The sequence below is a fragment of the Natator depressus genome, chromosome 1, assembly GCF_965152275.1.
Source record: "Natator depressus isolate rNatDep1 chromosome 1, rNatDep2.hap1, whole genome shotgun sequence".
NCBI lineage: Eukaryota > Metazoa > Chordata > Testudines > Cheloniidae > Natator > Natator depressus.
The window spans coordinates 145,205,652-145,277,740 of record NC_134234.1 but is presented as its reverse complement, the minus strand read 5'-3'; the positions used below and the strand labels follow the sequence as shown (position 1 = coordinate 145,277,740).

At 42.9% G+C, this 72,089-nt stretch overlaps 1 protein-coding gene and 1 long non-coding RNA gene across 2 annotated transcripts; both read left to right on the top strand.

Annotated features, from left to right (window-relative positions):
- The first annotated feature begins 1,934 nt into the window (after positions 1 to 1,934).
- Positions 1,935 to 9,672, top strand: TASL (TLR adaptor interacting with endolysosomal SLC15A4). Its single transcript, XM_074946211.1, has 2 exons — positions 1,935 to 2,034; positions 8,417 to 9,672. The coding sequence occupies exon 2, from the start codon at positions 8,418 to 8,420 to the stop codon at positions 9,279 to 9,281; it is 864 nt and encodes a 287-aa protein (XP_074802312.1). The 5' UTR covers positions 1,935 to 2,034; position 8,417; the 3' UTR covers positions 9,282 to 9,672.
- A 32,997-nt stretch (positions 9,673 to 42,669) lies between these two features.
- On the top strand, positions 42,670 to 48,660 carry LOC141983259 (uncharacterized). Its single transcript, XR_012638329.1, has 3 exons — positions 42,670 to 42,775; positions 47,795 to 47,971; positions 48,052 to 48,660. It is a non-coding gene; the product is annotated as an uncharacterized LOC141983259 (long non-coding RNA).
- Positions 48,661 to 72,089: the final 23,429 nt, after the last annotated feature.

Here is a 72,089-nt window from a genome sequence, read left to right as displayed (position 1 = left end):
AAATCAGGCCACTTATATCTAGGTGCCAATATATGCATTTAGAAGCCGCATTTTAGGCATCCAGTTTTAAAATTCTGACCATTCTTCTTAAGTTATTCCTGGAGGTGCTTTTGCACTAGCAAAAACTCATTTTTTGACATTTTTACTCTCAGCAGAAATATTGAGCGACCAGCCCTAGGGAGCTCTGTAGAATACAGAAAAGCCAGTGATTCCCAGCAGCAGCTTAACGGGTAATAGAGGCTTGGGAGAAGAGTCTAAAAATGGCAGCACATTAAGGGAATCACATTAATGGAAGGGAGGAGGATGCTGCATCATCTGTGGAGGAAAATTCATATTTTATCTTTTCTGCAGATGGTAGTTACCCAAAAAAGATAACTTGTAGCATATATTCATCGTTTTATAATTACCTGAAAATCAATGTAATACTTCACAATATCACTCACTATTTGAACCTTTGGTATGCCCTGTTCCAGCTACAGAGCCATATTTATCCCAGGCAGATGGGCAACACCAGGCCTGAATTTGCCCCAAGGAATGAAGCTGGAAAAAGCTACATGACTGTTAAATGCACACATGTGATAACAGGTGTCTCTTGCCAGTGAGGAATAGCTCCCAAGGGAAGGACTTCCTGCAGTAAAGATGCCCCTTGGCATTTGACGGAGACTGCCAACCTTGCCCAGCCATAGCTGGCTTTAGGACCTATTGAAAATGTCATATCTCCTGAGCAGATGCAATGTTATTTAATCCTAGCTAGTGCATATGGCCGTTGGAGTAAATAACATTGCATAGGCGTAGCAGGCCTATTTAACCCAGAGTGTGAAAACTGATATCTGCGCTGGGATATCTGACTAAGGTTAAGAGGACATTGTATATTATTGCTACTCAGTCTTAAAGTTGGACTAAATGAAAAAATGAGACACTGGCTTCTGAAGTAGCATAAGGTGGGGTCTAATGAATTTGAGTTTCAAGGGATGTGTATGTATTATCACAATGAAGACTACTATCTACCTATCTCAGATTTTTCTTTAGAATCCATCCCTGCTCTAGCAAAATGCAGTTCCTTATCGGGCTCTGTGGAAAAGCCATCATCATCTAATGAAAACAGTTCCATGGTACAGTACAATTTCTCCTGAACAGATGAAGGGATAAGGTAGGCTGTCCTTCCCACAGTGCCCCAGGGTAGCACAGACCTCAGTCTTTTTGGTTGATTCCAGTCTTTCCAAGTGACTTACATAGCTTAATCATGCTACATGATATACCTGCATATATACCTCAGCTGGTTAGCAGATAGAGTTCTGTGCTTCTAATAAAACCTTAGACTTCCTTAAAGAAAAATAATATAGGTTTTAGTTAAAAAAAAAAAAGAGAGACAGGAAGAAAATAGTTTGCAATCATTTTCTTAGTATAGAAATCTGATAACCCCCTTTCAGCTAACTCTTACTCAGTTTTGTGGGGTCAATTCAGATGTGCCAGTAGCATCGTGTACTGGCTTATTTGGCAGTAGACTAGATGCAATAGGGTCTTTATGAGACCGTGTGCCTGCTAAGGAATGGATTCCTGTTTGGTCCTATGGTGACTTACCATCTCTGTAAAGATGGAAAATTACATAAATGGAGTGAAGCTGGGGTAAGACACAACTGAATTCTAGATTATCAAACTCTCTCAGATTGCTATATTTTTTCATTTCATTAACATCTCTCTTTACGGAACTGGCAGCATAGGCTGATGGGTACACACGTGTTATGTTGCAATATACTATTTTAACAACATTTAGTTTCACAACACAGTTTCATTTTGGCATAAAAAGAGGAAGAAAGGGTCTAATATGGTGTGATTCTAATAAGTCAGTTATAAAACCTCCAAATCTCCCAGGGACTTCCCTTTAATTCTTCTGAGTAATGGACAGTGAGAAACAAAATACATGTCATCTTTGCAATGTAAAAAAAGCTACATACAAGTGAACTTTTAAACTGTCTGGAAGAACTACAATTTTTCTCTGCATGGTCATTTCCTGTTGTGTATCTTCTGTCTCAGGTAAGCAGCTAAGCTCTTGAAGGTAAGAACTAAAACACATTATGCACTGTACAATTCTCTGTAAATGTTTTTGCTGCCTCTCCACTTGGCTTGTTAGTGTCTGATTGGCAATCACATTGGTAAAATTCAGATAATCTTTGTCTGATTGGCATGTGGACAGTATAGGTTTTCAAGGATTTTACATAGCTTCTGTGAATTTCCACATGCAATTTCTGGTTCCTTCAGAACTGGTAAGTATATTACAAACTCCAGGCTAGTGTATCTGCCTCCAAAACTATGAGTCACAATAGTTAGTCTTTGATGTGGCTTAAGGATATGAAAACAGTCACTCAGATCCTGTGTGGGGTCTTGGTACATGACTGGGCCTCTAGGCACTACCATAATACAAGCAATAAAATAATAATAATCTACATTATGTAATACTTTTAAAGCAAGTGTAATTGAATATGCTGCTTTTATGCTGGTATTTATACCATTTTTCATTGATGTGTATGTATGAGTTAGGAAGTTATCCAAGCGACAGCTTAGAGGTAGAGTACTGCATATGCAGATTGTTTCCCCCAAGTAAAAAATGGATATTGTATATCTGTGCCAAAAGGTTTAGAATTTTTCTGAGCAACCCAATTATGGTTAAAATAAATATTACCTGTAGGACCTTTAATCCTTGCATTTTCTAGACTCACAGGAAAGTCAGGAGTGTGCACACACGCACACAGACACACACGCACACACACACTCTTTCTCTCTCTTACATTTAGTCCCCAGCAGATGTAACCCTTTCATTCCATGGTCAGGTTCATGCACTTTCCTCCTGTTCACTCTTCATAAAATGGCAATCATTTCAATAGCAATGTACTGTAGCTCTTTCTCTGTCCCACACTCCTGGTAAGTGTAACACTTTCAGTAACAAGAGCACATGAATCCATTTCCCCCATTCCAATTACTTGAGATGCAAAATATTAATGAACTGTCACAACATGGATATAGATTTAAAATGCACATACAAAATCCACAAAGTTAAGACTGACTAAATAGAGATTTCAATTTACTTAGAAGAGAGACATGTAGAAGCAAAGATTTTATCACTCTAAATTGTATAGTACAGGGGTTCTCAACCTGTGGGTTGCCAGTGGGTTTTAATGGGGTCACCAGTGCTGGTGTCAGACTTGCTAGGGTCCTGGGCTGGAGCCGAAGCCTGACCCTCACCTCCCAAAGCTAAAGCCAGAGCCCCACCGCCTGGGGTTGAAGCCGAAGCGGTGCTCAGGCTTCAGCTTCAGCCCTGGGCAACAGGACTCAGGGGCTGAAACCCTTGGGCTTCGGTTTCACACTAGCAGAGTTAGTTAATCTATGGGTAGGTTGTGCCATGATTGCCCATTGTGGAGTTTTTTTGCACCTTCCACTGAAGCATCTGGTATTGGCCATTGTCAGAGACAGGTTATTGGGTTAGAGACAGCAACTGCCCAATCCAGAATGGCAATTTTTATGTTCCTTTGTACCCCCTTGGTGCAGGCAAATGCATATTTTGTATAATGTAGGCAGCTAGTTTGCAAAATTTGGCCCATGTAATTGTAATCTAGACAAGGAGAAGATTCAGAGGAATCATGCTTACAGCTGGCAAACACCTTTAAGAAAGTTATACACAAGGGAAGGATATAACTCCTAGCTTTAGGTGGGAGTAGGCAAAGGAGATCTTGTCTGAGGCTAATGAAGAAAAATGTTTATTTGATATTTGGAAAGGTTCTTAGCCATAATGGCAACAGAGCAGTATAATGAACTCCAAATAGAAGCACTTGAGGCACAGTCACTGTAAATATTCAACAACAGCTTTGCTATAGGGCTTTTCAGATGTACACAGCAAAGAGTCTTGCAAAATGCAGTTTAGAGTGGATGGCCCAGAGAACCTTTTCTGACCTGAAATAAAGACCACATTCGACAAAAAGGTATAGGGGACTGGAAACTTATTGGAGTTCCCCATGGAGAATTTGTACAAGACTGTTCCATTGTGTACGTGTTGGGGAGTGGAAGGGGGCAAGTTACTCCTCATCAGATGAGCAGGAGCAGGGCTTAAATTCTCATAGAGTATTTCCTGGAGCTCCCCAGGGCTCAGGGTTTCTGTCCTGTGGGTTTGAAAATATTGATCAGAGCTTTGCTCCGGACAGCTCCAGATGAATTTAAGCCATGAGCAGGAGGTTCAGTTTCCTAAATCTGGGGATGTCAGGGAATCCACCACGGGCATGGCCATCTTCATGGAAACTGTATGGCTCCGCCCTCTTTCCTGGCTCTCCCTAGCCCCCTGTGGATCCTGCCAGTGAGGCCTCCACAGGCACTGCACTGTCAGGGCTCCACGTCCAGCTATAGCTCCTCAAGATGGGAGTAGGAAGTAAGAGTGCCATAAGGTATAAAGTTAATACTGATGGTCACTATAACTTTTGTATAAACTCCGCATAGGGTGGGCCTTGGCTCTACATCCTCCCATCCCCCAACCAGGATCCCTAACCTCATGGAAGGGCTTCTCGGCGTCCTAGGGGGTGGGAGAGGATTTCCGGAAAGGATCCATAGGATTTTCATTCCCTCCATGAAGGGAGAAGGGATTATTTGCACCTGTAATTCTAGGAAGCCAGCTAGAAGAACTTGTGTATGTATAGGGATCACATACGAAGCTGAACTCCAGATACCAAACAGAACACCTAGAACGTTATTTAGGACCATACTTTGGGAGCCTGGATGCCAGACACATTGTGGTCCCAAATGTATTTGTGTCCATCCCTTTCTAAAAGCCTCATCCCACATATCCTTGTGCCCACTGGCTGTACTACATTCCTTTCGCTTTATCTAGAAATCTTCTACCTCACTCAGGCTTTTTAGGGGACAAGCAGATTTTATTATTACTCTTCTTATATATATATATTGCTCCAGGCTCTTGCTTAGCCTAGGCTAGGCAGTCAGTTCAATTCTATGTTGTTATGTAGCTTCTCTATCAGCTGTGCACTGGGCTCTTTGTACACACACTGCCATCATCTCCAAGCAGTGAATCTGTCAGTCTGAGAAAGCCTATGATATTGCTGGATTCTGGATATTTGCGCAGAGGCTCACTGTAGTCACACTAATGCTAGCAGCAGAGATCAAGGGTCGACTCGTCTCTCCACTGAAATGCAGAAAATACCCAGGTTAAGGCATATGCCAGGGATTTGGTTTTAAAAACCGAAAAGATATAAAGGTAGTAAAGATTTACAACAGGCAGTGCCTCTTTTATTCCTCCCCAGTGCAAGCTGTGCTAGTATTCCTCTAGAATTTAATCAGTCACCCATAGTAAAAAATACCAGCCAAGCAAGGGAAAAATCCGGCAGCCCTGTCTCAGGCAAAACATGTCAAGAGTAAAGACCATGAACTAGGCCATCTGCTCTCTCTGTCCCCCATGGAATGAAACATCCATGTGAATTTTTCAAGGAAGGATAGGAGAAAAATAGACTGATCTAAAGGAGCATGAAATCCTCATCGTTCCAACTCTGTGGAATCCCTTATACACAATCTCTGTGCATTTGGGACTCTGTGGTGTGCATGTGTATTGGAGGCAGGAGAAAATGGAACTGGGAATAACTGTTCTTCCCTTACCAAAGAAAAAGCACCTGCAGGAAATAATGCTGACCCTTTCCACATGCAAATCCCCTCTGTGTGGCCAGTTGCCAGTAGTGAGACCATGGCAACTTGCCTCTAGCTGAACTGATGGGCAGAGGATGGAGGGGATAACATGAATGTATTGAGCTTCCGTGTAAATGTCCAGGCCCTCAGAATTGCCTCTCACCTTAGCACGATTTCGCTTGAAGACCTGGGAACATCTGCAGGCTAAAAGGGAAACAATCCTCTACAGAGCAAGAGGGTAAAGCCCACTCAGCCAACAAGATTTTTCCAAGTAGTCTGTCGGTCTGAATCTGCTCAGTTTCATGAGTTTTCTGGGTTCCCCCACCTCAGCACTGGGTGTGATCTGACCCTGAAAATAAGAACTACAGAATTTGGCCAAAGAAATGAAACCAGCAGTTTCAGTTCCCTGCTATATCACTTTGTGATAGAAGAATGGTACATCTGGCAGCTGGGAAAACAATGATGACACATGCTACATAAACTGGGCACAGCCTATGTACAGTGATTAGAAATGGGATAGATCATGTAATATAGTTTTACATATTTCTCAATATCTACACCAAAAATGAGTATATGGGTCAGTATCACAATAATTCCACATTTGCTCTGACCAAAGTTAAAGTCAACACTCTACTGTTTCCTGTGAAAGACTATAGGAGAGAACTATTTTGGCATCTCCTCCTGCTATGAGGGAAGCAGAATTTATCTGGCATTCTGCAGTAGATTTTCATGGCTCTCTTAGTGTGGCTAATAAATAAAGTAAACCAGCAGCAATTAATCCTAAGGGCAATTAAGCTCCAGATAGGGTTTCTGTAGCTGTTTAAAAGGAAGGGATGCTAGAAACCAGTCATCTGAGAGGGCAAGCTGTCCTCATGGGAAAGAGATCTCCCCCTCTCAGGAACCCTCCATGGACACTAGTCCATGTCTCTTCCCGTGTTCTGCTAACTGCTGTTACTGCAGTCACAGGGCTGAGGTAAACATAGAGTTGCCACAGGGACAGAGGACAGCCAGGACTCAGAGTCCCTAACATATGTATGTAGATATTATCTCCACACACAGATTACATTCTGAGAGGCCCTGGGTAAATTACTTTCTCCTCCCTCCTAACTCAGAATGGGTTCTTTGCACAGACGGGCCTGTTCTCTCCTGCTGACAGCTCCTTTCTGCCCCAGTTTCTGAGGACACTTCCATAGCCAAGACCAGGACTTTGTCCAATATGTATTGCAACATTTTGCAATGGCTGCTGTAATGCAAGGAATGGCTCTTGGAGGAGGTGAAAGCCCTATCACACCCACCGATAATGAGTGACAACCACAAAGTTGGCATGTAGTATCCCATGGGCCACATAATGATACCACCTCTCCTTTCACAGTTTGTATAAGCATTTCCCAATCACTTGTGTGCTCTCAGTTCTGGTGTTCTGAAACAGTCAAATAAACTGAAAAATATCTATAACATGTGTTCCTCCCTGTGGAGACAATATCCGTGCCTATTGCATTTTATAATTGGATTAAATGTTAAATGAAGAGTTCTACATGCTATTAAAATGAAGACTATTTAATTTCTCATGGGTCACTTGGTAGTTTTATACTATAAAAATGATTTGGACATGTGAAATCTGCTTGGTAAAACTTAACTTCCTCTTTGCTCCACTACGTGGGACTGGTCTAGGACCCCTTTCTTACAGGATATTTTCCTGCCACTGGTTTAGAAAAACTGTTGCATAATTATGAATAATTATACTGAAATTGAATGTGCTGGGAGGCTGAACATTTGCTGGTGCATAGCGATGCATGTGTCTCCCAGTTACACAGTACTATGCACTCTGACTACTTTCTAAGTGTCTGATTTCAATAATCATTGTATGGCTATTTTTCTGTACCTATACTGTATGGTCTACATTCTCAAAACTAGCCAATGATTTTGGGAGCCTTGATTTCTGGGTGTCTGACTTGAGATAGTGTGGCCCTGTTTCCAGAACTGCTGAGCATCCAAAACTGCAACCAAAGTGAACAGGAGCTGTGGGTACTGAGAATGTCTGAAAACCAGGCCCTAGCTGTCTCAATTTGGGAACTCAAAGTGACCATTCAGACTGGCTGATAACCAATATTAGCCAGTCCAAGTACAGAAATTTGTATAATCACTCTATGGTGGGTTTTTTTAAATTAAAAAGAAACCACGAAAATAACAATTATTCAGCCTGAGAAGAAGGAAGAAGTCAGATTCACATTCTGAGTGTGAGATCCACGTTTTCAAACGGTGGCATGTGAAGGCCTTCAAGTTTCGGAATAAACCCCATAGCTTGAATGTGCATGGAGAATGGAAAAAACCCACTTTTTATGGCCACCCACTGAAATCAATACACTTTCTGCAGAAACCATATAGATATAAACCACAAGCCATTGCACAAAATATCCTTATAAAACAAAAACACAGTATATTGCATATAGTGGTGTACATAAAATTATTTTATGTGATTGGTCTAACATCACAGTTAGCAGCCTAGCTGCTCACTGCATTCATTTAAGCCATTTAAAAAGTGGTAAACTCCCATGGTAATATCCTGATCTGAAGCTAATCTATATGCAACCAATAACAGATTTTCAGGGGGAACATAATCAATACAAAAGTCTTTTTACAAACAAATGAACTATTTGCCTTTTCTTGTTGTTTTTCTGTTCCGTCTTCCTGTTGGTTTATGATCTAATTTAATCTTTGATGTCTTATTTCCTCTTTTTTCAAGAATGTTGTCAGAAGGGTATCTTTGTGGAATCCCCTATTTTTGTGAGGACTTCTTGAGTTCCAAGCTCTACAGAAAGCGAGAAGCAGAGGAGAAGGTGCATGAGATGAGTGCCATGTGTGGCTTTACCTATTCCTCCATGGATGAAACACAGGGCAGAAGTCTCTTTCAGAGGTGGTCTGTGGGCAAGTTCTTTTCTTCAGTCCGTTCAAAAGGAAGCAAACACAATGGAAGACAGAAAGAGACTTTACCGCAGGTTATTCAGAGCCCAGAGTTTGAAAGGCAAACATCTCCAGCTGGGAATATGGCTGGAGGATCCACAAGTAGAGATACCTACCTGGTTCCTTCTTCCTGTAAAAGCATTTGCAAGAATTACAATGATTTGCATATCGCTGGTGGCCATGTGATGCCTATCAGCTCAGTAACAACAGATTTTACTTGTGACAGTGGGATAGGCCCATTTTTGGAGTCATCAGAGATTCCTCCGCCTATGGAATCCATGATGCCACCCAATGACCTCATTCGCAAGCCCGTCCAAGGGTACTCGTCATGCTGGCGAGTGACCAGCATAATGCAACACCAGCAGCCCCTCTCCAATTCAATACTGAATGACTACCTAGAGCAGAAAGTGGTGGAGTTGTACAAACAGTATATCATGGACAGCATGGTCAACAGCGCATCCCCCACTCAGATCATGGCCTCTGAGCTCATCATGACCAACGTAGACCAAATCAGCATGCAGATATCACGGGAGAGGCATATGGAGACCACCAAGGCCAAAGACATGGTCATTAACTGCCTATTACGACTTGCCAGTGGAAAAGTATCTAGTGAAATAAGCACCCCTAGTCTGCATATTTCGCAATAAAGCAGCATCAGTATGTAGACTGGTGGCATTAAGGTGGTCTACAGCTAGAAAGCTTACAGGCTTTGTAAATACAAATGTTAAGTTCTCAGTTATAGTACTCTTCTGGTATTATTGAATTAACCCTGTTATAACTGAGAGTATTGTTATTTGACCAATTTCTGTTGGCCAAAGAGACAAGCTTTGCAGCTACACAGATCTGGTCCAGAGGTGAAGAAGAGCGCTGTGTAGCTTGAAAGCTTGGCTCTTTCACCAATGCAAGTTGGTCCCATAAAAGGCATTACCTCACACATCTTGTTTCACTAATATCCTGGGACCCACAAGGCTACAACAACACTGCGAACATTATTGTTATTTATAATTTGTACTGTCATTGCACCCAGGAGCCCCAGTCCTGCTAAGCTCTCCCTCCTGCTTGGAATCTGCACTTTTATCATTTGTAGGGCCCTACCAAATTCACGGTCCATTTTGCTCAATTTCATGGTCATAGGTTTTTAAAAATAGTAAATTTAATTATTTCAGCTATTTAAATCTGAAATTTCAGGGTATTGTAATTGTAGGGGTCCTGACCCAAAAGGAGTTGTGGGGAGGTCGCAACGTTACTGCTACCCTTACTTCTGTGCCGCGGCTGGCAGTGGTGCTGCCTTCAGAGCTGGGCAGCTGGAGAGAGGTGGCTGCTGGCCAGGATCTCAGGTGTGAAGGCAGAGCCACCGCCAGCACCAGTACAGAAGTAAGGATGGCAAGGTATGCTATTGCCATCCTTATTTCTGCCTGCTGCCTGCAGAGCTGGGCCCTCAGCCAGCAGCTGGCACTCTCCAGCTCTGAAGGCAGCAGTGCAGAAGAAAGGATGGCATGGTATGGTATTGCCACCCTTACTTCTGTGCTGCTGCTGGCTGGGCCCTGCCTTCAGAGCTGGGCACCTGCCAACAGCCACTGCTCTCCAGACACCCAGCTCTGAAGGCAGTGGAGATGTAAGGGGGGCAATACCTCAATCCCTCTAAAATAACTTTGTGACCCACCTGTAACTCCCTTTTGGGTAAGGACCCCAATTTGAGAAACACTGGTCTTCCCCGTGAAATCTGCATAGTATAGGGTAAAAGTACACACAAGACCAGATTTCACAGGAGGAGACCAGATTTCATGGTCCATGACGCATTTTTCATGGCCGTGAATTTGGCAGGGCCTGAATCATTTGTACCAGTGTGAACTTCAGCCTTCCTTCCAAACAAAGCTGGCTGTATCCAGATCTCGCAACTATGACTAATCTCTACTGTCTGCCCCAACTCTATCCATCCTCTTCCTTTCTTTGTTTCACCACCTTCCCTGCCCACTTTCTCTCAGATCCAATCCAAGGTTAGTTCTGAGCCAAGTAGGCTCCCCAAGTGTGTGTATGAATTTGTTCTTCTCTGAATTGAACTGTTAAAAAGAACAGGGAAAAATGATAATGATCTGCAATCACTTTTAGATATTGGGTTTTTTTGCCAGCTAGCTATATACGATGCAGCTTGGGGAATAGAACTCAGAGCTTTAGAAAACATAGCACTTTACCACTTGAGCTAAAAGAGAATCTTCCTTAACTGATACATGCAATATCCTCTTTTTAGGCCATTTAATGAATGTTTTCTTATGAATCTAGTGGTGGAGGGCATTGAAAGGGGCAGAAAATAGGATTCATCATAGCTGGGAGAATTCCAAACTGCACACTAAAGGCCTGAAGGTAATGGGAATATTTCCACTGAATGCTTGAGGAAGCCTAAAATATCCCACCCAATAGTGGGCAGCGGTACATGTACACAACAAGCAGTACATTAAAGTTGGGGTTTGTTCTTGTTTGTTCCTAATTAACTTGTTTATTCATAATACCGTTCCTTGCTGTAATCACTGGCATGCACCTCAGATCACAGAGCCTGTCTCTTGATGTACTTTTATGAGGAAGTCCTTCCCCCCTCCGCATACTTGCATTCACATTTTTTAGACTCAGTTCTTTGTGGAAGGTACTATCTCCTATTATGAGTTTGTACAATAGCTAGCATAATGGGGGGCCAGTCCCCCTGTGCTACTGTAATACGATAAATTATTAATAAACACCCACCAGATATTTTTGCTTTGGTGATTCGTTAGAGCTTAATATTTGCCTTTGCATCTCTCTCAGCGGGATCTTTTTTACTTTTATCTGTACAGTTTTTTTTTATCAGCATGTAACATTTTAAAAAAAATAAACTTGTTATTTAAAACTTCATTTTGTTGCTGCTCTCTTGCAAGAAATTGCTTAGTGATAACATTTATACTTCCCTACAGGGTGATAATTTCAGGATGAAATGACTATTTGAAGTACAAATGGCTGAAATTTGGAGATTTCTAATACCTTTGAAGCGAGAGCCCCATTCAAATATAGGGGCGTTACATCTTGTTGTCATAGCAACCTACTATAATACTATTATGCAGCAAATCAGTAAAAGTAATCTTTCCTTTGTTACAGTTCAGGATACTTCAATGATCAAATGCAATTGACAAATAGAAATGATGCTATTTTCCATCCAAGAAACACATTTTCACGGTAGCATGTAGAGAGTTATGCAACATCAGTTAATAATAAACATCTCTTCAAATCCTTTATGGTCTTCTTTAAACCTGCCCAGAGGTATATGGATATGCTGGGCCCTTTAGAAGCTATTTGTGAATAGCATGTGGAGCACCACTAGAGTAAGTGAATAATGCAAAAGGTTTTTTTACAGATATGCATTTAGATTTTTAGATGAGTTTAGTCTGACCATACTTGTACCCTGTTTTTCTGCTAACATTCAAATGATTGAGTTTTATTGATACAAATATTAGTAGAAAATGAATTGCAAAGTCACAGGCATGAATATTCTTGCCCAAAGTGCTTGCATCGTCATCAAGGCACAGAAATTGTTTCTTGCAAACACTCAGCTCTAAGCATAGCATTTGCTGTGTGCCTTATGATCACTCAATTGACATTTTAATCAGCTGATTCTCAAGTACAGAACTTGATTTATTTTTCCTTCATGGTGGGCGCTTGATTAGCAAGTACGGTAAATATATTTTAAAAAGTGTTTCCACTGAGTCATTGTGCATGGCAGGTATGACCCCCAGATACATGAGATGCAACTGAAACTAGTTATAGTGAGAGGTGGTACGTACCCCAGCACAGCTAGATGGCTAAATGAGATACAAGAGATTAATATATTGCAGTTTTGGCCACTGTCTCATTGGAGTTTTGATTTAGAATTGCATCATTGAAAAGGATTATTAATAATAAGTTCTATTGGCAGTAATGCCTGAGGCTCCATCCCCCTGCCATCAACCATTTGATGTGGCTACCTTCCACACAAGAACCTGCCACTCTTTTCTACAGAATGGAAATATACATCCTGCGCTATTCAGGAATCCTAGTGGTTTAAAGCCCACATTGATCACCAGAACATCAGCTGCCTTGATCACAAGCCTGTGCAACACACTATATTTTGCCATGCAAAAATTCACTGTGGACTTCAAAGTTGTATCTGTCCAGTCCACACAGTGAACACCATTCTCAAACACTGTAAGACCCCATGTTTCTCATGTGCTGCTGGTGGGGTGAGGGGGTGCAGATGAGCTCTGTAGAAATAACTCTGAACTATTTGTCTTGGGTTTTGGCCCTGTGCAGGTAGTGCCAGAACATACTCTCAGCTGCCTTGAAACTGCTTTTTTAAAGTTCCCCTTTTCTTGCTGAGGAAAGAGCAAGAGGTAAGTGTTCACCCTAGCCTCCATTTTGAGAAAAGGTTTTGGAATTAGCATCAGCACCTGTGGAATTATGGGAGATGCCCAACGTAAGGTGAGAATTTCACCTCTTTCCCCTCAGTTACCCTGAGCTCACTGAAAACTCCCAGAAGCCACTGTTTCAGGGAGCTGTGTTGAGAACTGAAGGCTCGGTACTTACAAGGAAGTGTGATTGTAATAGTGTGGTAAAGCATAAATGGGGATTCAGAGTAAAGCTGAAAGAACATGGCTAGAGCAGACACAACTGAATCTCTGGTACTTATATTGATGCTTTCTCAGTAGATCAACTACCAGTAGTTCAGTTCTCTAGTGCAGGCACAGCCACAGTAAGTTTCTTGTCAAGGAAACTCCCCTTGATATATTCTTGAATATCCGTAAAGTAAAGGTGTTAATTTGTACTATCCAATTGATTATGAAATGTTAAGGTGTTTTTTTTTAGATAAGGGCCATAATATTTGCACAGGTGCACTTATTTTGGAAAGCTGAATAATCAACCTTTCCCTGGACAAACAGAGTTGTTTCCTTCTCCTGTATGAATACTTACATATATCTTCCAATTTTTTTTTTTTTAGTATTGTATTGAACCTGCTCCTTGAGATAACTAGGTGTCATTCACCTCTTGTCCCTGGCCAGGTTATTTTCAAAACTTTATTTGAATTTAGAGAGGTATCACCTTAAACACATGGATACATCCTTAGATTACTCTGTACTCAGACTAAAGTTCATTCCCATATCTGTCTTTGTTCAAGCCAAAACTAACATCCCTTTTGTCATGACCACACTAGGTATGACTTTCTTTCCCGGCTGAAAGCCCTTTGGATGCTAATTTGGCTCTTACTAAATTAAGTCAGGTGATTACCTAAAGCAGATTATCATTCTCTTTCTCTCTCGGATGCTAAATTGAAAAGGAGAAGCTCCTATTTCCCAGTAACTCCATTGACAATAATTTCTACCCTCTATCACATGAAGCTCCCTCTATTACAATGTTTTTGGGGAATCAACTTTAGCTCCAGTGGCAGAACCTGGGTGTTTTGAAAAAGAGTTTGAATTCTACCCCCACTTTATTGTAGTCCCTTCCAGGTCCCACTTTGTATTAAGGGTACATTAATAAATAGTTTATAAAGGCTTAATAGATGTTTCAGTGAGTGGTGAATTGAGTGCCATAGTCTCCAACAAGTCAAAAGACTGATTACAAACATGATTTAAAACCATCTTCAATACCCTCTACAAATATACTTATAACTTTCTTTACTACATACTACTCATTGTGACCTGCTTATATCATCTATTAGTCCTTTATAAACTGCTTATAAATGTAACCTTATGATAAAGCATGCCCCTATTCTGTTAAGTTTCCATGCCCATCACCATCTGAATACTGTCACTGTGAAAATCCAAGTAGCCATGGCGTGTGGTGTCAAATGTGTAACCCGAAGGGGCCCCAAATTTGTTGCAAGATGACACAGATGTACCTGTGGCTCGACTGGTCACAATCTTGCCTTTCAGTTCAAGTCTTGCACCTTAGACTCGGCTTCTTTACCAGTTCTGATTTCCAGTGCAGCCCAAAGGGGATGGTGATGTAATGCACATGTCTTTGTATGTGATATGAAAATGACCATTTAATGCCAGGATGGCTATGTTCAAATGAGAACAAAAAGCTGATTTGCTGGCCACTTAACAACCCTAAATAAATTAGTTGACCTTTAAGCACCAAAATCCATTTATGAAAAGAGTTACAGCACTGATTAGAGCCAGACACATTGCTGGGATTACATCTCAGTGCCAGTGCAGAGCCCGCTGTAAGGATTGAGAGGGGATGCTCTGCAGCTCTTCTGTGCTAGGGCTGGAGTGACCCCTGGAGCAGGTTTGAGCAGCCTGAGCTCTGTCCTAACTTGCTCTCCCTGCTGCTGTAGGGAATCGTCAAGAGGCAGGGACATCCCACCACGCCTCCTTCTACCCCCAGCTTTCCCATTGAGCCATGGCCTCCTGTGGGTGGGGCACAGAGCTGGTGCAGATGGGTCTGTGCCTGTCCTATGTGGGCACCTGCCTACTTTGCAGCTAGTTTTATGCTGGAACTGGTATAAAGTAGTCACAGCCCAGTGATGAATTCCCCTCCCTGTGAGCAGGCGTTGGGAAAACTCCCTATATAGCTTTGCTGAAGATCTTCTGTAGTGACCCCCAGCAGCCCTGTTATTCCATTCTAGCTCATTCCAAAGCACTGCCAGTCATGCTGAGTTCTAGGGGTGGTCTTTGATATGGCTCTCTGAGCCCATCAAACTAATTGTCACTTGTGGCCTAAGGATTTGAACCCAGGTGTGTGGAGGTGAAAAGCCTGGTGCATTTTCACAAATTTGCTCTGCTACTTGCCTCTACCAACAAACCAACTCAACCAAGCCCTTTTGATTCAAAAAAGACAGCTGTGTCCGGGGCTGCTCAACAGCCCTCGATGGCCAGCAAAGGTCAGCGGTGCTGACAGAATGACAGAGACAGACAGCAGAAGTTTCACCAGCTGCATTATTAATACACATAGTAGACAATAGAGGGTGAGGGGGAAATGGGCCAGATCCTCTGCTGCTGTAAACTGATGTCGCTCCCTTTAGTTCAGTGGAGCTATGCTGATTTACACCCTCTGAGGAACTGACCCAACAGCTGTTCTATGCCGGATGGAAACACCATCTCCTCAGAAATCTATCTGTGGCTTAGAGAATCAAGACCATACAGCTAAAAGCAAAATACAACAAATATTTCAGGATACATCATTTTAAATTAATATATGTTTATTCTATACATAATAAATTTGCTGCTGCTTTCGTTCTGCTGAATCAGGGAATGTTAGCTTGTGGTCTTCCAGGCATTAATGCTGACAGAATAAGGATGATTTTTCAGAATGCTAAGTGGGCTCTCTAATGAACAATGCTCACCAGTCAGCATATTGTCAGAGCCGCTTACCTCCTTCATGAACTCTCTGTGGAGCTCAGTGTCAGATGAAATACCTCATCTGACACTGAAATCTCATCAAGAAAAATGAACAGAGCTCTCTGTTGTATTAATATCGGATCACTAGTGAACTGCAGTGCATAAAATCAGGCCTCCCTCACCCCCAACTATTTCCCAACCTATCTATCCAAAATGCTGCTGTTAAAATCATTTTACACTCCTACTCCTTCTCCTTTGGCCACACCTGCAACCCTCCAGAATCCTTTAACTGCCTTCCTGTCTTTTGCCATATCAGTTCAAGTTCATTGCCCTCACCATCGAGTTACTACATACTCACACCCTGGTCTATATGTCTGCTCCTATTCACTCCTACTCACAAGGTGAAATCCTAGCTCCATTGAAGTCAATGGAAATTTTCCTATTGACTTCCGTGTGGTCAGGATTTTACCTAGTCTCCATGCTCTTCCCTGTATTCTCTCTTCCGTTCATCTTCTCCCGCACTCTGCTTTGTGTCTTATTTTGTGTTGCCCCACTATGCTGAGAGCAGCCTCTCAATTCTTGCTCACAATACACACTCTGTCTTCACCTTCCAATCCTGTCCCCAAACCCATTTCAACCAGGAATCCTTCCTAGCTTGTGTCCTAAATTTTCAAATGTGATTAGAGATTATTGGTGAGAGAATCAGGCCTAGATTTTCAAAAATGACTTAATGATTTGAGGTGCCCCACTTGAAACACTGTAACGGGGTGAGATTTTCAGAAGGCAGTTTCTGAAAAGTCAGTCCTTTTCATGATGTCTGAAATTGGGCAAGCAAAATCTCAAAACTCTCCTTTACCTAAAACACCATATCTCGTCTTTATTTTGTCTCAAATTGCAAGCTTCTCAGATCAGGGGCTGGGTCTCGCTCAATGTTTTGTGACATTCGGTGCACATTTTAGTATTATATAAATGATTCATAATAATAATTTCTCCTGCCCCAAATTGTTATGCCACATTTAATATATGAAACGACAAGCCCAGTATCAATAAAGCTCAGTTGCCAAACTAGACTGTAGGAAAGGAGAAACACAGTGAATAAATCATATAAGACTGAGCCCAGTTCAGTGCTGGTGAAGCCCAGGCTATGTGCCTTGCTTCCCGCCAGTGGCACAAAGCCCACTTGGAGGAAGACTGTCAACAAAACAAGTTAACTATAACTTCTTGTAAGATGACGGAGTGGATATGAAGTACAGCAACAGGTGGTGAGGCCTGCTCAGGAGGAAAGCATCCAGAGGTGAAAGTAAGCCAGTACGGTCTGGTATGGCATACCGTCAAGAGCTGGTACACAGCCGTCCGTACCGGCAGGGGGCAGCTTCCCCAGGCGGGCAATTTAAAAGTGCCCTGGGCTCCCGTCAGCGGCCGGAGCCCCAGGCCCTTTAAATCACCGCCAGATCCCCGCTGCTGGAGCCCTGGGGTAGCAGCGGTGGCCGGGAGCCCTGGGGCTCTGGTGGCGATTTAAAGGGCCCGGGGCTCCCGGCTGCTGCTACTGCAGCTGGAGCCCTGGGCACTTTAAATCGCCACCAGAGCCCCGGGGTAGCGGCGGCAATTTAAATAGCTCGGGGATTTAAAGGCCCTGCCCCTTTCGCCCAAGCCCCCTCCTACCCCCCATCCCCCACTCAGGACCCCGGCCTTGTGTACCTGTAAGTCCCTTAAGTTACTTTCACCACTGAGAGAATCTATATAAACACAAACCAAAGAAGGTAATATGAGCAAAAAGAGTGACGGATAATTACTTCCCCTGTCTGGAGATCAAGCCAGTATTCAAAGCATGCAGTGCCTTCCCCTAGGCATTCTCCTCCTTTCATCAGTCCAAGATCCTTTCCCTGTGAATAGACTTTCATGGAAGGGGAGTGGAGGGGAAGGAGTTAATTCCCTATGTACTGTGGACTCGATACTGTCCTCATGCTATCAGTCCAGAAATAAAACACCCTCTGACCGCACACCCCTAGTTGTCACCTACACCCTGCGCTGGAACTCATATGGGGTATCATTGAACAGTTACATCCTATACTTGATGAGGACCCCATTATGAAAGAAATCTTTCCTGAACCCCCACTTCTGGCCTTCAAAGAACCCACTAACCTCTCCAAGATCATTGTCAGAAGCAAGTTCCCCACAGATCAGGACGCACCAACTCAAAGCAGCACCACACCCTGCCAGAACAAAAGATACAAACCTGCAGACACATCTCTACTGCTACAAATATCAACATCCCCCACAACACACCTTTCAAGACCCATGGCTCCTACAAATGCCCATCACAGTGTGTGATGAACCTCAGTCAGTGCACTAAATGCCCCAACGACAGCTATGTGGGTGAAACCAGACAATCACTACGCTCTTATAGATTCAAAGAGTCACAGATATTAAGGTCAGAAGGGACCATTATGGTCATCTAGTCTGACCTCCTTCACAATGCAGGCCACAGAATCTCATCCACCCATTCCTGCGATAAACCTCTCACCTATGTCTGAGCTACTGAAGTCCTCAAATCATGGTTTAAAGACTTCAAGGAGCAGAGAATCCTCCAGCAAGTGACCCGTGCCCCATGCTACAGAGGAAGGCAAAAAACCTCCAGGGCCTCTTCCAATCTGCCCTGGAGGAAAATTCCTTTCCGACCCCAAATATGGCAATCAGCTGAACCCTGAGTATGGGCAAGATTAACCAGCCAGATACCCAGGAAAGAATTCTCTGTAAGAATTCTCTTGAATGAACTCACACAGAAAAATGATAAAAGACAAAAATACCCTATCACCTGTGGATGAACACTTTTCACAAAGAGATCACTGTACATCTAACCTATCAGTCCTCATCCTCAAAGGAAACTTGCATAACACCTTCAAAAGACAAGCCTGAGAGATTAAATTCATTACTCTGCTAGACACTGAAAATCATGGTGTAGTCAATGATTTTAGTTTATTATCCATTTCTTGTGTGATGTTATGATTAATTCATATGTCATGATATATAAAACCATTGTATGTGAAACAGAGTTAAATTGTAGGATTATAGAAGTATAAGATTAAGCAGTATTTAGAGGGAATAATGTATTAGATAGCTAAGTAAGAAAGGCTGGAATGCAAGACCTGTAGGCTGAGGCCTGAAAGATTTTAGCTTAGCTATTTTAGGCCTTGGAGATAAGAAATGCTGACATAAGTAAGTGACCGAACAATAACCCGATGCCCCAAGATTATGGGAAAAGAGATCCCAAGTGGTAATATTGCAAATAAATAGCCAGAAGATTAATTTTAAATCATAAAAATGCTGTAGAGTCACGTCTGTCTCTCACATGTGTCTTAGCCACAGGGTATAGGTTGTACGTCAGTGCTAATGAGAATAAAGAGAACCTACACAACCTGTAGAATTTGGAGTCCCTTAAGTTTCTAGGGGACACAGACGAATAAGGGAAAAGAGGGTTGACACTTTCATGTACATGCGCAGAATATAGGTATAGACAGAATCACATTATAACAAGGGGGTGCCCAAAGCAGGAAAACTATGCTTCCCATGGGAGACCTCCAGCAGGAACTATCCTTGTACTGATGATCCATCCATGAGAGCGCCATCAGACTCTAACACTATTTAGGAGGATGTGAGCATGTCTGTAGGTATAACTGGTGCATGGATATATCTAGGAGTTGTACATGCTTTGACATTCATAACTTTCTTGGCAACTTTAATAAAATTGATAAGAGATAGTGGACCTTGTTCTTGTGATTGTATGTGTTACTTGCCTATGGTTTCATGTGTTCCTATGAACTCTTGATCTAAAACAAGCAGAGATAACTCTGTTGAACTTGAGACTGTAGCTGCCAGAGCCAAACCCTTGATGGTGTAATATGACATCACTAAAATTAACTTTAACTAAAAATAAAGACTACAGTGGCCTTAATAAAGACACTTGATTTATGGCTCATTACAACAATCTGTAACCCACTGACCCCCTCTTTTTTTCCTATGAAGGCAGAGGTGTCAAATGCGCCACTCTACCTTGAATGGTCCCTTACAATGTGTGGTAACTACTTATGCTAAACCATCTGTTCCACCTTGCGTTTAGCTGTGATGCTGGGAGTACCTTTCCCAGACCCGAAGAAAAGCTCTGCTTGGCTTGAAAGCTTTTTTCTCTCGTCAACAGAAGTTGGTCCAATAAAAGATATTACCTCCCCCACCTTGTCTCCCCACACTCTGTCACACTTCTATTCAGCCAAGGGCCTAGAGATGACGAGCATAGAGAAAGGTTTCAGAATAGCAACCGTGTTAGTCTGTATTCGCAAAAAGAAAAGGAGTACTTGTGGCATCTTAGAGACTAAAAAATTTATTTGAGCATAAGCTTTTGTGAGCTACAGCTCACTTCATCAGATGCATTCAGTGGAAAATACAGTGGGGAGATTTATATACATATGGAGTGGAAATCTATCAACTTCATGAAAAAACTCACACCCGTTGTTTCATGTTATCTATGTATATAAATCTCCCCACTGTATTTTCCACTGAATGCATCCGATGAAGTGAGCTGTAGCTCACAAAAGCTTATGCTCAAATAAATTTGTTAGTCTCTAAGGTGCCACAAGTACTCCTTTTCTTTTAGCATAGAGAAAGGAAATGGAGCTGAGGCAAGTACTGCTGCTTTCCTTGCCCCACACAAAGGGGTGGGGGGGAATCCTTCCATAAGCAAAGAGAAACACAAGTTAAAACTGCTTAAGGGTGAATCAAGAAAGTAAGAAAGAGTACTGAGTGGGCTCATAGCATCACAGAGAAAAGATAAAAGACAGCAGTCTAAAAGGAGTCATTGGAGCGTATAAGAGAATGGGGAAAGGATCAGTGAAGCAGCACAGCGGCATACTAGACACCTGGTGGCAACCCTGAGTGATGTCAGACTGTATTGGTGTGACTATACAAAGCCTTGTGGCGGCAGCAGACTCACTGTTAACAGAAATGAAAGAGCAGTGCAGTGTGGAGACAACTGAAGAGTTAATGACATCCCTGCCGAGTGGGGATTGTGAAATGGTCTCAGCTTCTGCAGGACATTCAGGAAATATATTTCACGAAATGGTTCCTGCTAAGAATTGTCTCACAGGAAACAGAATGTTCCAGCCATTCCTCATTGAATATTGAAGTGAGGACAGCAATTTGGGGGCAAGATTTTCAAAAGTGACAATTTTTGCAAGGCCAGCTTAGAACAGCTCTGATTTTCAGAAAATGCTAAGGATCCACTTTCCCTTCATTTCCAGGTGAGAGTCAGGCCTGGGGTCCTACAACCAATTACGCAGTGTGACTGGCTGAACCCTACTCACTGGAATAAGGAGCCTGAGCACTCTAGTAGTGGGAGTGAAGCACAGGGAAATCCACAGGAACTTCTGCTCTAGGATGGACTGAGGCATTTTGTGAACCTGGATAAGCTAGCAGGTAGGGCTAGCCAAAACCTGGATATTTAATAGCCTGTTCCTTTGGTGAACATCCTGGGTAAATATATTACTAAGCAAAAATAAAATAAGAGAGATTTTTTAAAATGGTTTATGGGAAAGGAAGATTTAATGGGCATACAGCTTGGTTAGGCAGCATATTTTGTTGGTATAATTTCAGTATAACAACCAGGAGATAGAACTCTGGCTTAGAATCAAATTACAAGAGCTGACCTATGTACTTCCATTTATACAATCCTCAAACTTTTGTCCTTTAATGCAAACTATCCTGCTGGAAAGTGGTTCTGTTTTGGGGATAGGAGTACAAGAATGAGCTGATGTAGGTAGGTATGTAGGTATCATAATTTATATGATACTTACAGTCTTCTGTCCACAATGGGCACATTCCAGTGCATTTCTAAATGAAAGCTATTTATCAAAAGAAAGAAACATATTAAACATGTCACAGGCAGGCATAGCAATAATTGGGGCTTTTAGGAAACTGAGGTTATAGGCTGTCAGTTCCACCACTTTAAACCAATCAGTCTCAAGTGTTGTTGAAGTATTTAGCAAACGTAGGTTTAAATGCAAAGCTGGCTGAAGTATCACTCCAGAGGCAGCTTGTTTGACTGAAGAGATATTGCTGAACATTATTCAAAAGCTACCTTCGTATATTCTTCTGTCAATCTGCCCATCAATAAGAGCATGTTACAAATATATGGCACTGTCCTGTAGCTGGAGATGAACCAAGCAGTAGTTTGAATTATTTGATTACAACCCACCAGCATCTATTTGAAAAACAAAAAACAAGGTAGGAGAAAAACAGGTCAGCTGAATAAAAGCATGGCATTTACCAAAAGAATCCAGTAAAAAAAAAAAAAAAAGATTAGCTAAGTAGAGACTGATCCTGAGAGGGACAGAGGCCCTTTAAGGATCTTTAGAGATCTTCAGAGATATTTAGGTGCTACCTCCCATTGATTGCAATGGGAGTTAGATGCCTAGATTCCTTTGAAGCCTAAGCAACCACAAGTCAATGAGAGTTAGAGGTACTCACCATCAGGCCCTCTGAAATAGCAATGCTTAAAAAGTCACTTCCTGCACTTGGATTCATAAACGTACACTTGGGAGGGGGCAGGAGTGGTGGGAAGTTGGGCTTATTTTGTCTCAGGAGGATTTATTTGGTCCAATGCACAGAAAGGAACAGCTATAACATTTAACTGCTTTGATTTTGATTTAACCGAAGGTTCCTGATTTTGACATTCTTTGTGGTCAGTGAGCTTTCCCTGTGCATCTGCTGATCGCAGCCATGCAGTGGCACTTCTAAGAATACTGACTCTCACAAGTGCCACATGATAGGTGATATTTTCTCCCTAATCACCTCCCACAAAAAGTCAGAAGGTTGTTTTCCTGCTCAAAATGGACTCCAGGAATTTTTACCTCAAAACAATGTCAGACTGAAACGTGTGCATTAACAACAAGATTAAGAATAGAGAGAAGCAAAAACACATTACATTGAAAGGAATGGCATGATGATAGGGTGGACAAGCCTTGGGTTCACCAGGGCAGGAAGCGGTTAATTGTTTGTTGTGGAGATAGAGGTTGGAGCTGTCCCTAACCCCAGACACCTGTCTGCACTATCAAGCCTGAAAGGAATGACCCCCCTCCACACAGTGGAAGAATAAAACAGGGGGAATGAAGCAAGCTTTAGAGCTGGGCTGTCCTGAATGAGGAATCTGGTATTAGATGCAGAGAAAACTTCAAGCTGAGCCTGAACTGAACTATGAATGCTGGAGCAGCAAGCCCATGAGCGCAGATGGACTTCATGTTGTCCTATTATCATTTGTTTGTTGACAAAGTCAAATACCAAGACTGGGGTGTCTTTGTCACACAGGGTGTGAAAGAGATACCTGTTCACAAGTGTGCATAATGTATCTTGTCTCAATCTCTGCAAAAGCTATCTTAGGGTACATCTACAGTACAAAATTATTTTGAAATTATTCTATTCGAATTTTTGGAAGCAATCTTATACATTCGGTCCTGTGTGTCCCCACTAAAGCGTGTGAATTCGTCGGAGTGCGTCCACAGTACCAAGGCTAGCATTGAATGTCGGAGCGGTGCACTGTGGATAGCTATCCCACAGTTCCCGCAGTCCCCGCCGCCCATTGGAATTCTGGGTTAAGCTCCCAGTGCAAGATGGGGCAAAAACATTCTTGCAAGTGTTTCTGGGTGTGTGTCGTCAGTCGCTCCTCCCGCTGTGAAAGCTACAGCAGACAATTGTTTTGCGCCTTTTTGGCGTGCAGACGCCATACTGCTTTCAGCAGACGGTGCAGTACGGTGCACCACTTCTCTCCTGGTACTATGAATCCACCTCACATTTCCTCTCATCTTTCTATGTAATCTCTATAAGTATCTACTCTTTCTCTTCCTCATCGACCGCTTCCGCTGCCAACTCTGCTCGGCCATCATGAACCGAGAAGCACAGCTTCCTCCGCCAACTCTGCTCTCCCGCTCTTGCTGTGCTACCGAGCTTCTTCATGTTGTCTGTCCTGGGCTCCCGCCTCCGTGAAAGCTACAGAAGACAACCATTTCCTGCCTTTTTTCGGCTACCATGAACTGAACAGCACCTCTTCTGCTGCCACTCTGCTGTCCTACGTTTCACGTCCTTTTTCCAGGCGCCATAGCGTGGCAAGCATGGAGCCCACTCAGATCTCCGCTGCAGTTTTGACCATTGTAAATACCTCGCACATTATCCAGCGGTATGTGCAGTACCTGCAAAACCGGGTGAGGAAGTGACAACAGCGCAATTATGATAGTGATGAGGACATGGACACAGACATTCCTAGAAGCACAGCATGTGGCGATTGGGAGATCATAGTGGCATTGGGCCAGGTTCATGCAGTGGAATGCCAATTCTGGGCCCGGGAAACAAGCACAGACTGGTGGGACCACATAGTGTTGCAGGTATGGGATGATTCCCAGTGGCTGTGAAACTTTCGTATGCGTAGGGCCACTTCCATGGAACTTTGTGACTCGCTGTCCCCTGCCCTGAAGTGCAAAGACACCAAAATAAGAGCAGCCCTTACAGTTGAGAAGCGAGTGGCCATAGCCCTGTGGAAGCTTGCAACGCCCAACAGCTACCAGTCAGTCGGGAATCACTTTGAAGTGGGCAAATCTACTGTGGGGGTTGCTGTGCTGCAAGTGGCCAACGCAATCATTGACCAGCTGCTATCAAGAGTAGTGACTTTGAGAAATGTGCAGACCATTGTGGATGGCTGTAATGTGCTGGGGTTCCCTAACTGTGGTGGGGCGATAGATGGAACGCATATCCCTATCTTGGGCCTGGAACACTGGGGCTGCCAATACGTAAATCGCAAGGGGTACTTCTCCATGGCGCTGCAAGCACTGGTGGATCACAAGGGACGTTTCACCGAAATCAATGTGGGATGGCCGGGAAAGGTGTATGATGCTCACATCTTCAGGAACTCTGGTCTGTTTGAACAGCTGCAGGAAGGGACTTACTTCCCAGACCAGAAAATTACTGTTGGGGATGTTGAAATGCCTATAGTTATCCTTGGGGACCCAGCCTACCCCTTAATGCCATGGCTCATGAAGCCATACACAGGCACCCTGGACAGTAGTAAGGAGCAGTTCAACTATAGGCTGAGCAAGTGCAGAATGGTGGTAGAATGTGCTTTTGGATGTTTGAAAGTGCGCTGGCACAGTTTACTGACTCAGTTAGATCTCAGCACAACCAATATTCCAATTGTAATTGCTGCTTGTTGTGTGCTCCACAATATCTGTGAGAGTAAGGGGGAGATGTTTATCGTGGGGTGGGAGATTGAGGCAACTCGCCTGGAGGCCAATTTCGCACATCCAGACAACAGGGCAATTATAAGAGCGCAGCAGGGCATGCTGCACATCAGAAAAGCTTTGAAAGCCAGTTTCATGACTGGCCAGGGTACAGCGTGACAGTTGTGTTTATTTCTCTTGAAGTTACCTGCCCCCTATATATATGAAAGGAAATAAAGTCACAATTGTTTAAAAACCATTCTTTATTATTTGTTACACAACACATTGAGAAAAATCAGAAAGTAGACTGTTGGCAGGGGCTGGGGGTGGTACTGGGGGAGGGGGGTGGAGGAGGAGGGAAGGAAAAGTCCAGAAACCAAATCAAAATTTCGGATATGCCAGCTTTCTGCTGCTTGTGCAATCCTCTGGGGTTGAGTGTGTGGGTCCCCGTAGCCTCCCCGCCTGTGTTCTTGGGCGTCTGGGTGAGGAGGCTATGGAACTTGGGGAGGAGGGAGGGCGGTTACACAGGGGCTTCAGCGGCAGTCTGTGGTCTTGCTGCCTTTCCCGCATTAGATCCACCATACAGCGGAGCATGTCAGTTTGCTCCCCCGTGAGCTTGACCATAGCATCCTGCCGGCTCTCATCACGCACGTCCCTCCTCTCTTCATGTTCATTTAACGCTTTACGGGACTCCGCAATTGTTTGCCTCCACGCATTCAGCTGGGCCCTATCAGTGCGGGAGGACTGCATGAGCTCGGCGAACACGTCGTCACAAGTTCGTTTTTTCCGCCTTCTAATCTGGACCAGCCTCTGGGACGGAGTTGATAGGGGCCGTGTTGAAACATTTGCACCTGCGGGAGGAGAAAAAGGGAGGGTAGTATTTTAAAAGATACATTTTAGAGAACAAAGGGGACACTTTCTCAGGGAAACAGGCAATTCATAGTACACAGCACATGTTCTTTCTGTACAAGGTCGCATTTTGACTCTTATACTGAAGTGCCTGCCATTTTGGTGTGAGTAAGCCATCACACGCGGCCGGGCAATAGAATTCAGCTTGCAGGCAGCCATGGTAAGGAGATGCACGTGGGGTTCTGCTTCTTCCGCATTCATTTCAATGCTTTCAAACTGCCTGGCCCCCTTTCCCATAGCAAGCAATATCTGGTGGGTTTGCCATATAAAAGGAGGAACTGCGGGCTCTCTGGGACTATCACTTCACACAACACCCCTCCCTCCCCGCGTGGCTCCAATGAGGCTGTGAGCAGGGATGAGTCCTTTAAACTAAACGTGAACAGCCCAGGGCGGCTGGGTTTTCCCTCAGCCCTCACCGCGTGGCTCCGATCAGGCTCTCACTGACCAGAAGTGCCTTCTCCAGGGTCATGGTCCGGGAGCCTGCACTGGGAGTCGGGGGAGGATATTGGGTCCAGCATTAAGAATAGTTCCTGGCTTGGGGGGGGGGAACGGATTCCCCTCTTGCTGCCTGCCTGTGCACTCTTGTCCTCCTCCTCTTCTTTCTCCAATAACTCATCCTCCTCGCTCCGTGCAACTCTCCCTTTGCAGGTGTCCATGGACAGTGGTGGGGTAGTAGTGGCATCACCCCCCATAATTGCATGCAGCTCACGGAAGAAGCGGTGTGTATGGGGCTGTGACCCAGAGCTGTGAAATTAAATTCTTTAGTGACCTTGTTTCTGTATTCCAATCATAAATGTATGGTCAACTGCATACAAGACATTAAATGATCTGCATTTTACCTAGATAACGTCATATGACATCTGATACTGGCCTGTTAATTTTAATCAGCATTTCAAATGACAAGGGAGCACCCACAAATGAAGTAGGTAACCCCGCAGAGTACAGATTTTTTTTAATGAGAATTAAAGGCCAGTTTTTGGCCTAACATAGGGCCAGATTTTGCCACCTTTACTCATATCAGATAGAACTTTCTGCTGCAAGTTACCCCCACTGACTTCAGTGGAGCTAATCATGGGTAAGATACTACTCAACAAGAGTTAAGGGTATTAGAATCAAGCCCTTACATATCATGTACCATTAATAAAGTCAGGGAAATAAATTCAGCCTTACTGTAAGTGGATGCAATTCCACTGACTTGAATGGGAGCTGCGAGTGATCAACACTACTGAAAATCAGGCCATTTACTCAGGTGCTTAAGGTTAGTTTTAGGTTCCTAACATCAGGCATTCAAGTTTCCTAATTCTGGATTTTTTAAACATATTTTCTCTCTCTCTTGCTCATACATTATGTACTTAGATTAAAAGCTCTTTGGGGACAGGGACCATCTTTTTGTTCTGCATTTATATAGTGCCTGGAACAATAGGGTCCTGGTCCATGACTAGGGCATGTAGCCACTATGTTAAAACAAACATAAACAATAACATACACACATACTTCTTCATAGTGAACCCCCTATTTGTATTATCAATATTTGTTTGTCATTAGACATCCTTCAGTTGTTGCCTCTCCAAAGTCAGCATTTACTGCTATGTACCACATTGTGGCTCCTAATACATTAGAGGAGGGATTTCAAAAGCACCTAAGTGACTCAGGAACACAAGCCACAATGCGATTTGTGCTCCTAAAACACTTAGGGACTTTTGAAAATGCCAGCCCACAGCAATTTTCTAGATTTATATTGGGAAGCAACTTTGCTTACATATCACAATATTTTGGTAAACTCTGACTTTTTCATGATGACCCATATAAACACTATCTTGGGGTGAAATGCACTTAACTTGCATAAGTTAAGTAGTAGGATCTTTAAAGCCTTGTCTACACTACAAAATTAAGTCGACACAAGTTAGTTCGACATACAGCCACCGCAATCATCACCAGGGGTGTTTCTACCTACTCAACCGTGTGGGGCACTGACAGCTGGAGCTTCCCCCCACCCCCTCCTGGGCTGACAGCGGGGCTCACTGCTGGAGCCCTGCCTCTCTGGAGCTCACAGCTCAGGCCATTGGCACTGCGTTGCCCTAAACTACATCAGCCTAAGCGCTGCACCTCTCATGGAGGTGGAGTTATTAGGTCGGTGTAGTGGTGACTTACATCGGCAGGAGCAATATTGTGGTGTAGATGTTTACAGAGTTAGGCTTGGTCGACCTAACTCTGTCGTGTAGACCAAGACAAAGATATTGTCTGCATCCATTCCCCTGAAGTTATATTTTAGTACCACTCCATACTATGCCCAGACCTGAGGCCTGATTGTTACGCACCCAGGATAAGCATCCTCTGAGATTCATTTGACGCAAATTCCTTGTTAATTTGTCCCAAACTTACCAGAAAATAAAATAAATCTACCAAATCTACTATGGAATAAGTTGGTGCCTCTGAAATTTCAGATGGATAGCTTTTAGTTTTGTAAACTTAGGATAGGCTGCTCAAAATCAGGCTTATAATAATGGAAAGCTTGTTACAACTTCTAATGTGATGGAGACTGGTATCCCTCCATAGCAACATCTGAATAAAAATGTTTTTTGATTACTATGACTTTCCTACAATTCATGATCGATCATTTGTATTCTTGCACATCCTTATAAAAACAGATTAGACCAGTCCTTTGCAAACTGTCCTTTAGTTAATTATTTTAGGTGTATCAGTTAAGACTTTCATGTAGGTTAAGCATGTGAGACAATAAAAGCTGAGAGGATCTTTAACCCCCCCCCCCAGTCCATAAAGCTGTCTTTCCTCAAATACGTACTGTAGTATGAAAAAATGGCTCAGTGAACTCCATTCCCTGGTGTTCCCGCACCTACTTTGGTGGTTTCAATTGTAGATGCAGTTTTGTTTTTACAAGAAATGTGCAGTGACGAAACTCTAGAAAAGTGGTAATACTTGGAAGGCACCAGTGACCATCTGTTGGTGCAAAACCAGAGAGACACAAAACAGACTCAAATCCTAAACTGAAACTGGAAGTGAGTGATATTTACGTCACACAAAAGAAACAGAACTTAAGCCTAGCAAGCCGGCACAAGATACCTGACCTCAGCCAGACCGATGAGGCACACTTTGCTTTTTTAAAGATGATGTCCATTTTAAAGGCTGCATTTGACTCCCAAAATTGATTTTTTTTAAAAAGGGCAAATCTTGACCCCAGGGGCTGGCTCAAGTAGCTGGGCCGGGTGTTGAACAGATGTACAGGGGAGCGCATGCCTCAGAAAAGTGATTCATCTTTATTAAAAAGACATTTCACTTACTTGCAGGAATCTGTAAAGTCAACGTCTTGCCAGCCTCACTTTTCTTTAGAGGAGGAAACCAAGTGAACTGTGGAGCAACTAGTGCAGCCCAAACTTTGAGTTTATGTATTCATGGAGTCATATAAGTGCATAAAATAAAATCGCCTCACTGTGAAGATTAGATCTTTAAAGGATGTTTGTGAATAATTAGTTTTCTGAGGAGCACACGCTGATTTCCTTTATCAGAATTACTATCATAGAACAAACACCATCACATTTATCACAGACAATTAGCTTGACAATTTTTTGCCCTTTTATTCTGACTGCAGAAAAAAATGAGGAGATTGCGAGTTTTTTGAATGTAGTCACTGAAAAATATTTCTCAGTGAACGTTGGTATCTTTTATTACTCTGTGGATTGATCATGAACAGCTCGCTGTGAGTACTTAGTTAAAATTCAAGCTGTGTTAGCAGATTGGTAATATAAGTGAAGTCAAACAGCATTGTTTCTTGTCCTTGAATGGAAGGCTTTAAATAAGCCTCTGGGCCTCTAAATCGCTCAGCGAGAGGTAGCAGATAAATTGGATTATGGAATTTTAGAAAATTTTAAAGCTTTTATTTTCTGGGCCACACAAGCCTTACCCAAGGCATCATTCCTAGAAAAATTAGACTATGCAAAGAATTATTGGTTAGGTGCAGAATTTACATTTAAATTTTTTCCACCAAAGTAACAGTATGCGTGTGCTAGTCTCTGATTGCCATGAGTGCAGTTAGTTTCTTGTCTGTATCACTTAGGCCCTGATCCATCAAGGTACTTACGCATATGTGTAACTCAGGGTATGTCTACACGGGCAGAGTTACAGCGCTGGCAGTTACATCGCCGCTCAGAGAGCACTGAAGGGAAACCGCTGTTGTGTGTTCACACTGTCAGCTGCCTGCACAATAGCGTGTTCACACTTGCGGCATTTGCAGCGGTATTCGGAGCGGTGCACTCTGGGCAGCTATCCCACAGAGCACCTCTTCTTCTTCTGCCGCTAAGAGTTGTGGGAAAGCGGAGGGGGTCGCAGGGCATCCTGGGTCCTGTCCCAATGCCCCGTGATGCATTACTTCGCATCCCAGCAATACCTGTGCTTCCGTCCGCATTTGGCATCATCTTTCAACGGTTTGTGTACTGCACGCTCTGCATCTTCGGTCTGCAGAAATGGATCCCGAGCTGTTGACCAATATGCTTCTCGCTCTCACTAACATGTCATGAGTGGCAGTGGAGTAATTCCTTAAACTACAAAGGCAAGAGGAGTGCGACATTGATCTCGCCACACATAGTAGCTACGACACGAGATTGCTTGTGGCATTCACGGGGATTCTGACCACAGTGGAATGCTGCTTTTGGGCTCGGGAAACAAGCACCGTGTGGTGGGATCACATCGTCATACAGGTCTGGGATGACCAGCAGTGGCTGCAGAACTTTTGGATGAGGAAAGCCACATTCATGGGACTGTGTGAGGAGCTCTCCCACAGCCCTACAGCGCAAAGACATGAGAATGAGAGCTGCCTTTTTCATTGGAGAAGCGCATGGTGATTGCACTGTGGAAGCTGGCTACTCCAGACTGCTACTGATCGGTCGCTAACCAGTTTGGAGTAGAAAAGTCGACCGCTGGACTCATGTTGACGGAAATATGCAGGGACATTAATCGCATCCTGCTCTGAAAGACTGTGACTCTGGGCACTGTGCATGACATTGTGGATGGCTTTGCACAAATGGGCTTCCCTAACTGCGGAGAGGCATTAGATGGCACGCACATTCCAATTCTGGCACCAGACCGCCTAGCCACTGAGTACATTAATCGCAAGGGATATTTCTCTATGGTTCTCCAGGCGCTTGTGGATCACCATGGGCATTTCACGGACATTAACGCAGGCTGGTCTGGAAAGGTGCATGACACACACATCTTTCGGAACACTGGCCTGTTCAGGAAGCTGCAAGCAGGGACTTTCTTTCCGGACCAGAAGATCACCGTAGGGGAAGTTGAAATGCGCACTGTGATCCTGGGAGACCCTGCCTACCCCTCGTAATACTACTCAAGTATTTAAAGCTTCACAGGCACAGATCCTCAAATGAATTTATTTCACGTTTAAGTACGTTGTTGAATGCAGTGTTGCTGTAGTCATGTTGGTTCCAGGATATTAGAGAAACAAGGTGGGTGAGGTAATGTGTTTTATTAGACCAACCTCTACTGGTGAAAGAGACAAGCTTTTGAGCAACACAGAGCTCTTTTCCCAGTCTGGGAAAGATACTCAGAGAGTTACAGCTCAATACAAGATTGAACAGATTGTTTAGCATAAGTAGTTCACACATATTGTAAGACACCATTCAAGATCAAATATCCCATTAACACCTCTGCAGTCATAGGACAAAAAGAGGGGGTTAGTGGGTTATAGACTGTTGTAATAAACCATAAATCCAATGTCTTTAAGCTAGTGTCTAACAAAGGTATGAATTTAAGCTCCCAGGCTTGTCTTTTGAAGATGTTGTGCAGGTTTCCTTTGAGAACAAGGACTGAGAGGTCATATATGAAGTGATTGTTCTATGAAAAGTATTCACCCAGGGTGATAGGGTGTTTTTGTCTTTTTTCATTTTTCTGTGCGAGTTCATTCAAGAATGTAGTGATTTTCTCATAGTACCTACACAGTTGTTATGGGCGCATTTAGTGCCCTGGATGAGTTATAGCACATGTTGTAGGTATAAGTAGGGCCCCTAGATCTTGAAAGGCGTGTTGTGGGTGTTGTTGATCATTGTAGTAGTGAAGATATGTCTGCAGGTTTTGCATATGTTATGGAAGGGTCTGGTGCCACATTGAGTTGGTGAGTCCTGATCTGTGGGAATCTTGCTTCTGCTGATGAACTTGGCAAGGTTGGGGGTTGGCTGAAGGCCAGAAGAGGGGGTTTGGGAAAGATTTCTTCAGGATATGGTCCCCATCAAATGCAGGTTGTAATTGTTTAGTGATACCTCCTATGAATGCCAGTGTGGGGTGGTAAGTGGCAAGAATGGGAGTCTAAATTATCTCTGTGGCAGGTCTTTGGAAAGGGTTTTTGGAAACTCTGTTCCCTTCTGACTCAAGCTGTGTCCCATCCCATATAAAGTATACCACTTCTTATGCAAATATTTGATCACGTGAGCTTAAAATTCACTTTCCACCATCATTTGTTTGACTAAAACCTCTTCATCTGAATGTTTGTGGAAAGTGAAAACAAAAAAGGACACAAGCATGGGTCAAGGCACATTTCTTTTAAAATTTGAGAAAATACAGAAGTTTCTTGAAACACGTCTTTAGTTCTAGTAGTTGGATTTTAGCACCACAGTAACAAATTCTCAGTAAAGTTTAGATCAGTGTTCACCAAGGTTTTCATTCCCAATATATTACGATATGCTAAGGAGTCTGCTGTGCTTCTGGAAGTGAAAAAACAATTCTAACTATGAAGTTGCATCAGAAGAGCCATGCTTAATATTTGAGTTAAGCCATAGGTAAACTTTGAGTTAATGTTAGTTCTAATGGACACATCTACTATTCCCTCAATTTTTTCACCATGATATCCAGTGACTGTGACGTCAAGATAGAGCTGGTCAGAAAATAGGGGAGAAAATAGCCCATAGCCCACATTTTCATAAAAGTTTGTTTTTTTGTCAACATTTTATTTTGATACAATTTTTGAGCATCTTATAGGAATGCTAGAGGTATGTGTGTCCGTTTGCATGTGTATAGCTGAACACACATGCAGGTATTTAGGTCAAAATGCATAAAAGGGGCATAAAAAGTACTGATTTTCTGCTGCCACTTGTTCCCTCTTTATGGATTTAATACACTCACACTTTTGGATCAACTCCACTCCACATACCAGCACCACAATATTGTGAGCCAAATCAGTCTACTTTGGAACATTACAGTACAATACTATCTCAGTATTAAACTCCATGCAAACTATCAGATGTAGGGATAAGATAACTTGGTGACTGAGTCCAGTATATAAGCATGGGTAAACCATGTTACAAGTAAATTAAAAAAAATAGTTATGTATTTTTCTTCTTTATAAGGTAAGGCTTGAAAGGCTATTATTTTTTTAATGTATTTTTTTACATAAGAAATTGAGGTCTACCCTGGAAGACTCAATAGCAACTGGAGAAATAGTACAATTTCACTCCCAGAAGGTTGAGCAATTGAGAGGGGACATGGGTTTTCATCGCACTGTTTAACGCTCTTGCTTTTACTGGGTTTTGTTATTCTCTTTGCCTATTAAACTGCAATGCCTAAAGAATATTCAGAGAAGGGATGTCTTTGTTAAAGATTCAACACCTCTAAGGGACTTATAAAATGAAGGATCCACAGTTGCCAACTTTTACGCTGTAAATAAGCACCCCGACTTTCACAATAAGCCAAAAATCAAGCTAAACCCATTTCAAAACAAGGCCAAAACAAGCCAATCCCTAAGAACCCCAACACAGTATGTGACTAGATCCTCCCACCACCGGCATGCAGTGTGGGACTGTGGTGGGCCCGCTGTGCACCCCTGACTCTCTCCTCCACTTACCCCTACTTGCTGGGAGCCGATTGAAGGAAAGAAGCAACAAGCTAAAACAAGCAACAAACTACATGCCAAACAAGCAACAAGCTACAAGCCAAACACTAGCCAACAAGCAACTCACAAGCCAAGTAAGCCAAAAACAAGCCCAATTTCTGGGTTTTTTTTGCTGGTTTGGCATGTCTGGAAGGATCTTGCAAAAACACATGAGCAGTGCCATTGGCTACTATGACCATATCTAGACTAAGAAAATAGCTCGTATCTAAAAATGGGTTCACTAACATGTTCATTAACATGTTCTAGTCCAGTGGTTCTCAAAGCCGGTCCGCCGCTGGTTCAGGGAAAGCCCCTGTCGGGCCGGGCCGGTTTGTTTACCTGCCGTGTCCGCAGGTTCGGCCGATCGCGGCTCCCACTGGCCGTGGTTCGCTGCTCCAGGCCAATGGGAGCTGCTGAAAGCGGCGTGGGCTGAGGGACATACTGGCTTTCCCTGCACAAGCGGTGGAACAAGTATGGGAACCAGTGCTCTAATGATTATTTGTACTACCATAGCACCTAAGAGCCATAGTTTTAGACCAGGACCCCAGTGTGCTAGACCTTATATAAACACAGAACATAGCATGATTTATGATTTAAACAGTGGTTTAAAATGTGTTAGCTAGTCATAGTCAATCTCTAAAATATTTAATCCAGTCTACACTAGACAGATCCTTAGTCACTTTAACTTGCATAGCTTTAGTCCCAGCATGGACCACAGTTTTAAAACAAATCTCTCTCTCTCCAAAGCTGAAAATGCCTTCTCATTATCTATAGTTTTGTAACAACTACAGTAATGGACATGCTATGATTTATTTATTGAAGTACCAGTTTGATTGAGGCCAGAATAAAAGTGTGGAAATGGCAGTGATTTTAAATGATTTTTTATACTCAGAGCTGAAGACGAGGGAGTCAGATCACAAGTGATATAAGGAGGGATGAAAGGCAGAAGGGGGTGGGGAGGAAGAACTACACAGATTACTTGGAGCTTGCTGGTATAGAGCAGTCACATTTGCCCATTGCTTACTGCAGTGGGATGGATGCAAATTCAGCTATCACTCCAGCAGTATAAATTATCTAAATAGTGTTTAAAACTCCTATTTTCTCTCTCTCCCCTTTGTGTACATGGGCCAAATCTTGCAGACCTTACTCAGGCAAAGCTCTACTGGAATATAGACTGCATTCTTTACTGAGAGTCTGAAGATTTACCCTGCCCTGGTGCAGAGCTCTGGACAACATTACTTGTACAAACATAAAGGTCAGTGTTTGGGGGGGATAGCACTTAATTAGAGAATTTCAGGCGGTTTTACATACTACTTGCTTTATGTCCTTAAAGGTGAGTGGATGGATGGGCTGGTCCATCTTAGGGGTGGGGGTGGGGACTAAGGTAACTCTCCTGCTGCCCCCACCTCTCTTTGGGAGGTGGTGATGGAATCCCTGCAGCTGCACTCCGAAGGCTCTCCCTGCTGGAGACAGAAGGGAAAATGTTGTTATACCTGCCACTTCTGTAAGGAGGAAAAGATGCAAATGGAGAAGGGAGAGAAAAATGCTGAATAAAGCTATACGTTTCAACAATTTCTCTGTCCCACTTCAGACTGGAAATTTGGAACAGTGTCAGTCAGAATGGGGTAGCTGCCTGCCAGATCCCAGTTTCATCCATTCATTCCTAAAACTTTACAGTTCTTCTCTGGCTGTGCTCTGATGTGAGGATTTCTGAGCTCTAACTGCTCTAAATTCTAGTTCAAATATTAGTACAAAACAGCCCCTGGAAATGAAAGATCTAATTTTTTCCCCATCAGGATTTCATTTTTGGCAGAAGCTGTAGCAAATCAATTGTAAAGGGCCAGCAGGAAGACGCATCATCACTCTGACATGCAGTTCACATATTTCATGTTAAAATATATTTTAAACCATCATTACTTCTCAAAGAGATTTTACAAGACAGATGGATTTGGAAGGCTTCCTACCTGGATGACATACAGCCGTAGTGATATATGATATATAGCTGATATATGATATATAGCTCAGAATTCCAAGCACAACCTCCTCCATGCCTAGGTTACGTGACAGAACACCTGTCTGATGGGACTAACTTCCTGTAAATCCAAGGATGGTTAAGGGAAGGCAGCAAGGAGGATAACAGGATAAAACTAGACAATTGGGAGAACTTAGAAGGTGGAAAAATTAAGGGGCTGATTTGGGACGGGGTGATCAGTGGTTAGGGGCTCCTACTATTTTAGTGGATTCATGGCTTGTTTGCTCTTTAATCACTCTTTGAAAATATTTAAATCATTCAAAAATGCCACAGCACTAGCCGACAGTGCTGCAATTTGGAAGGGAAATTTTCTCCAAACTCAGATTGGCATGGGAATAGTTAATTCTGATTTGTGAGCTGCAAAAGTATCAGCTTTTTGTCCTTGCTAAGACCTTAACCTGAAGGTGAAAATATAGGGAGAAGGAAGGAAGTGGAGACTCATTTATTTTTCCTGATGTAAAAATTAATGCTCATCAAAAGCCTTCCTCTAATGACTTTCATTGAGGTACTATCGTAAAAGCATCTGCTTAGTGCAGACATAGTGGGCACAGTCTCATCATTGTGTCACTGCAGGAAGTAGGCGTTGCACTCCTCTTGTTCACAGGCTGCTTTGCTGTGTGTCACTTTAATAACTATGATTTGCTACCATTTCCCCAGGCTTTTTTCCAAACAGCCTTGTGTGTTGTGTTAACTTTTTAGCATGGCTGGACAAATTTAAACAAACAGATTCAAAACTCTTGGATTGGGCTGGGAACTAAACTCTCAAAAGAGGAATGGAAAGTCACAAAAATGACAGTTTTCATAGGCACAGGTGGGAAGTGAGGCACCTACCTCCCGTTGCAAAAATCAAAGGGGAGTTAGGACACACAGGGGCCATTTGTGCTTTTGAAGATCTCTCCCCAGGTAGTTAAGTGTGAAACACCATTTGTGTCCATATGCAGCAGTCCAATTTAAAAAATTGTTAGATAGGAGCCATGGGGTATGAACCTGAAACTTGATTCTCCTCCACACCAGTGTAACAACATTCACGTCAGTGCTATTATTCCTGGTGTAAATCAGGAAAACTCCACTGAAGTCAGTGGAATGAGAGGAGAAAGACTCCAGGAGTCTTGAGCTCGCAATCCTTTGCTCTAATCACTAATACCAATGCTGCTTGGTTCTATAACAAGGGTATTATGGTCTACCCCTGTACATCACACCCCCAGGTATAAGCCAAGGAATACTCAATCTCCACAAGCAACCATCTACTGTGGGCCCAGTTTGGCTGGTTGGTGCAAATGGGTTGCAGGGCATGTAGGCAAGGGCCTTGGGAAATACCCTTGCTTCAGAGGCCCCTATGTTCACCTGCACAGCAGCACTGAGTGCAGGTGGCATTCTGGGGCACAGTGGAGGCAGGTTGTGGGTAGACCAGACTATGGATAAGGCGGATTGGGGGTGGGAGAAGGCAGATTGCGGGTGGGAGAAGGCATGGTTATCTCAGACATTCACCCTAGCTACTTGCAAAGCCTCATAGTGTTCAATGAAGAAGGCGTACAACTGAGGACTGCTCTAGCCTCTATCAGGGGCTGAACTCCAGAAGCCATGGAATAGGGAGGGTGCACATTTTCCCTTCTGTGTGCAGGCACAGGACGGAGCCTAGCTCTGTATCTATCCAGCTGTACCTTTGACCCCTCCCTGGTGTCTGAGTGCACCTTCCTCAGGTATTAGGCCTTTTGCCTTCACCTTTCCTGGGGTGGAATCCTGTGCTTCTCCCACTCCTGGAGTGGGTCTTAAGGCACTACAGCCCCGATCCTCAACGGTATTTAGGCTCCTAACTTCCATTGCTGGTCAGGGTGTAGCCTGGTACATGATCCCCCTGCACAGCTCCATAGCATTCTGCCTCTCTGAAGCAGAATGTCTCCATTGCTTGCCCTGTGTAGCGTGGCTCCACATCAACTCCGACATCGTGCCTATTTGGCCCTGTCACAGCACCTCCCGACCAGGGTGCCCCATTCTGGCATTGTGCAGTGCAGCAACCACTCAGTCTCAGTTTCCTGACTGGTCTTCTGCTGCTCTGCCCACCCTCCAGTGCCTTCTGGGTTGTGGAGACTTAGCTCCCTGGCTAGATCATTTACAGTTCTACCCCTTCCAAGGGGCTCAAAGATCAAAACAAGTCTGAAGCAACGAACGCTTCCAATTCTTCCAGGAGATATGGCAGGCAACAGTCCCTTGGCCTTTCTCCACAATAAGTCCTTTATATCTGCTTTCTCTCTCTGCCTACCCCTTCCTATAGGGCAAGGGTTTTCTTTTTAAGCCCCTCCCTGGAGGCTTGCTTCCTGCTCCAGCTGTCTTAATTTTGACTAATTGGGCCTTTCGTAGCCCATTAACCCTTCCTGCCTTGGGTGGAGGCATGTGTGCCCTATTACAGGCCCTTCTTGTGATTGACATGTACACCTGACATAGGCTGCCCTTTCTGGATGTGGACGCACTCAGCAGTTAGAGGTTAGACAGACAGTAGCTGAGCAAATGCCAGTTCCTCTGCTGCAATATTGAGTGTAGCGTGAGCATCTTTCTCTACTTAATGGCTGTTAAACAAGCCTGGTGAATTTTGGATGCTCACTGCCCACAGCAGCCAATATACACAGCAGCCAATATACGCATCATTAGATTTTGCAATAATTAGCTTGTATGGGTTTCCTTACATGAGGGAAAATTATTTCCCTAGCATCAAATTTTATATGGGTGTGCTATTAGTCATATGCCATTGCCAGTATATTTGACTTGTTTGTTGTCTGAATACTATTTAAGATTTATTTTGTAATTTTCAGCATGCCAGTGTAAAACATATAGTTTTTGCCTACCTTTGCCATCAGGTTGGAATAAATTGCCTCTTGATGCAAAACTGCTGTCAAGTGTTGAAACTTTCCCCATGATGGATTACTGAGGCACTGAATATCCCTTGTTCCTGTATGTCACTTCTCTGACTATGATGTGTTTTCTGTATAATATTGTGGGTTTCATTTCCCTGTTTGTCCCCAGAATACCCTTGAAAATAGGAAGTGCTGTCCCAACAATGTTATTATCCTGACAAAAAGATTCAAATTTTTTTAGACAGTTATAAAATATATGTATATAGGCATAACATTTTAGTTGCATAATGTAATATCAGGCACAGCTTACCACTCATGTAAATCAGATCATCATTCATTCAAAATAACCATAATTTGCAGTTAGCTTGTCCATACTGAGGTCAAGAAAGACACTAACAAGGTCAACAATTTGTGCCAGTGTTGAAAGTCACATTCAACGGATGCAGTAGTAACTAAGGACAATATGGAAACTGGTGCTTTTAGTACATAGAGGGCTCTTGCAATCTTTTTTTCTTTTAATACATGTGGGTTCATATCCAGTTAACTTTGTGACTGTGAGGTGATTGTACAGAATCCCAAATTCAAAGAAGAATGAAGATCAAACTGCCAATTTTCCTGTCATTTCAGTTTAAAACAATACAGACCAGCTATCAAATTTGCAAATCTCCTCAAATCTGGCCTGACCTATGAGGGTGTAGCACAATTCACTTGTTTTATTTAGTCTTGGGCTTTCTTACGAAATTTTTACAGAGCTCTAATAGCATCTCCTCCTTACATGGACCGCTGGTCCCTTCTTCTTTCCTCTGAACAACTCTGCATAACATTGCTCAAACTGGTACATTTTAAAACACCTGGTTTGCTATAAAAATAGGAGCAAAGTCAGGGAGGCCGAAGAGGTGAATGATTTTTCTCCCCCTTATATGCTAAGGTGATTGTACTGTATATCCTGTTTCTGAAAGAAAATGACCACATTTAAAAGAAGCTTTACTATGTTCTGGATTAATGATTGTCTACATTTATACTCCCATTCATGTTGTCTGTACCAAAGAAAAGTTTAGGTCACTCTCAATGTCTACAACCAGGAATTAAACTGAAACCAGAAAACTTAATTTACCGGTGATCCAACATTTTGGGGAATTTAACCTACCCATTTGAAAGGCTTTTATTTTGAAAATGTACCTGTGTGGATTTCATTTCTGCCTCTCACCACAAGATGTCACTATTTTACCAATATAAGCTTTGAAAGTCTACACTGCAGACAATTTTGCAATAATTCCTTTTCTTGGTATTTTAATGATTTCTTGAAAACATATGCAGATAATTATCTAGATTTAGCTGCTAGAGAATTGGAGAGGATGGCAACCTGTCAAAGACCAAATCAAAAAGAGCTTTTTGACACCTTCTAATACCCCAGAGAGACAATAAAGACTGCAAGCTGGTTATTTGTGTAGATGCATCTAATATGGTCATATGGTTCCCTTGCTGTGAAATTTGGTCTTTTCTTATTATTTCTTTTTGAATTTTTCTTCTGGGATAAAATGCAGCATTTTTAAAAATACATATCCAAATTAGGGTTCTGTTTTCTTCAAATGAACATCAGATTTGTAGACAATCTACTTGTGGCCTTCCTAATATGCCAGACTGGGAGAGTTAGTTGACTGGTCAATTGCTTGACATCAGCACATTGGACGTAGTGTCAGTGATTGTGACAAAGTGTCACATGCATTGGCGACATGAGTTCTCTGTGCCAACATGATATATAGGGACACTAACGCCATTAGAATATTGCAATGAGGGAACAATTGGTTTCTTATTATTATAGACTGAATTTCAGAATTATAGTGTACTCGAGCACCAGTGCCAGCAAGCTGGTGTGAATGCACATGGCTTGTGTGGCCCAGCCAGGGTCAGAGAATAGTTAGCCATTCAGAGGATTTTCAAAACAGGCAGTTTGCTCCAAGGGTTTAGCATGCCTAGAGGGCTCTTCTAGGGTGTGGGTTAAGGGACTGGCTGTTCAGTCAGGATTTTCAAAATCACTCAGAGACTCTTCTGCCATAAAACAGGAGTCACAAGTTAAATTGCTCAGGCTCCAGCCATTCACTGGATGCTCTAGATACAGTCCATCCAGAGACACTATTCCTAGTGAATTTTAAATTCCCAAACTCTCAGGACAGCATGAGTTTTAGAAAGGGAGCAAGATGGAGTGATTCATAGAGTCAGCCAGCCACTGAGAACTAGCATTTGCTACAGAGTTTGGCAGACAGTGCAGGGAAGGAGGGAGTGGCAGGAGAGTTACAGGGTATAGCACATGGAGACGTTTCTTGACATTTTTCCATCCTGAGATTTTCAGGTACAACAGTGCTCTCAACCCACCAGCATGGCCATGGAGAGAACATTTGGCTCTCTCACAATGAGCTTTGGGTGTTTAAAAAAGTCAATAGGATATTCCTGGTGCACTTTTCAATATTGCCATCAGACATAGACTTTTACACAATTCAAGGTAAGGAGTAGATCCTCCTTATTATAACCCACATTCTAGGCAGCCTCAGCAGACCCCCAACACTTGAACGAGCATTGGAAATGAACGCTCATCACTCCTAGCATATGGTTGGTTCCTCCAGGTTAGAATGAGGCCCAGCATGTGGAAAGCTTACACTGGGCTGCCCTGGCTTCACTTTTTCTGTGGATAAATATCTGGACTCTTCCAAAAGCACTAAAACATAAAAAGCATGGAGCAGCTCAACAGGACCCCAACTGATGGCAGGAGGACAATGGTGACTGTTGTCTTCCTTCGTCAGACTGTCTTGGGAAGGTGGTAAACATGGTTCAGTTCCTTTCCCTTTTTCTGGTAACCTTGGGGTCTACAGAACTCAGAGGTATGTGAGTTGTGGGTGCTCAGAAAATAAGCCCCTTAATTGTGGAGCCTTTCTTTTACTTAATCTTTTATTAAAACATCAAGAACTAAACGTTAAGCTGACCCCCTCCCCCGCACCCTGTTTATCCCAGAGCCTGATTTTGATATCATTCCAACTTCACATATTTTCTTCATCTTTGACATATGTACAGACTATATCATGGCCTACTTGCTATTAAATGTTTCTTATCTAGTGCTCAATTCTGTGAGGCGCCGAGGGCCTTTGGGTCCCATTAACTTTGTTGACAATGGGTACTCTAGGCTGCCCACAGGATGGCACCCCTAGTGCTGGATGTTGGTTCCTTTGTGTTTCATAAAACTTCATCTGTTTCCTCTTCTGGTATTTATAAGCAGAAAGATGTTCTGAGACAGGTTTAAGCATCTTTAGCCATTTTCTTCTCTTTTTTTATTTCTATTTTCACTAGGTTTAAGCCAATGCATTTACACTGTTAAATATTTAATTGATAATCAGTACTGACAAAACCAATATTTCCAGCTGTACTAGTTAAATCTGTCACTGGCAGGCAGTTCATGACTCATGGTATTGAGACTGGAGGCAATGTAAGTCTTTTTGAGCTGTTTAAATCATCACCTTTGCTAATGATTCCCAGCAAATGACACTATGCTAATTGAGTGCTTTTTGACTCAGTTCATGAAACTACTGCTCTCTATTGCAAGTATTTATTTAGTGTTTCCTCATTTAGGTATTAAGCTTCAAACCATATGTCATAAATATAAAGGGAAGGGTAAACACCTTTAAAAGGCCTCCTGGCCAGAGGAAAAACCCTTTCACCTGTAAAGGGTTAAGAAGCTAGGATAACCTCGCTGGCACCTGACCAAAATGACCAATGAGGAGAGAAGATACTTTCAGAGCTGGAGCGGGGGAGAAAACAAAGGTTCTCTCTGTCTGTGTGAGGCTTTTGCTGGGAACAGAAAAGGAATGGAGTCTTAGAACTTAGTAAGTAATCTAGCTAGATATGCGTTAGATTCTGTTTTGTTTAAATGGCTGATAAAATAAGCTGTGTTGAATGGAATGTATATTCCTGTTTTTGTGTCTTTTTGTAACTGAAGGTTTTGCCTAGAGCGATGCTCTATGTTTTGAATCTGATTACCCTGGAAGGTATTTATCATCCTGATTTTACAGAGGTGATTCTTTTACTTTTTCTTTCATTAAAATTCTTCTTTTAATAACCTGATTGCTTTTTCATAGTTCTTAAGATCCAAGGGATTGGGTCTGTGTTCACCTATGCAAATTGGTGAGGATTTTTATCAAGCCTTCCCCAGAAAAGTGGGATGTAGGGTTTGGGAGGATTCTGGGGGGAAAGACGTTTCCAAGCAGGCTCTTTCCCTGTTATATATTTGTTAGATGCTTGGTGGTGGCAGCAATAAAGTCCAAGGGCAAAAGGTAAAATAGTTTGTACCTTGGGGAAGTTTTAACCTAAGCTGGTAAAAATAAGCTTAGGGGGTTTTCATGCAGGTCCCCACATCTGTACCCTAGAGTTCAGAGTGGGGAAGGAACCTTGACACCATAAAGAAAAATATAGCAGATAATGTATTGTACGTTTGCAAGGGCCAATCCTACTCTCACTGAAGTCAATCACAAACCTCCCATGAGTTCACTGGGAGCAGAAGCAGGTCCTTATATTGTGCACCAGTTTACTTTTATCAGTCCTAGCTAGAGAAGGAGTGAAACTTCAGTTTTTTTGCCTCCTGCTGTTTTAACAGGGAAATTTTGACTGTAGCCTTATGACCACTAGCAATGCTTCTGTGATTGTGGTTCTAAAGTAGAGAACGGCTTCTCTTGAGGATTATAGAGTCCAAAGACTGTAAATTACACTGTATGATCACACCCTACTTGGCCACAATATGTCTATTGCCAAGGACTGGTGTGTGGCTTCACTTTGAGTTTAACTGAAACAATATAGAAACCAAGCCCATAACCACGATCTCTGAGAATATTTGTGTGTCACTCAGTACAGTTAGGCAGAGAAACATGAGAAATTGTTTCAGTGTTTAACTACTCCACCGTCAAAATGGAGGGGGACAGAGTTAAATAAATGTGCTGTTTTTTCAACAGTTTTTAAAGTGCCTGACTTATAGTAGCCAATCAAGGGTTGTTAACAAAATCATACATTTTGGTCCCCAAATGCCTTCCCGGCATTATCTTCAAGCACTTTGTCCAGTCTAATTTTACATAATGGGGTTTCTAAAAATTCAAGACAAGATCCCCCTGCATCACTAGGGGAAGGATTTATTTATAGGGTTTTAAAAATATGATTAACCTTTGCAGTGCTCTCCAGGTTAGGCAGAAGACAGAATGTTCTCCATCATACACCAATGAAAAGGCCGATCCTAAATCTGTCTCTAGACTTTTCTTAAGCTTTACCTTTTCTTAAGCTTTTGCTTACAGATGCATTGACACTGTGGGGAAGGAGGTCAGTAAGATTTGAGTGGGGTTTCCTAGCTGAACAGTCAAGTGTTACAATCAGACTTTCTATTCATTCTACAATTTCATAAATGTAAACTTCATTCTCAACTCCACGAAGAGCATATTGTTCAGGTGGACTCAAATAGCTGTGGTATAGGTATGATTTGTGAAAAGGACAGAGCCAAACAATTAAGAGACAATAATTTGACACCTCGGAATAATTCCTCTTCTCACTATAATTTGTCTGTTTCTGAGAACCATTTAAGAACCAGATATTTTTGGACCAATTAATTATGGACACTTTTCCCTTTCCCTCATCTCTCCTTTTAAAACATCATCCTGCTGATCATAATGGGGGATATTTTCAAAGGCACAAATGGCAATCCATTGCCTAGGTCCCACTGAGAGGTAGGCACCTAATTTCCTTTTGTGCCATTGGCAATCTCCCTGCAAGGTGCCGAACATCCTTCCAACAATTTCTTGGTCCCCAACATTCACCACATTTCACAATATCCCATAGCTATGCTGACAAGTGTTAGCCATATATTTCAAAAATTAATAACCATAGGGATATATTTCAACTTAATGGAAGCTCAGAATGATCTCAGCATCCCACAGCAACCATCAAGACTCCTGTTGAAAAAGGGATCGATTGAAAACATTATATAGCAAAACAATAAGCATAAATATCACAATCTTCCTTCTGGAAGGTCACCCTAAATGTGATCATATTTGTTATATCCCAGTAAGTAACCAGTTATTCATATAGCTCTAGTTTCTAAAGAATAAATCAGACCACAATAACACTGCATCATTTTTTTTTGGTTAGAAACCACAATTAATGGATGAAGGGAAGGTAGTGACATACTTTGATTTTTTAGAAAGCATTTCTGAAATCTTATTCTCAAAATTAATTATATTGTTTTATTTATGAGAATTGTCAGATGTTTTGAAACTGGCTAGAGACCTGTGAACACATATACGGTAGTGCTAAACAGTAACACACTGATTTGGGGTGTGGTTTCTAGTGGAGTGCTGCAGTGTTCATTTTTGAATCCCCTCTGTCCCAGGCCCCTCCCCACTCCACCCCTTCTCCGAAGCCCCTATCCCCAGCCTGCCTCTTCCAGCCCCTGCTCCGCCTCTCCCCCACCCTGCTCCCTCCGCCTCCTGCACACGGCTGAACAGCTGATCACCAGTGAGCAGGAGGAGCTGGGGGGTGGGGAAGGGAGGAGCTGATCTGCAGGGTCACTGGTGGATGCTGAGCACCCACTTTTTTTCCCCTGTGAGTGCTCCAGCCTCCAAGCACCCACAGAGTGTGTGCCTATGACTAGGTGGATAGGAAAAGTCTCCTGTGGACTTAGCACTGTCTACACTGGGGGTTAGATCGGTTTAACTGCGTCAATCAGGGGTATGCATTTTTCACACTAATTTCCTAGTGTAGACCAGGCCTAAGACTGTGAGTATGTCAAGACTATAAGTTACATCAACATTCATCCACTGCTGTAATTAAACCACTTTTGCATGTTCACACAATTCTCCTTGTGACTGCGCAAAATGTCCACAATTGCTGCTCTTACACTGACAGAGCAGTGCACTATGGATCGGTATCCCACTGTGCAACTTGCCACCATCTGCCACTAGGTGTTCTGGGAAGGGATCACAGTGCATCATGGGGGCAGGCTCAGTGTCCCATAATGCAGTGTTCTTCGTCCCATTATTCCATGGGCTTCCCACTATATTTTCAACAGCCCCTGTAAACTGCATGCCTGCCAGCTGTGTCTGAAAGCATGGATCCTGCACTGCTCTTCAGCCCTGTGATGAGCATTAGGAACACAACACAGCTGATCCTTCAGTATTTCATGAGCTGCAAATCTGATGATGACACTGTGGTGTCTGCCCTGCTGTGTGACATGGACAGAAACAATTCAAGATTGCTTTTGGCATTCATGGAGCAGCTGCACATGGTGGACCGCTAGTTCAGGGCACAAGAAACAAGCCCTGACTGGTGGGATCAGACTGTGATGCAGGTATGGGATGACAAGCTGTGGCTGCAGAACTTTCAGAGGCACAAATCCACCTTTCCAGAATTGTGTGTGGCACTCACCCCTGCCCAGCGGTGCAAGGACACCAAAATGAGAGCTATCCTAACAATGGAGAGTGAGTGGCAATCGCTTTGTGGAACCTGGCAACTCCAGACTGCTACCGGTCAGCCAAGAATAATTTTGGAGTGGGGAAGTCCACCATGGGGGTTGCAGTGATGCAAGTGTGCAGGGCCATTAATCCCCTCCTTCTATGAAGGACAATGGACTCTGAGCAATGTTCTTGAAAATAGTGGATGGCTTTGCAGCAGTGGGAATCCCTAACTATGGCAGGGCAATAGATGGCATCAACAGAAAAGGCTACTTTTCCATGGTATTGCTAGCACTGGTGGCTCCCTGGGGTCGTTTCACTGACATCAACACGCGGCAGTCAGGGGAGGTGCATGATGCGTGCATCTTGAGGAACACTGACCTGTACGGAAAGGTGCAAGCAGGGAGTTTCTTTCCAGACCAGAAGATTCCAATTGGGGATGTGTACATGTCAATAGTGATCCTTGGAGGCCCAGCCTACCCCTTACACCCATGGTTCACAAAGCCTTACAATGGTAACCTTGACTGCAGCAAGAAGCGCTTCAACAACAGGCTCAGTAGATGCAGAATGACTGTTGGATGTGCCTTTAGTCACCTAAAGGGTTGCTGGTGCTGCCTTTTTGGCAGGTTAGACCTCAGTGATCTCATGGTCATAACAGCCTGCTGTGCTCTGCATAACATTTGTGAAGCTAAGGGGGAGAAGTTTCTGCAGTGGTGGAGCATTGAGGTGGATTGGATGCCTGCTGCTTTTGAGCAATCAGATACCAGGACAGTTATAGGGGCTCTCTGGGGAGTTATTCAAATCAGGGAGGCTTTAAAGGAACATTTTGACAATGAACCACAGTAATGTGGATTTCTTCAATGCATTGAGCCAGGCATTGTTTTCTTGCACTGTAATGTGAACCTTGTAATGATTGCTCTGTGTATGTGTTAATTTTACCATGCAAATGCACTGATTACCACTGTGTATGAATTTCAGCAGCAACCACCGTATGTAGGGGACAAATAAAGATTTATTCTCTTTCAGTAAGTACATTTTTACTAAAAATTCATGCAAACATGTCTATGTTCTGCAAGAAACATGAAAACCAAGAGCACATTTACTAGCAAGACTCTCAGAGTTGGGTGTATGTCCAGCTGTCATTGTGGAATATGTCCCTCAGGGTGGAGTGCAGGGGGTACTGCAATGGCCCAAGAACATGTGAGGAATGTGTGTGCGTGTGGGGGGGGGAGTGTGGGGAGGGCATGAAAGACAGTTCTGTATGAGGAGGCAAGCACATGTATTGCACCTGACGATCAGTCAGGGAACCTCAGCATGTCTGTTTGGTCCTGAAGCAGCTGTATCATCCAAAGCGTCAAAGGATTGCAGCACTTCTCAGAACATGTCTTCCTTACTCTTCCTGTTTTGTGTCCTTACCAGATGGAGCTGCTCAGCCAGGGTGCAAGAGGAGACCCTCAAAGGCACATCTGCGGATGTTAAAAAAAAAATAGAGGCACTATTGTGAGTGTACTCACAGCCTTGATCCAAACAAGTTAGAGACACCACTTTCTCACTTTCCTTTGGCAGGCACACAGCATGGTGAGATCCCTAGCCATGGTGAGTTTGACCCAGGGTGGGGAAGAAGGGCAATATGGGCCTAGGGTCACTATTCTGAATACTGGTACTGTTTTCCACAGGCGGGGGTGATAGCAGCTGATATCTCGCTCCTGAGGATAACCGAGAATGCAAGGGTGCAGTTCCTGCATGCTTGTGCTGCAGGCTGTATGCTGCTCACCTATGTGCTGCTATGGTGCCTGCAGAAGTAATTGCCTATTGGTGCAACAAAGTTCCTATCACGGTGGAAGAAACAAGGCAGCCCTCCCAAGAAACCTTTGGCAGAGGATTGCAGAGTACCTCCAGGAAAGTTTGCTAGAGCTCCCCATAGAGGATTCCCGTGACATCCCTGTGTGCATAAACAAACTTTTCCGCAGGGCCCCCTCTGCCTAGTTGCACAGAGGAATGAGAAGCAGATACAAACTGTACCTGTGTTGGGTATTTCAATACCTCTTCTACCCTGATTAAAAAAAGCAGAGCACTACTTCCCTGCAGCACCAAAGCACAAGGAGTACTTACCAGAGCTTCCTTCTCCTGCATCAGATGCACTGGAGAGCTGGGACTGGCTAGCCCCATCCAGAGTTAAAAAGAGGTCCTGGTTCACCATGCCACTACACATCCATGTCGCCTGTCTCCCATCCTCCTCCAACTCCATTTCCTCATCCACCATGTTGTCCTTGGGGTTCACTTCACTGGCCACTGTCTCCAGCCCCCCCCCCCCAGAGGATCCACGGGGCTCTTGGAGATGGAGGTGGGGTTGCCACCAAGGATGGCTTGCAGCTCCTTGTAGAAGCTGCATGTCTCTGGCAACTCACCAGACCTACAATTGGCCTCCCTTGCCTTCTGGTACATCTGTCATAGCTCCTTGATCTTAGCATGACACTGCTGAATGGTCCCTTTCCTGCCCCTTCTCCTCCATGCCATGAGCAATCTGCCTGTAGGTATCTTAGTTCATGTGGCTGGAGCAAAGCTGGGACTGCACAGCCTCTTCTACCCACAGACCCCCCAGATCCACCAACTCTGGTGTGCTCCAGGCAGGAGTATGTTTTCTGTGGGGAGCTGGCATGGTCACCTGGGAAGATGCAATCTGAGCTGTCCATGCCAAGCAAACAGAAAGAGGAATTTCAAAAATTCTTGGGGCTTTAAACAGGGAGGAATGCATGCCTGTGTCCCTGGCTTCAGGGCAGCGGAGTTCAAACTGATGACCCAAGAGGCTGCAGTGGGCATTGTGGGACACCTCCTGGAGGCCACTTAGGGTGACGTAAGCAAGGGTGACATTTCTCCCCCGCTCTCCTGCTGGTAATAGCTCACCTTAACTGATCACTCTCATTACAGTGTGTATGGTAACACCCATTGTTTCATGTTGTCTGTGTATATAAATCTCCACACTGTATTTTCCACTGAATGCATCGGATGAAGTGAGCTGTAGTTCACTAAAGCTTATGCCAAATAAATTTGTTAGTCTCTAAGGTGCCACAAGTCCTCTTTTCCCTTTTTGCGGATACAGACTAACACGGCTGCTACTCTGAAACCTGTAAGCAATGTAGTGTGTACACTGACACTGCGTCGCTCTAAGTATGTCTCCCTAAGCGCTATGCCTCTCATTGAGGTGGTTTCAATGTAGACCAGCCCTAACCCATTCAGGGCGGTTCTTCTTCTGAGCTAAAGCAGCTCTGAACTTGTAACCACAGAAAAACCCTCATGTGGGATTTGAAGGATCGATCACTTATCAGACCCATTGTTGGAGTTGGGGTGATCTCTCGTAAGCTCATTAGCTTGTGTGTACGTTCTTGTATTGGTTTTAATATATGTTTTCTCTGTAATGCTTTCACCTGAAGAGTAAATGTGCATGCTTAGAAAGGGCTGTGTGGTAACCTATTACTGCTTTCAATTGCAGCTGTTCATAGCCTTTGAAGAGACGGCAAAGCACAAACACTGCCCTAGTTAGGCAGTCTGGCGTGCTGGGAATAATACAGTGTAGGCAGGAAACTGTTCAGCCTGGAAATACCCTGTTCAGGAGGAAGAGAGACGCAGATCTCCACCCAAGAGAGGTGACAGCTGGGAGCAGAAACCTAAGAGTTTGTGCTCTCAAGGGCCCCTTGATGGAGAATACCGGTGCATTTGCCCAGAGCTGTGACAAATGTATCTGGGGAAAATAATCCCCAAACCACACTCAGTCAAGCAATTTAAGCAAAAGAAAATGAACAGGTCTAACACTATTATCTTTTTCTAAGTAACAAATGATTGATTAACTTGCTGCATTGAATTAGGAGAGTAAATGTTTCCTTTAATAAGCTGACATGCTGAATTTCAGAACATATGCCTATTTTTAAAACAGCAGAACTGTTGTCTCTTCCCTCTGTTCAGCGTATTTCCCCAGGGAGCAACATAGCCTGATGCCCTCAGTAGAATTTCTGACTTCTGGTGCCTATTAACTGATTCTGTGTTCATTTGGCTAAACTGTGCAAACCCTTGTGGGAGGGTTTGGGTTGTTATAAAAAGTCTTGCTGTACTTCCAATCACACGCCCTATGAATCAAAACCAAAAATGACCTCCTCCTCCTCCTGTTTCTGTTAAAAAACAGTTGCAGGAGAAATGTGGCATTGAAATTTCCATTTGTTTGTTTTGTTTTTGCTAACCCCTTCCTCCCTCCCTCCTTTCCACATTCTTCTGTCCTAGGCTGACAAACACTGAATACTGTTATTTCAAAAGAGTTCTCCCATTCCCCTTTTGCCAGGACCTGGCATAAACTCAGTTCCCATTACAGAACAGCCTTGACTGAACAGTCCCACTCTTCTTAGGATACTGAGTAGCCAGTCTCATAAGGAACCTTCTCTCCCTAATCTTTGGGCTTGATCCAACATATATTGAAGTCAATGGAAAGATGCAGTTAGTTTCAATGGAGTGGATCAGGCCCTTTATTTCTGGACACTGCTCAAATGGACTCCTCTCACATCTCGCATCACTCATGGGTGTACAGACTGATCAATACAGAGCGGACACAATAATATGTTGTGGTACACGCTTCATATGATGTAAATATACAGGAAATGGGGTTTTGGTTTTCAGATTAATGGAAAGCAACCAGAGACCAAGGTATCAGCAGGTGCAGCTCATCCTCAGCTATTTTTAGACAAAAGTATTATAACATGGGGGTTTACATTACACACTTCACTGTAGTCTACGTTGTACTGTAAATTGCCATGTCATACAGCTTTGTTTCACAATCTTACATTAAAAAACCGAACAAACAGCTGATGATGGGAGCTGACCTTCCCCACTGCTGAGACCTTGATCTCTGGTTGCTTTCCCATTAATTTGAAAATCAAAATCCCATTTTCTTTCACATTTCTCCCCCAAAAGCTTTCAAGAGAAAACACATCCCCCATTCCTTTATTGTCATGTAAACTTGAACCCATAAAGAGCGTAAATCTTTCCCCTCCAGAAGTTATCTGCTGTGTTTCTTCTTACCCTTTGGATGACTGCAGTAACTTTTATACCAAGCTGTTGGGAGTGTAATAGTAAGCACTTCATTAATAATGATTTGTACTACTGAAGAGTTTAAAACAGGCAGATCTTGGCCAGGAACAGACCTTATTTATTTTTGTTCTTTTTGTTAAACTCTGAAAAGAATGCTTTAAGAGCAGATTTGCTTCTGCTCTGAGATACTACAAACAGTATTTCACATGCCACTGCCCCAGAGACTGTATTAATCAGCAGAACAGCAATAGGAGCACATTCTGACAATAAATATTTTCATGTTTTAGTAATAAAGGGGATACATTTTACGGTGTGAAAAGGAAGAAACAAGTAGAGCTGGTGCTCTACATTTAGAAACAGTGATAATTCCAGGGATTTGCTGACTGGAGAGTTAAGGAGGAACAAATGGAATCTTAGGATCCAGGCTTTGCAGTCAGAGTGGACCCAGCACAGCAGTGAATCGAAGGAGAGCAGCAGATGTGGATCAGAAAGAGGAGAGCACAAATGAACGGTGCTGCCTGACAGCTGGGGTAGGCTTGGTTTCTTTGGGGTGCCTTACTTCAGAGAACCAGCAAGAAGTGTGAAAAAGATAAGGGTTTACAAATGGCTGGGAGGAAGAGAAGGAGCTAGGAGGAAAAGTGTATTTTGGGGCTCGGAAGTATTGGTGGATCTGGATCCTGACAAAGCCTTGATCTGCTCCTGGGTTTGCTGGTACACATTGTGTTACAAAAGGAGATGAGTGGGAAACTCAGGGAATTGTATTAGTGAATACGAGTACTTCAGGGGGTGAAACAGTCACAGCAAAATTCAGGATCCCAACACTCGAGCCTTTTCACATTTAATTATGAATTCAAAATTGGTCCTGGTTTTTGCAATATTTTGTAGTAAAAAAGAACTCCTTTTCAGAGAAAACAAGCACATTATTGAAAAAAATTATTTTCAGTGTAAAAGCACGGGAAAGTGCAATATTGGCATGTTTTTGGAGCATAATTACAGTTTTTGAAAAATGTCATGAATACATAACATTTCATGGGTGAAATGATGGGGAAAACAAAACTATGGAGAATGTGAAAATAATGTCCTCAGTTTCACAGAGGCTTATTTAAATGCTCATTGTTAGAAATTTCCCAGTCTCTTACTTGTGTCATTTAGTTCCTCCACAGTGCATGCCCTGAGTAGAAAAAAACTGTAGATATGTATATTGCAAGGATCTGGGGTTATAGTGGATCATAAATTGAATGAGTCAACAGTGTGATGTCATTGCAAAAAAGGCAATTATAATTCTAGGACATATTGACAGGAATGTTGCATGTAAGACATGGAAGGTAATTGTTCCACTCTACTTGGGCACTGGTGTGCCCTCCGCTGGATTACTGCAGACACTTTAGGAAAGATTGACAAATTGGAGAGAGTCCAGAGACAAACAACAACAATAACCAAAGATTTAGAAAATCTGATATATGAAGACAGGTTGAAAAAATTGGGCATATTTAGTCTACAGAAGGGAAGGCTGTGGTGGGAACATGATAACAGTATTCACATATGTAAAAGGCTGTTATAAAGAGCATGGTTAGCAATTATTCTTCATTTCCACAGAGAATAGGAAAAACAGTAATCAGCTTAGTTTGCAGTAAGGGAGATTTAGGTTGGATATTAGGAAAAACTTTATAAGGGTATGTACTTGAATAAGTTACGAAGGGAGGTTGTGGATGTTTTTAAGAACAGGTTAGACAAACACCTGTCAGTGATGGTCTGGTTTTACTTCTTCTTGCCTCAGCATGTGGGGATGGACTACTAGATGACCTCTCAAGGTCCCTTCCAGCCCTACATTTCTATGATTCCATGATTACCATTTAAGTAGGTTATTTTTGAAGATTTGAGGCTTTAAACCTTGTCTGTGAAGCTCCAACAAGGCCTTTGGAAACAGAGAGTCGGAATAAATGGCCTTTTCTCAGTCAAAAAAGAGGTTAATGCTGAGGTGCCCCAAGAATCAGTATCAAATTTTGAAATAGCTTTGCAGGAAAGGAAATTAAATGCCAAACACTATATTATAAGACTATCTGATTGAACCAACTAAAGAAATCACATTCTTCATAAAGGATCCACAGTACCATTGTTTTTCTTCACTAATAAATGCTCAGAATGCTGTGCGATATAACTTATCATTGGCAAAATACTTATTTATTCAGCACAGACCAAGTATATAGAAGGATATAACTAATTTTTAGCCAGGCCCCAACCTACCCTCTGATATACGGGTGTAATTTTGCACCTGCATTTAACTGTGCAGCAGTACCCATTTAGATGCCTAATTACCTGCCTGTGGGTGCATAGTTAAGTTATTCTGTGGATCATTTATACTGGAGTAATACATACCTATACATTAGATTGTTGTAACATAGGACCAAATTTATTTGTCTTTCACTGAAGCCAATGGCAAAACTCCCATTTACTTCAGTGGGATTAGAAGATGCAAAAGGGATAACTTAATTAAGCTTTTTAAATTTGACATACAATAAACAAAGAAATCTAGCTTTCAAATGGTACAAACCTGAAATAATAAAATGTAATTTATTCTTAGAGAGAAAGGAGAGAGATGGAGGCTTTAGAGGGCAGAAAGAGGACCCTGGAAAAGAGAGTGGGGTGTACGAGGGCTGAGGGGAGAGAAAGAGCTCACTAGAAAGAGCAGGAGATAGCACTAATGATAGTCCATAGAAAGGGAATGAAAGAGGTAATATTGCACAATTATGGATCTTTCTGACGAGAAATAGAATTACTTCTCACTGGATTTTTCAGAAAGCAGCAACCTTGACTATTATTAGCCCGTGGGATGATATTAAAGCCGTCAAAAGAGGGGAATGTATTTGCTCTAACTGACAGACAAAACAAAACATGAAACAAGATGTGCTTTAGGAGATGTTCAGAACTAAATCAAAACCACAAAAAGGCTTGGCGTAAGATCTCCAAAACTAAGGTAATCCTTACAAACCTAATTCATCTGAAGTATTAACATTCTGATACGGGAGTACGCTGACTTTACATTCATAACAATGTGCCAACAATGTTAGAAGTGTTATTCAGAAAATTCCAACCCATTTACAGCACCTCAAACATCACATGGCTACTCTTAAAAGCCAGTGAAAGACATTAACAAAATTAATGATCAGTTTTGACAGTACTGTAAACCCCATATAAATCCATTTGCCTTCTGATTAATGAAACCTGGTTTTGGTTGGATTCCCCCGCACCTCCACCCCCTCCAGCTAGGAATACCAGTCTAGAAGTCTCATTTCCACTGCAGACATTGCTGGTCCATAAAAAGAGAATGCCTGCTGAGAAAACGCCTAGATTAGACATATTCCCTGTGGAGCTCTCAGAAACCATTCTGATAAAACATGTTATTAAAGTTGTTTTTCTTTGGTAATTATACTTCAGTTTGGACATAATATATGAAGGCTGCAATGTCAAACACATACTGTATTAACAGAAACAAAATCCGCTCAGGAGGCCACTTCAAGTCTCATTACTCATGCAACTACAATGTCACAAATAGCCCAGTTTCAGTATCTCTTTTCCCATGTGCACCACAGCAATGGAGGGCTAGAGGTAGGGCAAAACACTGCCTTTATTGTGGGGTGTTTGTAAGAGCATACTCACCTCCTCCCCCATGAAAGTTAAAGCAGTCTCAAGAACCGTCTGATGCTCCACTTCTCATGACTTCCTAGGGGCTTTGGAAGCAGAGGATAAGCAGAACACCACAGTGTTCCAGACACAACTCCTACCCTTGGGAAGCTGAGGGGCTTGATTAAAGCTGCTTTGGCAGCTCTAGTCCACAGGGGAGCCCTCTTAGCCAGGGGTGTAGGAAATCCATTGACTTAAAGATCATTTTATGCATCAGAGCAATGTAAATGGGCCTCAGTATGACAGAGCCCTATAACTCTAGTGGGATACCCACAGATTACAATTTCACATTGTGGTTTTTTATGTATGCATCTTTCTCTCAATATGCACACATGTATTTATATAAATGTGTATGCTTGCATATGTTCACATAATCTTTATCATCTGTCTATTGACATGCTGGTGTGTATACAGCCATAGAAAAATCTGTATCTATAACATTTTGCCCACCTATATTTCTTTCTATGAATGATAAATAATTAGTGTTGTAGCTATAAAGCTTATATATTCCTAGTCAATGACACCTTCAAGGTCTCAGTGCTGCCTACTGCTTGACCTTGGTTTAAAAACTCACAGAATGGAAACCTTGAAACCAAGATCAACAAAATTCATTCTGACAGAAACCAGATGCAGCACAATAGAGAAAAATACACATTTAATTTTAGTCTTTTTTAAGCAATCCTCACTGTTACCAGTTCTTAACATCCTAACGTACAGACTGTCCTTCATCACAGACTGTCCTTCACCATATGTAGCATTCATTTTAATGCTGCAGTTACATCTTGCTTGTACAGTGTTGTAAGTACAATAACTCTAGCGATTCTACATTAGTCCCTTTTTGCAGCTGGAGAACACGTACATAACCATGGCAGTCACATAATAGGGTGCTAACAGCTTTAGAATGAGGCTCTTTTATTGAAAGATTCCTGACATCATAAAAGACTACAGTGAGAAATATTATATTTCATAACATTTGAACAAGTGGGTTATGAGGCTGTAATACAAAAAATGATCCATATAGTGGATATTTTTGACCTCAAAGATCCTGCTATTGTCTGATGTTAATGTTCATTTATACATTCTGTGCCAAGGCAGCTAATCTCCTGTAGGGTTTAATATATTTCTTATTTGGTTTCTCAAGGAAAATGGAACAACAGCTCTAAAAGATGGGAAGCCAAATCTGAGGTCAAGTGTCTTGTGCTAAGTCACTGTGGTCCATATTAAATGGACTTAAAGTAGCTGACTAATTTCAGATCAGAATTGTGAAAGGTGAATGAGACACCAATTGAATTGATTTCAGAATGGTAGCTGTGTTAGTCTGTATCAGCAAAAACAATGAGGAGTCCTTGTGGCACCTTAGAGACTAACATATTTATTTGGGCACAAGCTTTCGTGGGCTAAAACCCACTTCATCAGATGCATGGAGTGAAAAATACAGTAAGTAGTATATATATTACAGCACATGAAAAGATAGGAGGTGTCTTACCAAGTGGGGAGTCAGTGCTAACGAGGCCAATTCAATTAAGGTGGAAGTGGCCTATTCTCAACAGTTGATTACTTTTGTAGTGCTAATGAGGCCAATGTAATCAAGGTGGATGTCACCCATTTCCAACAGCTGACAAGAAGGTGTGAGTATTAGCAGAGGGAAAATTACTTTTGTAATGACCCATCTACTCCCAGTCTTTATTCAAGCCTAATTTGATGGTGTCCAATTTGCAAATTAATTCCAGTTCTTTAGTTTCTCGTTGAAGTCTGTTTTGGAAGTTTTTTTTGTTGAAAAATTGCCACTTTTAAGTCTGTTATTGAGTGTCCAGGGAGATTGAAGTGCTCTCCTACTGGTTTTTGAATGTTACAATTCTTGATGTCTGATTTTTATTCTTTTGCGTGGAGAGGCTGTGTCTAGAATCATAGAATCATAGAATATCAGGATTGGAAGGGACCTCAGGAGATCATCTAGTCCAACCCCCTGCTCAAAGCAGGACCAATCCCCAATTTTTGCCCCAGATCCTGAAATGGCCCCCTCAAGGATTGAACTCACAACCCTGGGTTTAGCAGGCCAATGAGCTATCCCTCTAAACTCTGTTTTCTTCTTCGCATTTTCTACCATTGTTACAACTAAGTAGCTCCATCAGTAGGGTTGCCACCTTGCTAATTGCTGGTAACCAGACCACCGAGGCCCTGCTCCTGCCCCTCCTCTTCCCACCAAGAGCGGCTACATAGAAAACCTTACAGCGGTGCAGCTGCAGTGTTATTGCGTGCTGATATAAGGTCTGTAGTGTAGACAAGGTGATAGATTTGTCAGCTCTGAATGAATACATGGTGAATAACTGGGTTCACTAACTCCAAAATCTATGTTGGTCACAAACAAACAAACATCCTCTCATGATCCATTAATTCATGTGACGTGCATCCAAGACTGTACCTGAGATTTATATAGTAATTTGGGGGACCTCTGGGGATTACTCAGCTTGAAATAACTATATTTTCTTTAATAAATTTTTCTTACATTACTTCTGCCTTTCTCATTTACTGGCATCTTTTGGATTATAATTTGGAGTCAGGATGTATGTGAGTGAGTACAATAAACCTTACAACAAACCAAAATAAAATAAGAACTAATGTTTGGAGTTCCTTAACCTTAAACCAAACCTTTGGAGTTACACAAACCTTAAACCAAAAGTTTACTTTGTACTAATAATTAGCAATTATGTTGTGATTTACATGTCAAAACACTGTTCAGACATTAATTAACATGAATTTTACTGCCAATAAGGTATCATTCAGTTGTTAATATGATTTATGTCATGCATTAAGATATGGAGAAGAATATGATTGTTCTGTTTATCTATTAAAACAAATAGTACAGGATAGTACAGTTACTGGCTGTCTAGAAATAAACGTTTTCTAAGGGTGTTAGAAACTTTGACACAAAAAGAGCTTGAATGGCTGGTCAGTATCCATAATTCCCAGTAAACACACACTTATGGACTTTTAATTTTCGTGCTTCCTGTTTACTTATAGTATAATAATGCCCAAAGTGTAAAGAAAATATGAGATAGTAAATTAATATGAATATTGCCTCGTCAAAGCTTCCAAACTGCAAGATTCAGACCCAGATATTCACAATTCTTATTTCCCCTTTCTGCCTCTTGTAACAGTTAGGCCATGTCTGCACTACCAAATGTTGTCAACAAAAGTGATGTCGACACCCAAAAGGCGACATAATAAAAATCAGAATTTCATGTTCACACTTGCTCCCTCTGTCAGCAGACACATTGGGGGCACCATCGTTGACAGAGTGAGCATTGCATTGTGGGTACCTATCCCACAGTCCAGCTCAACACTTTCTGTTGCTAAGTGTTGTGGGAAGGCAGAGGAGATCACGGTGCATCTTGGGACCTGGCTAAATGTCCCGTGACACATTGCTTTCTGGCCCAGCACTCTTTGGGTGTATGGCTTTCTTTGGCGGCATTTTTACAACTGCCATTCTCTGCTGTGCACCCCAGCATCTTTGTGAGAAGGGATAGACCCCACACTGCTCTCCTATGCTCTGTTAACTGTCATGAAGACATCGCGGATGGCAGTGCAGTTAATCGTCAAGTTCCCAACTGAAGAAGACTCACAGGCACTCGACATTCTGAGTAACATGGATAGGAGCAACTTTAGATTGCTTTTGGCATTCACAGAGCAGCTGCATAGGGTAGACCAAGGCCAGCCTTACCATGAGGCAAACTGAGGTGGCCACCTCAGGTGCCAGACTGTGGGGGGGCACCACTAGGACCCAGAGTGTAGAAAATTGTGTCTGCTGCTGGTGCATATGTATTCTCTGTGCTCTAGATGCACAGAGATGGTGGAGCACTGTGCTGGAGGAAGGAGGGCACAAGAGACATAACAGGCAGGCAGGAGAAAAGGTGAGAGGGAATAACAGAAAGCAGCAGGAGCTGCAGGGGGAGAGAGAGGAGGAAGAGCCTCTTATGTACCTCTCTAGCACCCCCAGAAGCCTGGACTGATTAACACCAGCTTCTCAGAGAGCTTCCTGTTTCCTGCTGCTTCCCTGAACCTACTTGAAGAGAACAGGCGGTCAACTGAAGTAGTAGGAGCCAGTTAGGCCCTTAAGATGCTGATATCTTCCCTCACTCAGGCCCTGCTACCAGCCTGCTTATTTGTCCCCTTCAATTGAGTGTTGAGGGCCAGTATAGCTGGCACAGAACAGCAGTCATGAGTGAAAGAAGAAAATGCCCCTCTGGGGCAGCATTCAGAAAAAGAAAGAAAGCAAAGGAAGCTTTTCTATCTAAGCAGGAAGGAGCTCTCCTGAGATACATAGACACAAATGTTCACGGTGAGCCTTCCGGCCCCAGTGAGGATGTCAGTGGTGAAGAGATGCCTGATCTTCCAGTTAGTCAGAGTGCAGGTGACCTGGCAGTTACTGCAGCATCCATATCTCCATCTCAAATGGATGCAACCATGCACATTCCTGAAGAAAAATGTAGATCAGAGAAGAGTGTGGTGGAGGCGCAAGAAACAGCTGCTGCTGAGTTTAGTTCCTTAAGTCTAGATGATCCAGGACTGTAGACCCACTTGAGCAGTAGCCTGAGGGACTTCCTTGTAGTGCATGGGCCACAGCAGGTGAAAAACTTCATGTTCCCCAAAGACAATGAAAATAGAAGTTTCCATCCAACACATTACTGGCGTGAAATTCCCAATGGTGACAAAGTGGAGAGGCCATGGCTTATGTACTCAAAACCCCAGAATGCTGCACACTGTTTTGTTGAAAACTCTTCCAGTCTAATGTTCCAGCCACAGTGGGTTCTAGAGGAACAAAGGACTGGAAAAATCTGGCTAGAAATCTGGCATGCCATGAGAAGGCAGCAAATCACCAGAGAGCATTCGATAGGTGGAAAGAGCTTGAAATGAGACTAAGGTTAAAGGCCACCATCGATGATCAGCATCAAGAGATTGCATCAGAGTCTCTTTTGTGGCAAAATGTTCTGAAAAGGCTCATTGCCATTGTGAGAATACTTGCTACCCAAAACCTAGCACTGCATGGCACTTCAGATCAGCTGTATGTGCCAAACAATGGAAACTTCCTTAAAATTGTGGAGCTGATGGCTGACTTTGATGCTGTACTCCAGGAGCATCTAAGAAGAGTTATCACCCAAGAAATGTACACACACCACTACCTTGGAAAAACAATTCAAAATGAGATCATACCGTTACTGGCAACAAAAGTCAAACAGAAGATGTGGAAGATCTGAAGTCAGCAAGATATTACTCTGTTATTCTGGACTGCACACCTGACATCAGCCATATGGAACAAATGACTTTCATGGTGCATTTTGTAACAACAATAGAACCTAGTGAAAATGTCCCTACAATTGTGACCATCAGAGAGCATTTTCTAGAATTTATTGACATTGATGATACTACAGGAGCTGGTATGACAAATGTGCTTCTTAAAAAGCTGGAAGATACGGGAATTGCGATAGCTGACATGAGAGATCAGTGCTATGATAATTGTGCCAACATGAGTGGAAAGAACAGAGGAGCGCAGACACGGATCAGAGAGTTAAACCCTTGAGCTTTTTTTGTCCCATGCAGTTCTCATTCATGAACTTGGTGGTCAGTGATGCAGCATCAGCTTCTAGTGAGGCTGCTGAATTTTTAAATGTAATTCAAAGCATCTATGTATTTTTCTCTGCATCAACTCATCGATGGCAAATTTTGAAGCAACATCTGGGAACATCCTCTCTGACACTGAGACCACTGAGTGCCACACGAGGAGAAAGTCGACTGGAGGCGATAAAGCCTATCAAACACCAAATTGGGAAGATAGATGCTGCCATAGTTGCCATTATGGAGGATAATGCTTTGACAGGAACTGTTTGTGGGAGAAGAGTGGCAGAGGGAAATGGAATCACCAGAAATATACATAACTTCAAATTTCTGTGTGGCTTAGTGTTGTGGCGTGACATACTGTTTGAAATAAATGTTGTAAGCAAGAGACTCCAAGATGTTGACCTTGATGTATCTGGAGCAATGGAACAACTGGACAAAGCAAAGTCATACCTACAGTCTTACCGGTCAGATGAGGGATTTCAAAACATTCTGAAGAGTGCACAGAAGTTGGCAGAGGAACTTCACACTGAAGCTATTTTCCCACCCATTCAAGAATACAAGAGTCACCAGAGAAGAAGACATTTTGATTATGAGGCACGGGATAATTCCATAAGAGACCCCACACAACAATTCAAAGTTGAATTCTTTTCCAAGTACTAGATTGTGCAATACAGTCAGTTGAAGAACATTTCATGCAGCTCAAGGAACACAGCAGTATATTTGGGATGTTGTATGGTATTCCAAAACTCATAGACTCATAGACTTTAAGGTCAGAAGGACCATGATCATCTAGTCTGACCTCCTGCACAACGCAGGCCACAGAATCTCACCCATCCACTCCTGTAACAAACCGCTAACCTATGTCTGAGCTATTGAAGTCCTCAAATAGTGGTTTAAAGACTTTGAGATGCAGAGAATCCTCCAGCAAGTGACCTGTGCCCCACTCTGCAGAGGAAGGCAAAACCCCCCAGGGCCTCTGCCAGTCTGCCCTGGAGGAAAATTCCTTCCTGACCCCAAATATGGCGATCAGCTAAACCCTGAGCATGTGGGCAAGCCACTAGCCAAACACCCAGGAAAGAACTCTCTGTAGTAACTCAGATCCCACGCCTTCTAACTTCCCATCACAGGCCATTCAGTGTATCTACTGCTAATAGTTGAAGATCAATTAATTGCCAAAATTAGGCTATCCCTTCATATCATCCCTTCCATAAACTTATCAAGCTTAGTCTTGAAGCCAGATATGTCTTTTGCCCCCACTGCTTCCCTTGGAAGGCTGTTCCAGAACTTCATTCCTCTGATGGTTAGAAACCTTCATTTAATTTCAAGTCTAAACTTCCTGATGGCCAGTTTATATCCATTTGTTCTTGTGTCCACATTGGTACTGAGCTTAAATAATTCTTCTCCCTCCATGGTATTTATCCCTCTGATATATTTATAGAGAGCAATCATATCTCCCTTCAGCCTTCTTTTGGTTACGCTAAACAAGCCAAGCTCTTTGAGTTCTCCTTTCATAAGACAGGTTTTCCATTCCTCGGATCATCCTAGTAGCCCTGCTCTGTACCTGTTCCAGTTTGAATTCATCTTTCTTAAACATGGGAGACCAGAACTGCACACAATATTCCAGATGAGGTCTCACCAGAGCCTTGTATAATGGTACTAACACCTCCTTATCTCTACTGGAACTTCTCACTACACCTGAAGAAGACCTACACCAGCAATGCAGGGCACTAGAGACAATGTTGACACATGATGACATGAGTAATATTGATGTGAGTGATTTAGGTGATGAACTGAAAGCCCTTTCAAGATACATTTCAGCTGGATCAACTCCAAAAGCTGTTCTGGAATATATGTGCACAAATAAGATGCCCACCCTCTTTCCAAATGCTTTTGTTGCTCGGTGTATACTTCTGACACTTCCTGTAAGAGTTGCCAGTGGAGAACGCAGCTTCTCCAAGCTGAAGTTAATAAAAACACATTTATGCTCCACAAGAGAGGCTGGTTGGCTTTGCAACCATCTCAATAGAACATGAGCTGGCCCAGACTGTGGACCTTCAGCAGGAAGCAGTTCAAATCTTTGCAACCAAGAAGGCACGGGCAGCACCACTTTGATTATTCAAACAGATAAAAATGCCAGTGTTTACTACGCAGACAAGAAAAGTTACATTTGCTGTTCAGGTGTCTGAAAGTTAAGTGTTACTTAAAATTTTTGAACAAGGCATTTTAAGTTGTTCTCCTTTATTTGGGTTGGTAGCAGAGCAATACTATGAGATGAGTAGAACAGGAAGAAGGCAGAATTGAGATCTTTCAAAGTTTTGGCCCAAGCAAGTAGGCATGAGGGCGTCATTTGAGCTCCCCTCCTCAGGTGCCAAAATGTGGGCTGTCCCGGGGGTAGACCGTTGCTTTTGGGCTTGGGAAACAAGCACTGAATAGTGGGATCATAATGTCATGCAGATGTGGGATGAAGAGCAGTGGCTATAGAACATTTGGATGCAGAAAGCCACCTTCCTGGAACTGTGTGCAGAGCTTGCCCCAGACCTGCGACGCAAGGACACCAGAATGAGAGTTGCCCTCTCAGTAGAGAAGTGTGTGGCAATTGCTGTGTGGAAGCTGGCAACTGCAGACTGCTACCGGTCGGTCACAAATCAATTTGGAGTGGGGAAATCAACCACTGGGGCTGCGTTAATGCAAGTGTGCAGAGCAATACATCATATCCTGCTACGAAGGACTGTGCCTCCGGGAAATGTGCATGAAATAGTGGACAGCTTTGCAGAAATGGGGTTCCCTAAGTGTGGAGGGGCGATAGATGGCGCACGCATTCCAATTTTGGCACCAGACCACCTTGCGACAGAGTACATCAATAGGAAGGGATACTTCTCCATGGTGTTGCAGGTGCTTGTGGATCACCGAGGATGTTTCACTGACACCAACATGGGGTGGTTCGGGAAGGTGCATGACACACACATCTTCAGAAACACCAGCCTGTAAAGAAAGCTGCAAGCGGGGACTTCCTTTCCGAACCCGAAGATTACAGTGCGGGATGTTGAAATGCCCATAGTGATCCTGGAAGACCCGGCATATGCCTTACAACTGTGGCTCATGAAACCTTACACGGGACACCTGGACAACAGTAAGGAGCGGTTCAAGAACAGGCTGAGTATGTGCCAGATGACAGTTGACTGTGCCTCTATGCCACTTTGGTCCCTGCACAAGTGATTGCTGAATGGTACGGGAAAGTTTCCTACAATGTGGGAAGGAACAAAGCTGCTCTGCAATGGAACCTTCGGCAGAGGATTGGCGAGTACCTCCTGGAGACTTTCCTGGAGATCTCTCTGGAGGCTTCCCGTGAGCTCTTGTTGTGCATCAACACCCTATTCTGCCCTACCGATTAGCTACACAGGGAAATGTCCCTCTTCAATTAATTCCTCATAAATACTAAATATTGTTACACATAGGTTTCTGACATACTTGCTCCTATTGAAGGAGTTAATCATAAAAGTCTATGCCTGTAAATAGAAGGGTAAAAACACATTCTTTCCCTTTCGCCTTGTTACATATTATAAAAATATATGACATCACTGAGATTCCTGTAACTAGATTTGGAAGATTTTTCATGTTTGCTTGAACTTAAAGATATAAACAGAGTTTGGGACTTACCAAGAATGGCTTTGGTATCTCAAAGTAAGTCTACATGGCAAAAAAAACCCATAGCAGCCAATGGCAGAGCCCAGGTTTACAGACTTGGGCTTGTGGCACAGTGCTAAAACTAGGTGTGTAGACATTTAGGCTCAGGCTGGAGCTTGAACTCTGAAGTTCAGGGTAACGGGTGGGTTTCAGAGGGGGACACTGGGGGACATCCCTCTGCCCACACCACTTCCTGCAGCCCCCATTGGCCTGAAGTGGCAAACCGCAGCCAATGGGAGCTGCGATCAGCTGAACCTGCGGACACAGCAGGTAAACAAACTGTCCCAGCCCACCAGGGGGCTTACTCTGATGGGCCAAGTGCCAAAGATTGCCGATCCCTGATCTATCTACATACCTATTTTTAGTGCCCTTGTGTTAGCCCCAGTCAGTAGATCTGAGATCTGAGATTCATTGCTGTGGGTTCTTTTTTTTTTTTTTCTGTGTAAACATAACATTAGGGTCCAAAGCTGCCATTTTGACCACCTTCTAGGAGCTTTGTGCAGGGCATCTAATCAGAAAGGGATTGCAGTGGGAAGGGAAAAGAACACTTTCTTCCATTGGGCAGCTCAGATGCATGGATGGTTTAATCCTGTGGATCTGTGTAGTAATGAATTTACTGGCCATCCCCCAATCCCTCCTCTACACTGTTGTAGAGAGTGGGGGCACTGAGGAGCACAGTGCAGGATTTAAGTACTGCCAATCCCAAATATCCAAACATCTTAAAGGTAGACTTAAAAATCATGAGATTTTACAAAAAGGAATTGCACTGTATTTTGTTTGGTTTTTGATTTTTTCACTTACCTTCAACTTGTATGTGATTATCTCAGGATCAAAATTCAGTCTTAAATATGCATGAATAAATGGAGCCCTTCCTGCTTACTGCTCCTTACCTCCACTCATCCCCCGAGTTGGGGAACTACCATTCTATCCCTCTCTATCTCCCTCCTTCCCTAGACAGGATAGCGTGACAGATGCTCCACTGACGTTCTCCTTGCCTGCTTCCCCAGAGACTTCAGTCTCCCACCTGCCCCATCTCCACAGTCAGTCATCTCCCACATTTCCCTCCCTTTCCCTTCACAGCCTTTTATCCATCCCATTCTCCTAGTCTGCTATGCTACTTTCCACTGTTCCGCTTAATTTGATTGCAGCTTCCACACACCCCGGTGTCCCCACAGTCTGCCTCCAGCTCCTAGCCTTCCCCTGCAATCTCCGTTCTAATATATTCTTCCTCTCTGCTGCCCCCACAGTTCCACTGCTGACATCTTCAGATATTCCCCTGTTCCTTGCTTGGCCCTCCCACGGTGATTATTTGGTCAGCATCTTTTCTGAGTGCAGGTTGGCTTCAGTCCCCTTGGAAACAACGGGAGTGTACCTGCATCTTCACTGAAGGCAACCGCTCTAATCTAGAAAGATTAAAGAATGTGGTGGTGATCTTGAGGGAAGCCTTTGGCTTCAGCCCCACTGACTATAAGTAACGGGAGATAGCATTAGTCATTTTGGATAAGGACAAAATTTGAGAGACTGAAGCCAGAAATTCACAAGAACCCTTTAAAAAGTGCCAAATATTGTAACAGTTGGCAACATCGGGATTTTCAAGAGCCCTCAGCATTGACATAAGTCTGCTCCCATTGAAGTCAATGGCAAAACTCCCACTGACTTCATAATGATAGACCAGCACTCATTGCTGTTGAAAATCCCACCCATAGAATCTTGTTTCTATATAGATATCGAGTTTCTATATTGATATTGAGATATCAAGCACATTTTGAGAGAAGTGAAAATAATTAATTTGATTTAGTACTATGTTTATTACAAGCTCCCCAGGTTAAACTGGAGGACATGACTCTCCAAATTAGATACTTTATTATTTTTCTGCCCCCAAACTAACTGTATTAGATTGTTGTAACAACACACCAAAAAATAGAGCCTCAAGTTAAACACCTAAATACATTTTCAGGAACCCAACAGGAGCTTCTTGGTGCTTAAGACTTTTGAAATTTTAGGGTACCTTTTTAGGTGCCTTAAAGTGTACGTAGAAGCCCAAATGTAGCCCATTTTTAATATATGTGTACAAATATCTGGAATTAATGACACTCACTTTAAAAATAACTGTATAAGCATTTTACAAGTTATTGCCATACTAGTGCCAAAAAATGCAACACTAACAATTACAAAAATGATCTTATGACGGAGACACTATGCAATGAATCAAGTCTATCTGTTTGACAATAAATACCAAACAGCAATGAATACAAATAATAAAGAATAATAAACATCCTCATTCTTTACTCAGACACATTCCTTTTTAATATTTAAATAAGATTCTTCCCACTTCTAGTGAACAGGCTTTATACGCATCATTCATTAAATATATGGAGAATGATCTAAATATCTTAATCATCCTTCACCACTATCTTCTCTTTCTTTTACGCAGGGAAACTATGTATTATATCCAAATAGTAACAGATGGTATTAACTTTGGCCAAAGGCATGTCTAACCCAATTTCATCAGATTATTAAAAAGGGGGACACAGTGTTTTATGAGCAAATTAATAATCATACATGCCCTGCCACTTTACCAGTATTTTAATCTTAGACATTTAATTGTTGAGAATAAAAAAAAATCATAGTCTGGTGTGTCAGATTATGCTAGAAGGGCTCTACTGAGATTGGTAACATTGATTATAAGAATGGGAAATGTTTTGAGGCAGGCACAATTTTTGTTGCTTTGGGGGATGGCAAGTCAGGGCAGTCCCAGCTGCACCCTTTTTCAGGATGCAGAAGTGTATTCCCCCACACCAAGTGGGGCCAATTCTGCTGTTGGTCCTCCTTTGACCTGCCAAATCTACTTTGGGGAGCTAACACTTCTATCAATGCTAGTTTTAAGATGTAATTGCATTACTGACTTTGGACCATGAAGAGGGGTAAAAAGGGTGAAGGAAGCCTCCTTTTCCTGTGGATTCATACAAGATCAGACACAATCTGGCTCATACTCTTTAGTATGTATATTGTAGAACCCTGCTGAGAAATCTTCATCTGGGTTCTTCACAATGTATACTGGAGAGCATGGGTGCATCTATCTGCAACAGTAGTTTGTAAAATTTTGATCTTTAAATTCTCTCTACCATTTGTTACATACCAGTATGTAACTTTTATTTTGGTCTTAGATCTTCATGTCTCACATAAAATCCATTCTAGCCCATGAGGTTAGTGGGAAGATTTGCAAATATCCCAGTAGCCATTAACCTGTTTGCATCATTAGCAACATCAAGTGATATGATGGAGAATCACTCTAACAGAACAAGAATGTAAGAATATCTATAATAAATACTTTCAAACATATCTGACTGTAGGACAGCCATCACTAAAATAATCTACCCGGATAATGTATCCTATCTTAAAGTGTTATCTTTGGTGGTGAATGTTTGATACATACTGAATAAGGTTCATATTAATGTGGAATCTCTTGCTGTCAGAAGACATTGAAAGTTCTCTTTCTCATATGAACCAATCAATTCAGATAATGAACCTTATTGTAATTTACATTAACGCTTCAAAGTAGATTACATTTTTGCTCACTTTAGGCCTTAATGTAATTAAGTATCAGGCCCAGTAACTTTAGAGTAGAAAATTTATTTTGCCGCCTCAGACCTCCCTCTTCAAAGCAGTCTGTATATATCCCCTGTTATTTAAACATAAAATATAGTGCCCATTTTCTTCACAGTGCAGCAGGTTATCATATCACAGTCTGACAGACAACCTGCCTTTTCCTCTCCTACACTGTCTCTCTGGTCCTTGCAACTTGCAGCTATCTTTTCTCCAGCAGCTGATGACATGAGTATATCAGTTGAGCTAATCATTTGCATTATTGTTTTGCAGGGAGTTTGAGCCAGTCACGAGGCTCATCAGCAACATATTCCTTTCATGGACAGCAAGGGCAAGAGCTGTTCAATTGACTTTCCCCAGTGGAGTTACACGCTAGCTATATTAGGCTTTATCTACACTAGCATTTTTAGTGGTCACCGTCAGGGCTGTGGAACCCCCCCCGCCCCCGACTGCCATAAGTTTCACCAACAAGTGCCACTGTGGACAGTACTATGTGGGCGGGAGATACTCTCCCACCGACATAGCTACCACCGCTTGTTGGCGGTGGTTTAATTATGCCAGCGGGAGAGCTTTCTCCCACTGGCGTAGAGCGGCTACACAGGAGACCTTACAGTGGTGCAGCTGAAGCGGTACAGCTGTGCTACTGTAAGGTCCATAGTGTAAACATAGCCTTAGTGTAAGCAAGCTCAGAATGTGGTCCTAAATGGCATTGCATGGTTGACTGGCTGTTGTGAGGGGGAAGAGGGAATCTCTGCTACTCTACCTATCCCCCAGTGTTTTCTAGGGAAATGACAAAGCTTTATTGAGTGGTGTAGAAATATGAAATGAAACATTAAATAGGAGAGAAAATGAGAGATAAGAGTCTGACTCTTTCTGCAGTACAAAAGAACAGCTATTTTAAAAAATGGTTTCCTAGTACAGTCGTATCTCCAGTGCTGAAGGAAGTTATGTCCTATATACTCAGGTCGCACAAATGTTCTTGCTGACCCCACTTTTTAAAAAGTGGCTGCTTCTGTAGCATAGTTGGAGCTATAAATATCACTGCTAATAGAAAATTCAATCACACTAAAACGAAAGCGTCCATTTCTATATATTTAGTGAATATTTCGTCAGTTCAGCAATTTTATGGTGATACGATGTCAAATCAGACTTGGAAGATTGTACAGCGTAGCAAAGACGTACAAGACTAGAACATGCACATAGAATCATAGAATCATAGAATCATAGAATATCAGGTTGGAAGGGACCTCAGGAGGTCATCTAGTCCAACCCCCTGCTCAAAGCAGGACCAATCCCCAATTAAATCATCCCAGCCAGGGCTTTGTCAAGCCTGACCTTAAAAACTTCCAAGGAAGGAGATTCTACCACCTCCCTAGGTAACGCATTCCAGTGTTTCACCACCCTCCTAGTGAAAAAGTTTTTCCTAATATCCAACCTAAACCTCCCCCACTGCAATTTGAGACCATTACTCCTTGTCCTGTCCTCTTCTACCACTGAGAATAGTCTAGAACCATCCTCTCTGGAACCACCTCTCAGGTAGTTGAAAGCAGCTATCAAATCCCCCCTCATTCTTCTCTTCTGCAGACTAAACAATCCCAGTTCCCTCAGCCTCTCCTCATAAGTCATGTGTTCCAGACCCCTAATCATTTTTGTTGCCCTTCGCTGGACTCTCTCCAATTTATCCACATCCTTCTTGTAGTGTGGGGCCCAAAACTGGACACAGTACTCCAGATGAGGCCTCACCAATGTCGAATAGAGGGGGACGATCACGTCCCTTGATCTGCTCGCTATGCCCCTACTTATACATCCCAAAATGCCATTGGCCTTCTGCTGACTCATATCCAGCTTCTCGTCCACTGTAACCCCTAGGTCCTTTTCCGCAGAACTGCTGCCGAGCCACTCGGTCCCTAGTCTGTAGCGGTGCATTGGGTTCTTCCGTCCTAAGTGTAGGACCCTGCACTTATCCTTATTGAACCTCATCAGATTTCTTTTGGCCCAATCCTCCAATTTGTCTAGGTCCCTCTGTATCCTATCCCTGCCCTCCAGCGTATCTACCACTCCTCCCAGTTTAGTATCGTCCGCAAATTTGCTGAGAGTGCAATCCACACCATCCTCCAGATCATTTATGAAGATATTGAACAAAACCGGCTCTAGGACCGACCCCTGGGGCACTCCACTTGACACCGGCTGCCAACTAGACATGGAGCCATTGATCACTACCCGTTGAACCCGACAATCTGGCCAACTTTCTACCCACCTTATAGTGCATTCATCCAGCCCATACTTCTTTAACTTGCTGACAAGAATACTGTGGGAGACCGTGTCAAAAGCTTTGCTAAAGTCAAGAAACAATACATCCACTGCTTTCCCTTCATCCACAGAACCAGTAATCTCATCATAGAAGGCGATTAGATTAGTCAGGCATGACCTTCCCTTGGTGAATCCATGCTGACTGTTCCTGATCACTTTCCTCTTATGTAAGTGCTTCAGGATTGATTCCTTGAGGACCTGCTCCATGATTTTTCCGGGGACTGAGGTGAGGCTGACCGGCCTGTAGTTCCCAGGATCCTCCTTCTTCCCTTTTTTAAAGATTGGCACTACATTAGCCTTTTTCCAGTCATCTGGGACTTCCCCCATTCGCCACGAGTTTTCAAAGATAATGGCCAATGGCTCTGCAATCACAGCCGCCAATTCCTTTAGCACAGTGGAGAGGCTTTAGAAAATTACTGTGTAGAGGTCCAAAACTGCAAATTGATAAAGGTCCCTGAGAGGTGCTAAGACCCCCTCAGCTCATATTGATGTCTGTGGTATATGAGACTGCACAGCATCTTCCAGGAGTGTTCAACCCCTCATAGATTAGCCCCCCAAAAAGATACAGGTATTTTGGTGATTAAGTACAAATATGTAAAGCAATTCTAAAATGCTCTTCCAGTCTGTTGTTACCAATTAACTCCTCTATTCAAGGCTAAAAATAAATTTGTGTTGTTTCATCTGAAATTCATTAGGATGTTAATTAACTAATCAAATGTAACCTATTAAACAAGGACATAAATTCATTCAAAGGTTCACCTTGAACAAATAACCGTCTCCTCATATCACAGAGGACTTGCAAGTGCAGGAGAAAACAATATGAGAGAACTAGCGTCAGGTATGCCGTCATCCCCATGCACTCATCACCTTTAGCTGAAAAAGAGGGAGAAAAGCTGGAAAAGGTGGGTGGGAGCAAAGATTCCTGAGACAGTATTAAATAAAGGTGATGCCAAAATGTTTTATAGAAATTACTCTCGAAAGCTATAGAATTGTTATGAGTGGGGTGAAACCTTGTTATGGGTTGAATTAAAACCTCGTTGAGATAAATTAAAGTGTCTTTACACCAATCAATGTAACTGTAAGGATAACCCCCTACCTATGACAAAAGGAATGAGTGAACCCACCCAGGAGTTTTGGACTGGGTGGGCAGAGGTGATTTTGTCAAGTATTTTTCTTTTTTGGGAGGGGAGGGGAAGATAAATTAGGGAAGACAGAAGACCAGAGAGCCACATAGACAGCCTGTAAGTATAGGCGATGGCATTGGAAGAAGCTTGGGGAAACATTTTTGGGTTGAGGGTGCAGGCTGAAAAGAGTGTTTTTGGTGCTGTGAGCCAAAGCTGTTTCCTGCTATTGGATTCCTTCTGTGTTCAGAGGCACAGGACTTCATATGTTCTCTGTAAATAAACAAAACTGCATAAAAGAAATACCTAACTACCACCATTTTCTTGTCCTAACTGTAACAACCCACTAGACCTCAGTTTTGGGGTAGCCACTCAGGTCAAAAGGGGTAACACAATTTAATGAAGAGGAATATCCTTCCCATACAATTTTTAAATCTTTCTCTGGAGCTGCGTTTCTCAAACTGGGGGTCTGTGGACCCCTGGGGGTTCACAAGGGTACTCCAGGGCATCTGGGGGCTCTACTGATCAACTCCTTCCCCTCCCTCCTGCAACTCCTCTTGCTCCCTCCCAGCGCCTCCTGCATGCTGTTCCCTGGCATGCAGGAGGCGCTAGGAGGGAGGAGG

Bases quoted from the DNA above. Each gene is read 5' to 3' on its own strand.
- TASL (XM_074946211.1), top strand. From the start codon at position 8,418: ATGTTGTCAGAAGGGTATCTTTGTGGAATCCCCTATTTTTGTGAGGAC.